Source organism: Arachis stenosperma, chromosome 1 (genome assembly GCF_014773155.1).
Source record: "Arachis stenosperma cultivar V10309 chromosome 1, arast.V10309.gnm1.PFL2, whole genome shotgun sequence".
In the NCBI taxonomy this organism is placed as follows: domain Eukaryota; kingdom Viridiplantae; phylum Streptophyta; class Magnoliopsida; order Fabales; family Fabaceae; genus Arachis; species Arachis stenosperma.
Genome location: NC_080377.1, coordinates 40,324,305 through 40,396,393, shown reverse-complemented (window position 1 = coordinate 40,396,393; position 72,089 = coordinate 40,324,305). Strand labels below are relative to the sequence as shown.

General features: G+C 41.4%; 2 non-coding genes across 2 annotated transcripts; both read right to left on the bottom strand.

Moving 5' to 3' along the window:
- Window positions 1–33,798: 33,798 nt before the first annotated feature.
- On the bottom strand, window positions 33,799–33,906 carry LOC130954962 (small nucleolar RNA R71). The gene has a single exon (XR_009076531.1). It is a non-coding gene; the product is annotated as a small nucleolar RNA R71 (small nucleolar RNA).
- An 8,491-nt stretch (window positions 33,907–42,397) lies between these two features.
- LOC130954955 (small nucleolar RNA R71) lies at window positions 42,398–42,505 on the bottom strand. The gene has a single exon (XR_009076526.1). It is a non-coding gene; the product is annotated as a small nucleolar RNA R71 (small nucleolar RNA).
- Window positions 42,506–72,089: the final 29,584 nt, after the last annotated feature.

The window sequence follows — 72,089 nt, the reverse complement described above, 5'->3', positions numbered from 1 at the left end:
TGAGACTTAACCCGACAAAGTGCACCTTCGCCGCAGAAGCCGGAAAGTTTTTAGGCTTCATGCTGACTCAAAGGGGCATCGAAGCGAACCCGGACAAATGCCAAGCGATACTCAATATGAAGAGCCCGACGTGTGTCAAAGAAGTACAACAACTGAATGGAAGGCTAGCCGCCCTATCAAGATTCTTGGCAGGATCAGCAATAAAGTCACTGCCTCTCTACTCGCTCCTAAAGAAAGGGAAAACCTTCTCATGGACCCCAGAGTGCGAAAAGGCCTTTCAAGAATTCAAGGAATTCCTCGGGCAGCCACCAATCCTAACCCGACCTTTAAAAGGAGAAGAACTCGTATTATACCTCTCGGTTGGACATCGAGCAGTCGCTTCAGCATTAATACGAGAAAATGACCAAGGACAACACCCCATATACTTTGTAAGCAAGGCACTACAAGGGGCCGAATTAAACTATCAGAAGATAGAAAAATTCGCCTACGCCCTAGTATTCACAGCTCGGAGGCTCCGTCCCTACTTTCAAGCCCACACCATCAAAGTCCGGACAAACCAACCCATGAGACACATCCTCCAAAAAACAGATCTGGCAGGACGAATACTGCAATGGGCGGTGGAACTGTCCGAGTTCGACCTCCACTATGAAACCCGGACCGCCATAAAATCTCAGTATCTAGCCGACTTCATCGCAGAATACACCGAGACCCCTGGAACCCCACTCTCATGGAACCTGTATGTCGACGGGTCCTCAAACAAAACTGGAAGCGGAGCCGGGGTTATACTCGAAAGCGACCAAGGAACGCAGATAGAACTATCCCTAAAATTCGAGTTCCAGGCCTCGAACAACCAAGCCGAATACGAGGCCCAACTAGCAGGTCTAAAGCTAGCCGAAGAGGTCGGAGCCCAGAAAATCATGATCTTCAGCGACTCCCAGGTCATCACATCACAAGTAAATGGAAGCTACCAGGCCAAAGACCCAACTATGAAAAAATACCTGGACCAAACACAGGCACAATTACGCCACTTTCCAGAGATACAGATCCAGCACATACCTCGGGAACAAAACGCCCGGGCAGACGCCCTCTCAAAGCTTGCCAGCACCAAGCCCGGAGGCAACAACAGAAGTCTCCTCCAGGAAACCTTACAATCTCCCTCCGTGCTAAGAGAGGAAGAAACGCTAAGTATATCCGACCAACAGCAAGGATGGATGACCTCCATACTCAGCTACCTGAAGTCGGGAACTCTCCCCGCCGAAAGAAAAGAAGCTAAAAGACTCACGAAAGACGCCCAGAATTATACACTAATTCACGACGTATTATACAGAAGAGGATTCGCAAACCCCTTCCTTAGGTGCGTCCCGACCTCAGAAACAAAAAGCGTCCTCGAAGAAGTCCACGGAGGCATGTGTGGGAACCACCTCGGAGCTCGGGCATTATCCAAGAAAGTAGTCCGAGCCGGGTTCTACTGGCCGACTTTGCAAAGAGACGCAACGGAGTTTGTGAAAATATGCCCCCTGCAGAAAACACGCCAATTTCCACAAAGCACCACCCGAAGACCTTATCAGCATCACCGCACCATGGCCCTTCGCGAAATGGGGACTTGACCTACTCGGCCCGTTCCCCCAAGGACCGGGGCAAGTCAAATACCTCATAGTAGGGGTCGACTACTTCACAAAGTGGATCGAAGCTGAACCCTTAGCCACCATTACGGCTCAGAAAAGCCGCAAATTCCTATACAAAAATATTGTCACAAGGTTTGGAGTCCCCTACTCCATTACAACAGACAATGGAACACAGTTCACGGACACAAGTTTTCAGAACTTGGTGGCCGAACTAAAAATCAAACAGCAATTCACCTCAGTCGAGCACCCACAAGCCAACGGACAAGCAGAGGCCGCAAATAAAGTCATCTTGGCCGGGTTAAAACGAAGACTCCAAGAGGCCAAAGGAGCATGGGCCGAGGAGCTCCCCCAAGTATTATGGGCATATCGGACAACTCCACACTCTAGAACGGGAGAATCGCCATTCCGACTAGCTTACGGGATGGAAGCAATGATTCCTATCGAAATAGATGAAGGGTCACCCAGAGTCATCTTCTACAACGAAGAAGGTAACCCGCAGGTACAAAAGGAAGAACTCGACCTCCTCCCCGAGGTCCGAGAAAGAGCCCGGATCCGAGAAGAAGCCTTAAAACGGCGAACGGCCCTCAGATACAATCAGAAAGTAATAAAACGAAGCTTCTCCACTCACGACCTAATTCTAATCCGAAATGACATCGGAACACAAAAGTCGGGAGAAGGAAAGCTAGCTGCAAATTGGAAAGGACCCTACAAAATAACAGAAGTCTTAGGAACAGGCTATTACAAGATATCCGACCTAGAAGGCAATGAGCTGCCTAGGACCTGGCACGCCTGTAATCTAAGACGGTACTACAGCTAGAAAAATTTGACCCGAGGTGTACTCTTTTTCCCTACAAGGGTTTTTTAATGAGACACCCGGTCAAGTAAGGCACCCGACCTAGTCAAGGGTAAACACTCTGTAAATATTCTTTCTTTTTTAATACTAATCAAATTTTTCTATTTTCTTTTGTTCTTCCTCGTGATGAAACAAATCCTGAAAAAGTACCCCGCCAAGGCGCATTAATTTATGCTCGACAAAACGCAAAAAATCATTGCCGAGAGACCACACAAGGTCGGCAAAGATAAAAGCGACGAGGTTCAAATTAATGTGAGAAGTTATAAAGTAACTCTGAAAAAGGCTCAAAAAGCCAAATAAAAAGAGATTACAAAAATAACTTAAAAGGCCGACCAATGACAAGGTCGGACCCAACAAAGGGTGTACTCGACCGCCCAACCCGAGGTCCGAGAAAAAGCCCGGACCCGAGAAGGAAGCCTTAAAACGGCGAAAACAAAGATTTCGAAAACGCTTACTAAAAAGTTGCTATACAACTAAAAAGTACAAGCGAAAAAACGAAATCAGAAGGAAAAAACAAAAGTTTAAAGAAAAAAGCGCTGGCTAAAAGGTTGTTATCCAAAAACAACTAAAAAGCATAAAAGCGGAGCAAAAAGTCAAAACGCGAACAAAAACACCGCATAATAAGCTAAAAAGTTACTACAAGTAGCTAAAAGCAGAAAAGGTGTCCAAAGCATCCAAAAGAGCCCACAGGCCGGGCAAAAAACCAAAAGATAAAAAGGACTACAGAGAATCAAAGATCCTTTCCGGACGCCGCATCAACAGAAGGCTGCGGAAGAAACATAGAAATCGGGACAGCATCGACGGCACCATCATATCGATTTAAAACCTCCACACCAGATCCATCCCCGGCCAAAGATGAAGTCGGGTTCACAACCGGAACTTTAGGGTCAGACACCGGAACTTTAGGGTCGGACACCGGAACCTCATCCTCGTTGGGAGCAGGAACAATCTTTCCCTCCACAACAACGTTATCCGTACTGAACAAACTCAGATCCAGGTCAGGAGCAAGAACCCGGACCTGAGCCTTCAAATTTTCATACATAGCATCCATACCCTTAGCCACATGCCCTTCTAGCTCGTAAAAATCATCCTGAGCAGATTGCAACTTCTCCTTTGTCTCCACAAGCTCGGCAAGTGCCTGAGTATAATTCTCCTTCGCCGCCTTCGCCATCTCCTCGGACGAACTCACCGCCGCCACAGCCGCGGTAGCTTTAGCTTTCTCCTTCTCCAAAGACTCTTCCAGCTCAGCAATCCTAGCAGCCTTCAGTTTACTAATTCTCTCGAACTCAGACTGAGCTTTCTCAAGTCGGGAACTGGTCGCACCAATAGGGGATTTCTTGAATTCCCGGGCAATAGCGGCATGAAGACTAGCCATCCGGACACAGCTCCGCGCCATATACTGAAAATGGTGCTCCATAGACACATCATCAGTAGAAATAAAAGTCTGAGGGAGAATATGCTGTTCAACCCAACCAAGAGCATCGAAATCCTTGTCATTAAAACCCGCAGGCTCTTGAGAAGTCTTCTGTTTCTTGGGAGGAGGACCCGAGGACGAAGGAGGAGAAGAGGTAGCAGGTCCAGAGGTCGGAGGATCTTGATTTATAGCTCGGAACTGGGGAGTCGGAATAGTCTTTGACCGAGTAGTGACACCCACAGTAGTCTTCTCCGGAGAAGATCGGGCAGAACCCCCCCCAGCCTCAATATTCCGAGCGGCCACAGACTTCTTCGTCCGACGAAGGTACTTCATGGAATCCGCCTGAGAAGACATCTCTGCAGAAATAAAAGAAAGGGATTACCACAACAGAAATTCCACCAAAACAAGCAAAGCCAAAAACACTAAAAAAGATGAATCTCGGAGAGGTCGGGAACTACCTAACTCGGAACGGAGAAGGCTTGGATCTCCCAACATTTTCTTCGTGTCCAAGTGAGGTGCCCGACCCCATAAACTGCTTACCACACCCACAAAAGCCTGCTCCACCTCATCTAGACTCTCAAAGGTATACTTAGTAGACACTACATTCTCCTGCCAACAAAGAGGAAAAGAAGGCTCCCCACTCTCATCTAGAAAGAAAGGTCGGACGTCTCCAGTAGCCCGGACCTTGAAATAAAAGTTCTTAAAATCATGAAAGGACTCATCATACAGGGTACAAAACTTCCTTCCCTGGTTAGCCCTAAAAGAGACCCAAGATACCCTCCCTCCACCCGACCCCGGCTTCGTCAACACAAACAAATAAGAAAAAAGAGAAATAGAGGGAGCAACGCCCAAAAACTGACACAAAAGTTGAAACAGCTTTAAAAATGCCCAGGAATTTGGATGGAGCTGCGTAGGGGCAAGATTACAAGACCATAACACCTCAGACTCCAGGTCGGTAAAGGGAAGTCGGACACCCAGCTTAGAGAAAAAACAATCATAAGCATAAAAGAAGAGCTTCTCGGAACTATCTAGGGGCGGGAAGCACACTCTCTCCTCGGAATCCGGGGCTACTAGTTCATAATCCCTCTCAGACTCTCTATTTTCACATATGCTACAGTGCCTACGGAACCTAGCTAAATACTCAGAATCTACCACAGAAGGGACTCTTAGAGGAAGAGGGTCTACCCAACCAAGACCACGTGGAATCTTAGTCGACATCGCTTGAAGAACCTTTCGAGACATAAAATTCTTACCTACAAGGAAGAAATGCAACAGCAAGCAAAAATCACATAAAGAAGACAGCGAAAACCCATTCAGCAAAGCAAGAAACAAAACCCCACGAAGAAAAGGCAACCCGGAACTAAAGATACCAGAGAACAAAAAGAGCCCCCCCCATATACAAACAACAAAACAAATGGCGGCGCCTCTTTTCGGGGCAACACAGGCATAAAGAAAAAGAAGCAAACAAGAAGCCACACAAAGAAACAGAAGCATATGTGCACAAGAAAAGAGAAACATGGGAACAAACCTGGAAAGAAACGAAGACGACGAGCTCCGGAGCAAGAAGAAACGACGGCACAGAAGAAACCCCAGAAAGACGCACGGAGAGATTCGGGGAAGCAGAGTAAAGAGAGAGAAGAAGCAGTGCTCGAAAGGGAAAAAGAAGAAACAAAAACGCAGAGAAAAGAGGAAAAGGGGCAAATAAATAAAGCCTTCACAGAGCCCGAACGGAAAACGAGGAAAAACGGTAAAACGCAATAAATGCAAGAAACGGCCATTTTTTGAAAATTTGAAAAACTACTATGCCCGAGCTCGACCTCCCAAAAAGGACGAACTCGGGCAGGGGCACTGTTCATACCCTGACCGGGCTCCTCTAAACTCGGTCAGTTCATAAAAGGTCCGACCTCTTCTAAGGCTCACGCCTAAAGGTCGGACCTCGGACAAATAAAGCAAGGGAAGGCCCATCAAAAGGAACGCAGCCCAAAACCTAAAGGCCGAAAAGGCCTAGCAAAGGCGGTTCCACAAAGATAGGGATAAAACTCCCGAAAGATAAGATAAGATAAGAATATCTTATCCAGGGAAGATCACGGCCAAACTACTATAAATACACTGGAGCACCCAGGTATGGCATTCATTCCACATCTACACATATCTGCTTGGACCCATGCTAACTTAAGCATCGGAGTGTCATTGCAGGTACAACCACCAACCACTCTGCATATCAAGCTCGGGTCCCTGAACCCCCACCTCGGGCCTCTCCAGACGACCGAGCTACACGTTTCAGGTAACCCTCGGAACAGGACCCTACCGAGTCACAGAAGTACTTGGGAAAGGCTACTACAGACTATCCGAACTCGAGGGACGAGAACTCCCCATATCATGGCACGCTTGTAACCTAAGAAGGTACTATAGCTAGGATAGGTAAAAGATCTCATCACAAGATGCACTCTTTTTCCTGAAAAGGTTTTTTAATGAGGCGTCAAGATTGAGACTTAATCCGACTTAAGGGTACGGAAAACTCCCGCATGTATATATTTGCACTTTTTTTGAATAAAATACATTTCAGATATTCTACAAATTCCCAAGACGCATTAATATGAAGCATTCATCGTCCGATTATAAAGTAACGGATCGACAGAAAGTGAAGAACAGATTCACTGTACGATCTTGATAGGAATGATCGACCGACAAAGGTGAAAACGCGATTCACCTAAAGGGCGATCAAACCGGGACAAAAACCACCATCTACAAATCGGCAAAGATGAACACAAAAATAATGCAAGAAGTTATCGAAAGTGATCCTAAAAAGAACTTGACGAGGTCTTATGGATTGCTATATAATAACTTAAAAAGACTGGCCGACACTAAAAAGTCGGACCAAGTCAACCCAATTTATCAGCAAATCCCTGGAAAGAGGTCTGGCCAACCCTATTAAAGAGAAATTGCTATAACTTAGAAGAGATCGACCTAACGAAGTCGGTCTCCTACAAGACAAGTTATAAAAGTAATCCCTGAAAGAGACCTAACAAAGGTCCAAGAAAGAGGATTACAAAAATAACTTAGAAGAGATCGACCTAACGAAGTCGGTCTCCTACAAGACAAGTTATAAAAGTAATCCCTGAAAGAGACCTAACAAAGGTCCAAGAAAGAGGATTACAAAAATAACTTAGAAGAGATTGACCTAACGAAGTCGGTCTCCTACAAGACAAGTTATAAAAGTAATCCCTGAAAGAGACCTAACAAAGGTCCAAGAAAAAGGATTACAAAAATAACTTAGAAGAGATCGACCTAACGAAGTCGGTCTCCTACAAGACAAGTTACAAAAGTAATCCCTGAAAGAGACCTAACAAAGGTCCAAGAAAGAGGATTACAAAAATAACTTAGAAGAGATTGACCTAACGAAGTCGGTCTCCTACAAGAAAAGTTATAAAAGTAATCCCTGAAAGAGACCTAACAAAGGTCCAAGAAAGAGGATTACAAAAATAACTTAGAAGAGATCGATTTAACGAAGTCGGCCCCCTACAAGACAAGTTATAAAAGTAATCCCTAAAAGTGAACTAACAAAGGTCCAAGAAAGAGGATTACAAAAATAACTCAGAAGGGGACCAACACAAAGAAATCGGTTATGGGGCGCTAAAAATACAAGCAAAAGCGAGAAAACCGACAAACAAGTCAGACCCATACAAGTCACGACCTCAAAGGATCCAAGTTACAGACAATAAAGTACAAAAGCAATCCAAAGAGGTCAAGCAGTAAGATTCCAACACTCTCAGAAACCAGAAGAGATACCATGTTATAAAGCTTCAAGAGGCCACCAAAATCTTCAAGAGGCCACCAAAATCTACCTCAGAAAGCTACTTTTGTTTTTCAAAGTAAAAGTTGCCAAGCAGGCAACTAAAAAGCGTCAGCAGTTAAACAAAACAATAAAACAGTTCAAAAGCCCACAAGCCGGGCTATTTACACAAATACTTAAAAAGAAGATCAGCAAAGATCGGGAGCCTTCCCGGCAGCATCAGTACGGGGAGAAAGAGGACGAGTCTGAATAGGCACAGCATCTAAAGTTCCATCATCCCGGTTCAGAATCTGACAATCCGAATCAGACGTAACTAGAGGAACCGAGGAGGTCGACACCTTGATAGAAGGCACTGGGGAAGGTTCAACATCATCATCGGGATCATCTGGGACAATCTTGCCATCTTTTACTATGTTATCAAGACTAACGAGAGTCAAGTCAGCATCAGGAGCAACAATCCGAAACTGCTCCATCAGGTCCTCAGAGGCGGCAGTTACGCTGCCCACAAGGTGACCCTAAAGCTCGGCATAATTAACCCGAGCAGTTTTCAAATCATCCCAGAGATGCATTAACTCCCTATAAGCTGAGACATAGCTATCCTTGTGCTTCAGTGCCATGTCCTCAGCCAACTTCAAAGAAGCATCCAAAGCAATAGAGCTGGCCTTCTCACCCTCCAGTTCCTTCTCTACCTTCGCCAACTTCACCTCCAACTCATCCTTCAGACCCTTGATCCGATCAAATTCTGATTTGGCCTCCTCCATGAAGGATTTTGTGGCATGAATCGGGATCCTCTGAACAGTTCAGAAAATAGCCGCTCCCATATGTGCCATTTTCACACTACTTTTGGTGATAAAATCCAGATGCTGAAGAAGAGACACATCGTCCATGGAGAGCCCACCATAGGGGGCAATTTGCTGGTCAACAAACTCGACAGCATCAAAATCCGGGGCATCCAGGTTAAAGGGCTCGGATGTTTTTTGCTTTTTTAAGGGAGGAACACCAGAAGCAACAGCAGAAGTCTGTGGAGGATCGACCTGACGAAATCGAGGAGTAGGAATTGCTTTCCTCGGTATCATGCCGATATAGAATTCAATAATTAATATAATCGTGAGTATAGTCTAATCGACATTCAAACTTCGCATCAAACAATCCTACAATCTATAACCGAGAGTACTAGTCTCCCAAGTTGTCCTCCTTTGGAATTGCTAGAGAGTGCATCTTATTGATTAGGAAGCCTTGTTATGATTCTTTGAGGGTTTAGCAAAATAGATGACAAACAATCAATTTTAGAAGACTTGGCCTAGGGTCGGCATTAGAAATTCTATCATTATAGCTTCCTCAATGATGATAACAATTAGGCTTTGCTTCATTTAGTTAACCCCTAGGTATAGAGGAAAGTCAAATGAGAGTAACTAACTTGAGTCACAAGTCCTAGTTTTACCCTAGGGAAATCTAGCTTTAGTGCACTCCAAGTCAATTAGCAATTTCTAATTCCAAATCAACAATTGACATAAACTATTCAACTCTTTCTAATGGTCCAAACCCTATGCCAAGTAAGAAACTTTTACTCCATAACTAGTGTTGGCATTTTATCAAACAATTGATGAGCAAGGATGAAAGGCATAGTAAGAATGAGAAGAAATTAGAATTAAAAGTGCTTCAACACAAGAAATTGACAACAATAGAAATGAACTTCTCAAGAAATTGATAGAATCCAAAACTACAAAGTTGAATCTAAGATCTATGAGAATTGAGCAATTACAAGCACTAATTGAAATTAGAGAAGAAGATCTATAACATGAACAAAGTAAATTGAGAATTGCAATGGATTTCACCAAAGAGTGCTTGAGAATTCAGAAGTTGAAGAAGATGAACCCTAATGAGAGCTTGGAATCTCTCTCTCTCTACCCAAGAGTGTAACTACCACTAGCAAAATATCTAGAACCATCTAAAATGAACCAAAAAGTCCCTTAACCCTTCAACCCCTAGTCTTCTTAAGCTCTTCCCGCCAAGGCACCCCAAGATGGGATCTCCAACTGTCTCCACGCCCAGGTCACGTGACTCTTTAAAAAATCATATTCGAGCATCGGCGCGCACGCGCAAAGCACACGTGCGCGCCACTGGGGCACCGTGCAATGCGAGCGGAAGCGTAACGTACGCGTGCGCGCCCATGGGGATCATGGCTTAGCCGCTACACGTGTCGGCTCGTAGCTTGGCTTCTGACTTTGGCTTCTGGCTGCGCAATCCACGCGGGCGCGCCAAGTACGGGCACGCGCCCTTGCTGAAGTTCCCAAGGCTCAATTTCTCATGCTCCCTTCCTTTGCACCCATTCTCCTTCTCTCTTCCGGTTCATCCCTGCCCTATATTCTGAAATCACTTAACACACAGGTCACGGCATCGAATGGAACCAAGAGAAGATTAGAAATGTATCTAGTTTAGTGCAAAATAAGCATGTTTTCATCCATGAGGCAAAAATTAGGAAAGGAACACAAAGTCTTGTATTTTCATATGAAAAGCGTGTGGAATTATTGATAAAACCCCTGAAATCAATACAAGATAAACCCTCAAAATGGGGTTTATCAACCTCCCCACACTTAGATTCTAGCATGTCCTCATGCTTAGAGAAATGCAAAAGACCGAAGGATCATAAAGGTATAAGACTCGTGAGGTGCAACCTACTTACATGAATGCATCTATGACTAGTGCTACTATCTACTTGGTTAGGAACAAATCAACCTTCCTAAGATATATGTAAACATATAGGGTAAGATAGTGGTCAATACATGGGATTTACCAATTTTCAGTCATTAAGTGCAATATACGCAACTTTTCATGAAGAACGCTCGTGAGAGCCGGGAACAAGAATTAGAGCCTTCGAACCCTCACCGGAAGTGTTTACACTCTATTCGCTCAAGTGTTTAGGGTTGATTCTCTCAATTTTCTCCTAATCATGCTTTCCAAGATTTGTTCTCCATCTAACAATCAACATTTATTCCATGCATGTGTACAAATATCATGAGGTCTTGTCTTTAGGTTGTAATGGGGCTAGGGTCAAGGTAGGATGCATATTTGGCTAAGTGAGCTTGAAATTTTGAATCCTTGATAAGCTTGAGCTCCCCACCTAGCTTATGACGTCCTATACAATTTTAAAGCTAACCTAACTACCCATTCTTCACTTTTCACATACTCATGTATCCCTTTTCCAATTCACAACACTCATGCATTGATTTTATTGAGCTACACTTTGCTTTGGGGCATTTTGTCCCCTTTTATTCCTTTCTTTTTCTTCTCTTTTTTTTATATATTTTTTTCATATTATTTTTTTCTCTTTTTTTCTTCTTTTGTTTTTCTCATTTTTTTTTCTTTTCTATATACAAGAGCATCAATGCATAAGGTCTATACATTTGATCAATACATGAGCATGTACCCAATTCCCAATATTTTCAATAAAAATATAAAACTACCCTTTTATTTACCCAATGTCCCAAGATTCCCACATTTGAATAATACTCACACACACTCGCCTAAGCCAATCAAGGATCCAAAGAGGGACATTTATGGTTTTCCGCTTTAGGCTTGTAATGTGCTAATTTAAAGAACAAGTGGGTTAAGCGTAGGCTCAAATTTGGCTAACAAGGGGAGATAAAGGGTAAGGCTATTTGGTAAGTGAGCTAATGAAGTGATGGCCTCAATCATATAAATGCATGAATACAAGGAATAATGGACATATAGACTCAAACAAAGCAAGGATCACACTTATAGAGAGAAAACAATTGCACACAAGAAGGAGAATAAGTGACTATAAGATGTAGCCACAAAACAAGGCTCAAAGCTCACTAACTTGTGTTCTTAACTCAAAATCCATGTTCCAAAATACAATTCTTCAAGCAAGTTTAGCATCAAAATATTCAAAATTGGCAATGTCAAGGTTGCCCCAAGGTATTAGTTTCCTAAGAGAGAGTTTCATTGTTCCAACCAAGTAAACTTATCATGCAAATGGTGTCAAAGAAAACCTAATCATGCAACCTATCCTAACTACAAAGGAGTTCAAAGAAAAAAAAAATTATTCGGGTGTTACCTACGGAGATCGGTCAGCCGACCTCCCCACACTTAAAACTTAGCACGGTCCTCCGTGCTATAGGTGATGCGCAATGGGTGGCCGAGTCCCGAGTGTCCTTCATCTCCGTTGTCATTGCTATTTCCGCTTGAAGTTGCGGTGGATGTGGAGATATTTGGTTCCTCCATAGGTGGGGTGACAATGCTTAGAAGCTTCTTCACGTGAGCATATCGGCGCTGGTTATGCCTCTCATAGCGGTCCAACTTCTTGTGAAGGTCTTCAAGGCGTTGGGTGGCGAATTTTTATGGTGCGGATGAGGTAGTGGTGTCGCGAGTTGAGTTGGTCAATCCAAGGTCCTTGGTGACTTCCGGAGACTTGAGGCACCTCTTGGTCGGAATAACATCGCCCTCGACCGGGATCGAGGTCTTCCTATCCTTAGCCTCTCGGTGGACACCGGCTGCCGCTACTAATTCGGTCACCAAAGCGGGGAAGGGTAAGTTTCCCTTAACATGAATGCGCCCCATGGATTGGCGAATGGCATGCAGAATGTCGACTGGTTTCTCGGTTAGGATGCACCATACCAATAAGGCAAGCTCGGCGGTAATGGATGATCCATGGGTGCTCGGAAGCACGTAGTGAGCTAGGATTTGGGCCCATGCTGTGGCTTCTTGAGTGAGGAAACGTGCATCTAAACCCTTTGGTCTTTGCTTTATGGTTCCCCGAATCCAAAATGCTTCGGGTAAAGCTATTACGCGAAGGATCGCGCTCCAATCGAACTCACGTTCATCGCATGCTGACAAGACTTCTTGATAGGCGTCATATCCATCCGCTAATGGCCCAATCTTAAGTACTCCTTGGATGGCTTCCACCGTGACTGACACTTGCTTTCGGCGCACAAAGATTGATGTGAGAAGGGGTGAGTGGTAGTTGGAGTAGAACTCCACCACCTATGATAGATTGACCTCCTTTGGTTGCCTCAAGAGGAACCTCCATTGCCTCTGGTCAATGTATGGCATCACTATCGGAGTGAGGTGGACCGGTAGGACTAGAAGGGGCTCTGGGTGATAATTCCGCTCAATCATCCTTGAGTAAACAAGTTCGCAGTAGCGGTTAGGGAACTTGTTTGAGTCCTTTGGAGGGTTGTCCTTCTCTAAAGCATCAACGGGGCCCTTAGCCTTCTTGAGGAGGGGCTTGGCTGCTGGTTCTTGGCACGCTCTGTTGGTGGCTGGCTTCTTCGGGGCTTTCCCTTTGTTCTTTTTGATGACCATTCTGTGATAGTAAAGAAAGGAGATGACATCAAACCCAAAGAAGCGTAATTGAATATGATCATGCAAGTGAAAAATTGTGCCGTAAGAATATGGGTATCCTTATTACATGACAGCTGCAACATGTAACTAAGATAACATTTGATAAGCAAGACAAATCACTGGCATGTGGTATGGGGTTAGTGTAAGCATGCAAGTAAAAGGCATGAGAAGCATACACCCTCAAATACCAAGAGTGGAAAGCAGTTTATGAAAAGGTGAGTGGGTAGAGTGTAGAATGTGAGGGTGCACCCAAGAGTGACTAAGGTATTGGTAGGAAGCACCTAGTTAAGAAGCAATGAGTCACAATGAGCTCAAAAAATCATGTATGCTTTTCCTCAAACACTTGGCGTGCATCCTTTTTGTAGTATGCAAATAAGTGAGGAGAGAGCAATGTAACATTGCACAAACCAATATTAATCACTACAATGCACAATGGTTGTAAGAAAATCATGCAACACATCTCATCTACCAATGCAAAAGAAGTTATGACCCAAGTACCCATGAAGAACTAATTGGAAAAGAAGCAAAAACACCCCAAAGGAGTGAGGGGCCCAAAAAAGGAAGGAAAAAAAAGAAAAAGACTACCTAAAAGAGAATGAAATCAACTGACTAAGAAGCAAAAGAGAGAAGTAGAGCAAGAGGGAAGCATAGTATAGTACCTTGAGAGAGATGGAAAGGGGGTATGGGAGAGGAGAGGTTGTAGAGTGGAATGATGGAGAATGGAGGGAGTAATGTAGGAACCACCAGAGGTGGGTGGTCGCCGGAGGTGATGGTGGGAGGTGGTTGTTTGGAAGGAAAAATGGTAGTGGATAGTAGAGGAGGCAAGAAGAAAAGGGGAGAGAAGAATGATGGGAGCAAGTGTGCTCCCCTGTTATATTCACGTCAGACACCCATGCGTGCGCGCACGGTGCGCGCCCGCGCAGGAAAGCGGGATGGGGTAATGGCGCGCGCGCGCACAATGCGCGTAGGCACCCATGTGCTTGTGCCGGTAGCACAAGGATGGCTCAGAGGCGGCACAACTTTCTGGAAGAGGTACCAGAAGTTGGCTGCAGGGATGTTGGCGCGCGCGCGGCAGGTGCGCGCAAGCGGCAATGAGGTTATGCCTCAGGCATGAGATGGGCCTGGGATTGGCTCAACTCTCTGGAGAGTGGCCCAGAGGTTACTGCAGAACGAGGGACGTGTGCGCGGCATGGGTGTAGGCGCGTCCTTTACGTCGCGAGCGTATTGACGCGTCGGCCCCTAGTGTGCGCACGCGGCAGAGGTGGTGAGCTGGGGGCTCAGTGCAGGCGCGAGAGTGGCCCAACTCTCTGGAAAATGTACCAGGAGTGCACAGGGGTGATCGGCGCGCGCGCACAAGGTGCGCTAGCACGTCGATCTGCAGACTATCAAAAGGGTGCGTACGCGCCATGTGCGCGCATGCGTGATTGGCTTGTGCCTCAGGCATGGTGCTGGAGTAGTGTGGGCGCGATTTTCTGGAAAATGTATGGAGAGGTAATTCTTGCAATCCACGCGTCTGGGCACGTCGCGCGCCCGCGTGGATGGTTGGTGGACGAAATTGTGATTCCTATTCTTTTCAAGTTGTTTGTCTTTGTATGAATTTATTCAATAATTGTCCTTATTTGAAGTCACAACTCCGTTCAACTAACCAGCAAGTGTACTGGGTCGTCCAAGTAATACCTTACGTGAGTAAGGGTCGAATCCACAGAGATTGTTGGTATGAAGCAAGCTATGGTCACTTTGCAAATCTCAGTTAGGCGGATTAAATATTGATTTATGGGTTTCGAAAATAGAAATAAGAAAATAAATAATAAAAGGGATAGAAATACTTATGTAGATTCACTGGTAGGAATTTCAGATAAGCGGAATGGAGATGCTGTAGAGCTCACGGACGCCTGCTCTCCTATTCCTTCTACTCAATCCTTCTTACTCCTTTCCATGGCAAGCTTTGTATAGGGGTTCACCATCAACTGTGGCTACTTTCAATCCTCTCGGGGAAATATCCTATGCGGCTGTCACTCGCACAGCTAACCAGTCTGGAGGCATCACCCATGGTTGATAGCTACATCCCATCCTCGCAGTGAAAGCTAATGCTCACGCACTCTGTCACAGTACGGCCAATCACCGGTTGGTTCCCGCTTCCTACTGGAATAGAATCCCTCTTTTGCGTCTGTCACTGACGCCCAGCAGGTTGCAAGTTTGAAGCACGTCACAGTCATTCATTACCGGAATCCTACTCGGAATACCACAGACAAGGTAAGACTTTCCGGATTCCCAGGATCCTACTCGGAACACCACAGACAAGGTTGGACTTTCCGGATTCCCAGGATCCTACTCGGAACACCACAGACAAGGTTGGACTTTTCGGATCCTCATAAATGCCGCCATCCATCTAGCTTATACCACGAAGATTCTGTTGGGGAATCTAAGAGATACACATTCAAGCTTGTGTAGCATGTAGAACGTAAGTGGTTGTCAATCACGCGCGTTCATGAGTGAGAACGTTAATGAGGGTTATTAACTCATCACATTCATCATGTTCTTGGGTACGAATGAATATCTTGGAATAAGAATAAAAGAGGAATTGAATAAAAGAAAATAGAACTTCATTAATCTTTGAGGTACAGCAGAGCTCCACACCCTTAATCTATGGTGTGCAGAAACTCCACTGTTGAAAATACATAAGCAAGAGGTTCAGGCATGGCCGAATGGCCAGCCCCCTAAACGTGATCACAGGATAGAAAATACAATCCAGGATGTCTAATACAATAGTAAGAGGTCCTATATATACTAGACTAGCTACTAGGGTTTACATGAGTAAGTAATTGATGCATAAATTCACTTCCGGGGCCCACTTGGTGTGTGTTTGGGCTGAGCTTTGATCAATCCACGTGTAGAGGCATTTCTTGGCGTCAAACTTCAGGTTATGACGTGTTTTGGGCGTTTAACTCCGGATCATGACGTTTTTCTGGCGTTTTACTCCAGACAGCAGCATGTACTTGGCGTTCAACGCCAAGTTACGTCGTCAATCTCCGAATAAAGTATGGACTATTATATATTGCTGGAAAGCCCTGGATGTCTACTTTCCAACGCCGTTGAGAGCGCGCCATTTGGAGTTCTGTAGCTCCAGAAAATCCATTTCGAGTGCAGGGAGGTCAGAATCCAACAGCATCAGTAGTCCTTTTGTCAGCCTTTTTCAGAGTTTTGCTCAATTCCCTCAATTTCAGTCAGAATTTACCTGAAATCACAGAAAAACACACAAACTCATAGTAAAGTCCAGAAATGTGAATTTAACATAAAAACTAATGAAAACATCCCTAAAAGTAGCTTGAACTTACTAAAAACTATGTAAAAACAATGCCAAAAAGCGTATAAATTATCCGCTCATCACAACACCAAACTTAAATTGTTGCTTGTCCCCAAGCAACTGAAAATCAAATAGGATATAAAGAAGAGAATATACTATAAAATCCAAAATATCAATGAATATTAATTTAATTACATGAGCGGGACTTGTAGCTTTTTGCTTCTGAACAGCTTTGGCATCTCACTTTTTCCTTTGTAGTTTAGAGGTATTGGCGTCTCTGGGGGAATTTAGAATTTGGGATAGTGTTATTGAATTTCTTAGTTTAAGCATGTTGATTCTTGAACACAGCTACTTATGAGTCTTGGCTGTGGCCCTAAGCATTTTGTCTTCCAGTATTACCACCAGATACACAAATGCCACAGACACATAACTGGGTGAACCTTTTCTGATTGTGACTTAGCTTTGCTAAAGTCCCCAATTAGTGGTGTCCAGAGCTCTTAAGCACACTCTTTGCTTTGGATCACGACTTTAACCACTCAGTCTCAAGCTTTTCACTTGGACCTTCATGACACAAGCACATGGTTAGGGACAGCTTGATTTAGCCGCTTAGGCCCGGATTTAATTTCCTTGGGCCCTCCTGTCCATTGATGCTCAAAGCCTTGGATCCTTGCTTTAGAATTTTTCGTCTCTCTCTCTTTTTTTTTTTTCATTGCTTTTTCTTGCTTCAAGAATCAATTTCATGATGTTTTTCAGATCATCAATAACATTTCTCTTTGTTCCTCATTCTTTCAAGAACCAACAATTTTAAACACTCATAAACAACAAGATCAAAAGACATATGCACTGTTCAATCATTCATTCAGAAAACAAAAATTATTGCCACCACATCAATATAATTAAACTAAATTCACTAATAATTTCGAAAATTATGTACTTCTTGTTCTTTTGAATTAAAACATTTTTCTTTTAAGAGAGGTGAAGGACTAGTGGATTTTATTTCATAGCTTTAAGGCATGGTTTACATACTAATGATCATGAAGTAGAGACACAAAAACATAAATAAACATAGCATTAAAAACCGAAAACAGAAAGAAATAAAGAACAAGGAATGAATCCACCTTAGTGGCGTCTTCTTCTTGAAGGACCAATGATGTTCTTCAACTCTTCTATGTCCCTTCCTTGCCTTTGTTGCTCCTCCCTCATTGCTCTTTGATCTTCTCTTATTTCTTGGAGAGTGAGGGCGTGTTCATGATGTTCCACCCTTAGTTGTTCAACATTATGGCTCAAATCCTCTAAGGAGGTGTTGAGTTGCTCCCAATAGTTGTTAGGAGGAAAGTGCATTCCTTGAGGCATTTGTTGATGATGCACTTCCTCATGTTCTTCTTGGAGGCCGTGAGGAGCTTCCCTTGTTTGCTCCATCTTTTTCTTGGTAATGGGCTTGTCTTCTTCAATGGAGATATCTCCTTCTATGATAACTCCAGCTGAGTAACATAGATGGCATATAAGATGGGGGAAGGCTAGCCGTGCCATGTATGAAGGCTTGTCAGCTATTTTGTAGAGTTCATTGGAGATGACTTCATGAACCTCTATTTCTTCACCAATCATGATGCTATGAACCATGATGGCCCGATCCACAGTAACTTCAGATCGGTTGCTTGTAGGGATGATGGATCTTTGAATGAACTCCAACCATCCTCTAGCTACAGGCTTGAGGTCCAGTCTTCTTAGTTGGACTGGCTTGCCTTTGGAGTCTACTCTCCATTGGGCACCTTCCACACATATGTCCATAAGGACTTGGTCCAACCTTTGGTTAAAGTTGACCCTTCTTGTGTAGGGGTGTTCATCACCTTGCATCATAGGCAAATGAAACGCCAACCTCACATTTTCCGGACTGAAATCCAAGTATTTCCCCCTAACCATTGTGAGATAATTCTTTGGGCTTGGGTTCATACTTTGGTCATGGTTCCTAGTGATCCATGCATTGGCATAGAACTCTTGAACCATGAGAATTCCGACTTGTTGCATTGGGTTGGCTAAGACTTCCCAACCTCTTCTTTGAATTTCATGTCGGATCTCCGGATACTCATTTTTCTTGAGCTTGAAAGGGACCTCCGGGATCACCTTCTTCTTTGCCACAACATCATAGAAGTGGTCTTGATGGCTTTTGGAGATAAATCTCTCTTTCTCCCATGACTCGGAAGTGTAAGCTTTTGCCTTCTCTTTTCCTTTTCTTGAGGAAACTCCGGTCTTAGGTGCCATTGATGGTGAATGAAAATCAAAAAGCTTAGGCTTTTTACCACACGAAACTTAAAATTTGCTCGTCCTCGAGCAAGAAAAGAAAAGAAGAGTAGAAGAAGAAGAAGAAAATATGGTAGAGAGGGAGAAGAGAGGGTTCGGCTATGTGGGAGAATGTGGGGTTGTGTTGTGTGAAAATGTAAAAGAAAAGAAGGGTATTTATAGGGAGGGGGGAGGGTATAAGTTCGGCCATTTTGGGTGGGAAAGGGTGGGAAATTGAATTTGAATTTTTATGGAGGTAGGTGGGGTGTATGGGGAAGAGGAGGTTGATGTGAATGGTGAATGGGGTAATTGGGAAGAGGAATTGAGGTGATTGATGAAGAAGATGTTGGGAGTTGTGACATGGGGAATCACATCACAAAAACTAGGATTGGAAAGTAAGGTGGGAATATGTTAGGTGAGGATCCTGTGGGGTCCACAAATCTTGAGGTGAGGATCCTGTGGGGTCCACAGATCCTGAGGTGAAAACAAATACCATTCCTTCACCATATAGGCATGTAACATGCCTCCATGCATCATTCTGGCGTTTAAACGCCCATTGATGCACGTTCTGGGCGTTAAACGCCCATGTGATGCTTGTTGCTGGCGTTGAACGCCAGTTTCAAGCTTGTTTCTGGCGTTCAGCGCCAGATTGTCCTCTGTGTGCGCATTCTGGTGTTAAACGCCAGGATGTAGCTTGTTGTGGGCGTTCAGCGCCAGAAAGATGCTTTGTTCTGGCGTTGAACGCCAGCCAGATGCTCCTTCTGGGCGCTGAACGCCAGCCCGTGCGTCCTCCAGGGTGAAAATTTTTTTCTTCTGTTTTTGACTCTGTTTTTAATTTTTTTGATTTTTTTCGTGACTCCTCATAATCATGTACCTAATAAAACACAAAAATAACAAAGAAACAAAATAAAATAAAATTAGATAAATAAAATTGGGTTGCCTCCCAACAAGCGCTTCTTTAATGTCAATAGCTTGACAGTGGCTCTCATGGAACCACAAGGTGATCAGGTCAACTTAAGTGTGATATTCCCAACACCAAACTTAGAGTTTGGATATGGGGTTTGGACACCAAACTTAGAGTTTGGTTGTGGCTTCACAACACCAAACTTAGAGTTTGACTGTGTGGGCTCTTCTTGACTCTGAACTGAGAGAAGCTCTTCATGCTTACTCTCTTTTGTCACAGAGGGATGGCCATGTGCCTGAAACACAAGGTAGTCCCCATTCAATTGAAGGACTAACTCACCTCTGTTGACATCTATTACAGCTCCTGCTGTGGCTAGGAAATGTCTTCCTAGGATGATGCATTCATCATCTTCCTTCCTAGTGTCTAGGATTATGAAATCAGTAGGGATGTAAAGGCCTTCAACCCTTACTAGCACGTCCTCCACTGTCCCATAAGCTTGTCTTATTGACTTATCTGCCAATTGTAATGAGAACAAGGCAGGTTGTACCTCAATGATTCCCAGCTTCTCCATTACAGAGAGTGGCATAAGATTTATCCCTGACCCCAGATCACATAGAGCTTTTTCAAAGCTCATGGTGCCAATGGTGCAAGGTATTAAGAATTTGCCAGGATCTTGTTTCTTTTGAGGTAGAGTCCTCTGAATCCAAGTATCTAGTTCACTAATGAGCAAGGGAGATTCACTTTCCCAACTCTCATTACCAAACAGCTTGGCATTCAGCTTCATGATAGCTCCTAAGTATTGAGCAACTTGCTCTCCAGTCATATCTTCATTCTCTTCAGAGGATGAATATTCTTCAGAGCTCATGAATGGCAGAAGAAGATTTAAAGGAATCTCTATGGTCTCTAGATGAGCCTTAGATTCTTCAGGATCCTTAATAGGAGACTCCTTCTTGCTTGAGGAACGTCCCAGGAGGTCTTCCTCACTAGGATTTTCGTCCTCTTCCTCCTTAGTGCATTCGGCCACTTTGATTAAATCAATGGCCTTGCATTCTCCCTTTGGATTCTCTTCTGTATTGCTTGGGAGAGTACTAGGAGGAGTGTCAATGACTTTCTTACTCAGCTGGCCCACTTGTGCCTCCAGATTTCTAATAGAGGATCTTGTTTCATTCATGAAACTAAAAGTGGCCTTTGACAGATCAGAGACTATATTTGCTAAATTAGAATTGTTTTGTTCAGAATTCTCTGTCTGTTGCTGAGAAGATGATGGATATGGCTTGCTATTGCCTAGCCTATTACGTCCACCATTGTTAAAACCTTGTTGAGGTTTTTGTTGATCCTTCCATGAGAAATTTGGATGATTTCTCCATGATGAGTTATAGGTGTTTCCATAAGGTTCACCTAAGTAATTAACCTCTGCCATGGCAGGGTTCTCAGGATCATAAGCTTCTTCAGAAGCTGCCTCTCTAGTACTGTTGGATGCATGTTGCAATCCATTCAGATTTTGAGAGATCATGTTGACCTGTTGAGTCAACACTTTGTTCTGAGCCAATATGGCATTCAGAGTATCAATTTCAAGAACTCCTTTCTTCTGAGGTATCCCATTATTCACGGAATTCCTCTCAGAGGTGTACATAAACTGGTTGTTTGCAACCATGTCAATGAGTTCTTGAGCCTCTTCAGGCGTTTTCTTCAGGTGAATAGATCCACCTGCAGAATGGTCCAATGACATTTTCGAAAATTCAGAGAGACCATAATAGAATATATCTAATATGGTCCATTCTGAAAACATGTCAGATGGACATCTCTTGGTCAGCTGCTTGTATCTTTCCCAAGCTTCATAGAGGGATTCACCATCTTTCTGTTTGAAGGTTTGAACATCCACTCTCAGCTTGCTCAGCTTTTGAGGAGGAAAGAACTTATCTAAGAATGCAGTGACAAGCTTATCCCATGAATCCAGGCTATCCTTGGGTTGTGAATCTAACCATACTCTAGCTCTGTCTCTTACAGCAAAAGGGAAAAGCAAGAGTCTGTAGACTTCAGGATTAACTCCATTTGTCTTTACAGTGTCACATATCTGCAAGAACTCAGTTAAAAACTGGTAAGGATCTTCAGATGGAAGTCCATAAAACTTGCAGTTTTGTTGCATTAAAGCAACTAGTTGAGGCTTAAGCTCAAAGTTATTGGCTCCAATGGCAGGAATGGAGATGCTTCTTCCATCAAACTTGGACGTTGGCTTTGTGAAGTCACCAAGCATTCTCCTTGCATTATTATTATTATTTTCGGCCATCTCTTCCTCTTGTTCGAAATTTTCAAGAAGGTCTCTTCTGGATTGTTGTAATTTAGCTTCTTTTAATTTTCTCTTCAGAGTCCTTTCAGGTTCTGGATCAATTTCAACAAGAGTGTCTTTATCCCTGTTCCTGCTCATATGAAAGAGAAGAAAACAAGAAAAGGAAGAGGAATCCTCTATGTCACAGTATAGAGATTCCTTTATGTTAGTAGAAAAAGAAGGGGGTAGAAGAAGAGTGGAAGAAAAGAAACACAACTGTGAGGATGGCAGAGATGTGAGATGAGATGTTAGGATATGAATGAAGAGGGGTGAAGAGAAGTGTTAGTAATTAAATAATTAAATAGAAGAAGAAAAGAGGAGAGAGAATTCGAAATTAATTTTGAAAAAGAGGTTAGTGTTTTTCGAAAATATTAAAATTAAAACATGAAACAATTAATTAATTAAAAAAGAATTTTTGAAAAAAGGGGTGAGATATTTTCGAAAATTAGAGAGGGAAAAGTAGTTAGGTGGTTTTGAAAAAGATAAGAAACAAACAAAAAGTTAGTTAGTTGATTAAAAAAGATTTGAAATCAAAATTTAAAAAGATAAGAAGATAATAAGTTAGATAAGATATTTTGAAATTAAATTTTGAAAAATATAAAATTTTTTTGAAAAAGATAAGATAAAAAGATAAAAAGATTTTTAAGAAAAAGATATTTTGAAAAAAGATTTAATTTTTAAAATTACTTAACTAACAAGAAACTACAAGATAAGATTCTAGAACTTAAAGATTGAACCTTTCTTAACAAGAAAGTAACAAACTTCAAATTTTTGAACCAATCACATTAATTGTTAGCTAATTTTCGAAAATTAGATGTAAAGATAAGAAAAAGATTTTGAAAATATTTTGAACAATAATTTTTGAAATTTTCGAAAATTATAAAAAAAATGAAAAAGATATGATTTTTGAAAAAGATTTTGAAAAGATAAGATTTTTAAAATTTGAAATTTTGACTTGACTTGTAAGAAACAACTAATTTTGAAAATTTTTGACCAAGTCAACCCAAAATTTCGAAATTTTGGAGGGAAATAAGGAAAAGATATTTTTGATTTTTTTTTTTAAGGAAAAACACAAAAAATGACCCAAAACATGAAAATTTTGGATCAAGACACAAGATGCATGCAAGAATGCTATGAATGTCAAGATGAACACCAAGAACACTATGAAGATCATGATGAACATCAAGAACATAATTTTGAAAAATTTTTAAATGCAAAGAAAACATGCAAGACACCAAACTTAGAAATCTTTAATGCATGGAAAATATGAATGCAAAAATGCACATGAAAAACAACATAAGACACAAAACATAAAATCATCAAGATCAAACAAGAAGACTTGTTAAGAACAACTTGAAGATCATGAAGAACACTATGAATGTATGAGATTTTCGAAAAATGCAAGAAAAATTTTTAAAACATGCAATTGACACCAAACTTAAAAATTAACACAAGACTCAAACAAGAAACATAAAATATTTTTTTGATTTTTATGATTTTCTAATTTTTTTGTATTTTTATTAAATTTTTTTTTCGAAAAACATTTTTGGAAAAACGCAAAATAAAAGAAAAATTTTGAAAAAGATTTTTGAAAAGAAAATTACCTAATCTGAGCAACAAGATGAACCGTCAGTTGTCCATACTCGAACAATCCCCGGCAACGGCGCCAAAAAACTTGGTGGACGAAATTGTGATTCCTATTCTTTTCAAGTTGTTTGTCTTTGTATGGATTTATTCAATAATTGTCCTTATTTGAAGTCACAACTCCGTTCAACTAACCAGCAAGTGTACTGGGTCGTCCAAGTAATACCTTACGTGAGTAAGGGTCGAATCCACAGAGATTGTTGGTATGAAGCAAGCTATGGTCACTTTGCAAATCTCAGTTAGGCGGATTAAATATTAATTTATGGGTTTCGAAAATAGAAATAAGAAAATAAATAATAAAAGGGATAGAAATACTTATGTAGATTCACTGGTAGGAATTTCAGATAAGCGGAATGGAGATGCTGTAGAGCTCACGGACGCCTGCTCTCCTATTCCTTCTACTCAATCCTTCTTACTCCTTTCCATGGCAAGCTTTGTATAGGGGTTCACCATCAACTGTGGCTACTTTCAATCCTCTCGGGGAAATATCCTATGCGGCTGTCACTCGCACAGCTAACCAGTCTGGAGGCATCACCCATGGTTGATAGCTACATCCCATCCTCGCAGTGAAAGCTAATGCTCACGCACTCTGTCACAGTACGGCCAATCACCGGTTGGTTCCCGCTTCCTACTGGAATAGAATCCCTCTTTTGCGTCTGTCACTGACGCCCAGCAGGTTGCAAGTTTGAAGCACGTCACAGTCATTCATTACCGGAATCCTACTCGGAATACCACAGACAAGGTAAGACTTTCCGGATTCCCAGGATCCTACTCGGAACACCACAGACAAGGTTGGACTTTCCGGATTCCCAGGATCCTACTCGGAACACCACAGACAAGGTTGGACTTTCCGGATCCTCATAAATGCCGCCATCCATCTAGCTTATACCACGAAGATTCTGTTGGGGAATCTAAGAGATACACATTCAAGCTTGTGTAGCATGTAGAACGTAAGTGGTTGTCAATCACGCGCGTTCATGAGTGAGAACGTTAATGAGGGTTATTAACTCATCACATTCATCATGTTCTTGGGTACGAATGAATATCTTGGAATAAGAATAAAAGAGGAATTGAATAAAAGAAAATAGAACTTCATTAATCTTTGAGGTACAGCAGAGCTCCACACCCTTAATCTATGGTGTGCAGAAACTCCACTGTTGAAAATACATAAGCAAGAGGTTCAGGCATGGCCGAATGGCCAGCCCCCTAAACGTGATCACAGGATAGAAAATACAATCCAGGATGTCTAATACAATAGTAAGAGGTCCTATATATACTAGACTAGCTACTAGGGTTTACATGAGTAAGTAATTGATGCATAAATTCACTTCCGGGGCCCACTTGGTGTGTGTTTGGGCTGAGCTTTGATCAATCCACGTGTAGAGGCATTTCTTGGCGTCAAACTTCAGGTTATGACGTGTTTTGGGCGTTTAACTCCGGATCATGACGTTTTTCTGGCGTTTTACTCCAGACAGCAGCATGTACTTGGCGTTCAACGCCAAGTTACGTCGTCAATCTCCGAATAAAGTATGGACTATTATATATTGCTGGAAAGCCCTGGATGTCTACTTTCCAACGCCGTTGAGAGCGCGCCATTTGGAGTTCTATAGCTCCAGAAAATCCATTTCGAGTGCAGGGAGGTCAGAATCCAACAGCATCAGTAGTCCTTTTGTCAGCCTTTTTCAGAGTTTTGCTCAATTCCCTCAATTTCAGTCAGAATTTACCTGAAATCACAGAAAAACACACAAACTCATAGTAAAGTCCTGAAATTTGAATTTAACATAAAAACTAATGAAAACATCCCTAAAAGTAGCTTGAATTTACTAAAAACTATGTAAAAACAATGCCAAAAAGCGTATAAATTATCCGCTCATCAATGGTCGAAAATGCTTCATATGCGCGTACGCGCCAGGTGCGCGCACGCGCGGAATGGTGCTTTTTTTTCAAATTTTTCATGTTTTTGCACCACTTCAAGCATTCCAACCCTCCAAACAGCCACTTAAGCACCATAGAAGCATTATTTAACATGATAAAGTACCAAACGAACTCAACAAATGAAACAAAACTTTGAAATCAAACCTAGCTACAACTTCATCAAATACCTAGCTACCAAACATGAAGTCGAGTATTGAGCAAGTATCAATCAAAGAAGAATTCAATGGCTATGTACAAATGGTAGATCTTACCATGGTGGGGTGTCTCCCACCTAGCACTTTTGTTTACCGTCCTTAAGTTGGACTTCCACTAGCTCAAAGTTCTTGTTCAAAAGGTGCATCCCTCAAGAGGAACACTTCAAATTCCTTGGAGTTCTTTCTTTGCTCACCATGGTACAATTTGAGACGGTGCCCATTTACCTTGAAAATGTCCGGACTTGATGGGTGGCGCAAATGGTAGACCCCGTAAGGTTATACTTTCTCTACTTGGTAAGGTCCATCCCATCTTGATCTAAGCTTTCCGGGTAGCAATCTCAACCTTGAGTTGTAAAGGAGGACTAGCTCACCGGGTCTAAATTCCCTTCTCCTAATGCTCTTGTCATGAATGGCTTTCATCTTTTCCTTGTAGAGTCTAGAATTGTCATAGGCTTCTAATCTCAAGCATTCCAATTCCGCCAATTGAAGCTTTCTCTCTACTCCGGCTCCACCCAAACTCAGATTGCATTCCTTTATGGCCCAATAAGCTTTGTGTTTGATTTCTACCGGTAAATGGCATGCTTTACCATATACAAGCCTAAAAGGGCTCATGCCAATGGGTGTTTTGTAAGCCGTTCGATATGCCCAAAGTGCATCGGAGAGCTTAGCGCTCCAATCCTTCCTATTCGGCTTCACAATCCTTTCCAACACATGTTTAATTTCCCGGTTAGAAACCTCAGCTTGGCCATTTGTTTGAGGGTGGTAGGCCGTGGCAACTTTGTGTGTGATGCCATACTTTCTCATGAGGCCGTCCATTTTTTTGTTGCAAAAATGGGATCCTTGGTCACTTATGATTGCTCTTGGGGAGCCAAAACGACAAATGATATTGTTCCTCACAAAAGAATAAACAACATGAGCATCATCCGTCCGGGTGGGGATTGCCTCCACCCATTTTGACACATAATCGACGGCTAACAAAATGTAGAGAAAGCCATTGGAATTTGGAAATGGTCCCATGAAGTCGATTCCCCATACATCAAAGATTTCACAAAAAAGCATGTTTTGTTGGGGAATTTTGTCCTTCTTAGAAATATCTCCAAACCGAATGCATTGGGGACAAGATTTGCAATAGAGGGAAGAATCTTTGAGAAAGGTTGGCCACCAAAATCCACAATCAAGGACCTTTCTTGCCGTTCTTTGAGGGCCGTGATGGCCACCGCCTTCGGAAGAATGGCAAGCGTCCAAGATTACTTGGAATTCGGTTTGAGGTATGCACCGTCGCACTATTTGGTCCGCTCCACACCTCCACAAATAGGGATCGTCCCAAACATAGTATTTGGCTTCGCTTTTCAGCTTATCCTTTTGATGTTTGTTGAGATTGGGAGGGAAGGTGCGTGAGACCAAGTAGTTTACTATTGGGGCATACCAAGGAACTACCTCCGAGATTGCGTGCAAGCCATCTAGAGGGAAGGAATCATTGATAGGAGTGGTGTCGCCTTTTGTATGTTCGAGGCGACTTAAATGGTCCGCCACTAAGTTTTGGGAACCACTCCTATCCTTGATTTCTAGATCAAATTCTTGTAACAAAAGCACCCATCGAATTAATCTCGGTTTTGATTCCTTTTTGGCCAACAAATACTTTAACGCCGCGTGATCCGAGTACACTACTACCTTGGAACCAAGAAAATAGGCTCGAAATTTGTCCAAAGCAAAAACAATAGCTAGGAGTTCCTTTTCGGTAGTAGTGTAGTTGGATTGGGCCCCATCTAGTGTTTTGGAAGCATAAGCTATAACATAGGGAGTCTTACCCTCGCGTTGTGCTAACGTGGCTCCTATCGCATAATTCGAAGCATCGCACATGATTTCAAATGGTTGAGTCCAATTCGGCCCTCGCACAATAGGAGCTTGTGTCAATGCCACTTTAAGCTTGTCATATGCTTCCATACATTCTTTGCTCAGCTCAAATTCAGTGTCCTTTTGTAGTGGTCGAGAGAGGGGTAAGGCTATCTTGCTAAAGTCTTTGATGAACCTCCGGTAGAATCCTGCATGTCCAAGAAAGGAGCGGACTTCCCTCTCGGAGGAGGGGTAAGGCAAACTAGATATGACATTTATTTTTGCCGGATCTACGGAGATGCCTTCTTTTGAAACAATGTGTCCCAAAACAATGCCTTGTTTGACCATGAAATGACATTTTTCAAAATTTAAGACAAGGTTTGTTTTGGTGCATCTCTCTAAGACTTTTTCAAGGTTGCCTAAGCAATGATCAAATGAATCACCGTACACACTAAAGTCGTCCATGAAAACTTCCATACATTGCTCTAGAAAGTCCGCAAATAAGCTCATCATGCATCTTTGAAACGTTGCCGGTGCATTGCATAGGCCAAATGGCATACGCTTGTAACCATACGTTCCAAAGGGGCAAGTAAATGTGGTTTTTTTCTTGGTCCTCTAGAGCAATGTGTATTTAGAAGTATCCGGAGTAACCATCAAGAAAGCAATAATATGATTTACCGGCTAGTCGATCAAGCATTTGATCAATGAACGGTAGTGGAAAGTGATCTTTTCTTGTGGCCGCATTCAATCTCCGGTAGTCTATGCATACCCTCCAAGAATTTTGCACCCTTGTTGCTATAAGTTCACCGCTTTCATTTTTGATTGTGGTCACCCCGGATTTCTTTGGCACCACTTGGACCGGGCTTACCCACTCACTATCCGAGATGGGATAGATGATGTCCACTTCAAGTAGCCGAGTGACCTCCTTTTTCACAACCTCAAGAATGATTAGATTAAGTCTCCTTTGAGGTTGTCGGACCGGTCTTGCTCCTTCTTTAAGAAATATGCGGTGCTCGCATACTTGGGGGCTTATTCCCACTAGATCCGCCAAACTCCACCCGATTGCCCTTTTATTTTTCCTCAAGACATCTAGCAACTTTTCTTCTTGTTGAGGGGTTAGCTCTTTTGCAATTATCACGGGGAGCTTGTGGGCTTTATCAAGATATGAGTACTTTAGGTGGGGTGGTAGTGGCTTCAATTCCATCTTTTTGTCATGATTTGAAGTTTGAATCTCCGGATGGTTTGTATGGTGTGTGGTGTTTAATTTGCTTGGATCTTCATTTGCTTCTTCAATCATGTACTTCTCATCCAACTTTGCAAGGTGCACTTCGGCAACAATGTTGTCAATTGGGTCACACCGGAATAGAGAGTGATTCTCTGGTGGATGCTTCATTGCTTCTTCTAGGCTAAAACTCACGACTCTCCCATCTATCTCAAATGAGTAGGTTCCCAAGTAGGCATCTAGCTTAAATCTAGAAGTTCTCAAAAATGGTCTTCCAAGTAAGATAGATGATGCTCTCTCAGGTTCATTTGATGGCATCTCAAGGACATAGAAGTCAATCGGAAACACCAACCCTTTGATATTCACCAATACATCTTCTGCAACACCCGCCACGGTTATTATGCTTTTATCCGCTAGGACAAATCTTTCCGCCGACCTTTTCAGTGGTGGTAACTTCAATACCCGGTAGACGGAGAGCGGCATAATGCTAACACATGCACCGAGATCACACATACAATCTAGGGATTGAACTCCATTGACGGTGCAAGTGACCATGCAAGGGCCCGGGTCATCACACTTATCAGACAATGCTCCCATTAAAGCGGAAATAGAACTCCCCAGTGGGATGGTTTCCAATTCAAGAATTCTATCCTTGTTCATGCATAGATCTTTAAGGAATTTTGCATATCTAGGAACTTGATGGATAGCATCAAAGAGGGGGATGGTTACCTCGACTTTCTTGAACATTTCTATCATTTTGGGGTCGAGTTCTATGCGCTTCCTAGCTTTCTTTGCAAGTGTTGGAAATGGGAGTGGTTGAGCAATTTCTTCTTCCAAGGTTCTCTTAGTCTTGGGGGTCTCTTTTGTTGGTTGAGCTTCTTTATCCTCAACTATGACTTGTGGTGTCTCCTCTTCCACTACCTCTTCTATATCTATTCTCTCCTTCTCTTGAGCGGTTGTGATGGGATTTGAATCCTTTGCTCCCTTCTCTTTTAATTGTGTTCCGGATCTTAGGGTGATGGCATTGATGCCTCCCTTAGGATTGGGTTGAGGTTGAGAGGGAATGACGCTTTGGATTGGGGGTTGAGGAGTGGGATTTGATGGTGGGTCCATGCGTGCAAGAAGAGCTTGTAGTGTAGAGGTGAGGCCGGTGAGACCGAAAGCAAGTGTGTTTTGTAGTTCCTTTTGGCCTTGGATGATGGTCCGAAGTGTATCATTGATGAGCGGATAATTTGTATGCTTTTTGGCATTATTTTTAGTATGTTTTTAGTATGATCTAGTTAGTTTTTAGTATATTTTTATTAGTTTTTAGTTAAAATTCACTTTTCTGGACTTTACTATGAGTTTGTGTGTTTTTCTGTGATTTCAGGTATTTTCTGGCTGAAATTGAGGGACCTGAGCAAAAATCTGATCCAGAGACTCAAAAGGACTGCAGATGCTGTTGGATTCTGACCTCCCTGCACTCGAAGTGGATTTTCTGGAGCTACAGAAGCCCAATTGGCGCGCTCTCAACGGCGTTGGAAAGTAGACATCCTGGGCTTTCCAGCAATATATAATAGTCCATACTTTGCCCAAGATTTGATGGCCCAAACCGGCGTTCAAAGTTACCTCAAGAAATTCCAGCGTTAAACGCCGGAACTGGCACCCAAATGGGAGTTAAACGCCCAAACTGGCACTAAAGCTGGCGTTTAACTCCAAGAAGAGTCTCTACACGAAATTGCTTCATTGCTCAGCCCAAGCACACACCAAGTGGGCCCGGAAGTGGATTTTTATGTCATTTACTCATTTCTGTACACCTTAGGTTACTAGTTTTTCTATAAGTAGGACCTTTTACTATTGTATTAAAAAAATCATCGGATCTTTGGAACCTTTCTCTAGAGATCTTTTGATCACTTTGGGAGGCTGGCCATTCGGCCATGCCTAGACCTTGTTCTTATGTATTTTCAACGGTGGAGTTTCTACACACCATAGATTAAGGTGTGGAGCTCTGCTGTACCTCGAGTATTAATGCAATTACTATTGTTCTTCCATTCAATTCCGCTTGTTCTTTGTCCAAGATATCACTTGTTCTTCAACATGATGAAGGTGATGATTGACGCCCATCACCATTCTCACTCATGAACAAAGTGACTGACAACCACTCTTGTTCTACACGCATCTGAGGCTTAGTGAATATCTCTTGGATTCCTGATTGCACGATGCATGGTTGATCGCCTGACAACCGAGTGCTCGCCTGACAAACAAGCCAACCATTCCGTGAGATCAGAGTCTTCGTGGTATAGGCAAGAACTGATGGCGGCATTCAAGAGAATCCGGAAGGTCTAACCTTGTCTGTGGTATTCTGAGTAGGATTCAATGATTGAATGACTGTGACGTGCTTCAAACTCCTAGCAGGCTAGGGCGTTAGTGACAGACGCAAAAGTATCAATGGATATTATTCTGGCCTGAACGAGAACCGACAGATGATTAGCCTATGCTGTGACAGAGCATCAGGGACGTATTTTCACTGAGAGGATGGGAGGTAGCTGCTGACAACAGTGAAACCCTACATGAGCTTGCCATGGAAAGGAGTAAGAAGGATTGGATGAAGGCAGTAGGAAAGCAGAGAGACGGAAGGGAAGGCATCTTCATGCGCTTATCTGAAGTTCCTACCAATGAATTACATAAGTATCACTATCTTTATCTTTATGCTATTTTCGTTCATCATCATACACATTTGAGTTTGCCTGACTAAGATTTACAAGATGACCATAGCTTGATTCAATGCTAACAATCTCCGTGGGATCGACCCTTACTCACGTAAGGTATTACTTGGACGACCCAGTGCACTTGCTGGTTAGTTGTGTGAAGTTGTAGTGATCACAATTTCGCGCATCAAGTTTTTGGCGCCGTTGCCGGGGATTGTTCAAGTTTTGAGCAAGCTTTTGGTAACAATGCCTGGGATTGTTCAGTTTGGACAACTGACGGTTCATCTTGTTGCTTAGATTAGGTATTTATTTTTTTCGAAATTCTTGAAGATGAATTCTAGAGTTTCATGATGATTTGTTGAAATCTGGCTGGCTGAGAAGCCATGTCTAATCTGATTGGACCGAGGTTTCAACTTATCACCACAAGAGCTTGTTGATTTTCATCAATTTTGCTTTTGGGGCAGTGATCTGCTGAGGCTTGGCTGACCTTTGGTCATGTCTAGTGCTTTGGACCGAAGCTTTCTTTGAAAGCTTGGCTGGCTGTGAAGCCATGTCTAATTCCTGGACCGGAGTCTTAGACTAGCATTGCACTGATTCCTGGAATTCTCATTAAGAATTTTGATATCTTTTTCCACTTAATTTTCGAAAAACACAAAAAAAATTTACAAAATCATAAAAACCAAAAATATTTGATGTTTCTTGCTTAAGTCTAGTGTCTCATCTTAAGTTTGGTGTCAATTGCATGCATTCATTCGTGTGTCTTAAGGATCTTCAAGTAATTCTTGATGGTTTCTTACTCTGATCTTTGAATTCCTTTGGCTTGAGTGTTTATGTGTCTCATATAGTGTCAGTAGTATACAAACTGCTAAGTTTGGTGTCTTGCATGCATTGTTATTTGATTCTTGTTGCATTTGATTATTAAAAATCCAAAAATATTTTCTAAATTGTGTCTTTTCAAGTCAATAATACAAGGAATTGAAGATTCAGAACATACTGCAGAGGAATTATACAGAAAAAGCTGGGCATTCAAAAATACCCAGTGAAGAAGGCAGACTGGCGTTTAAACGCCAGCCAGGGTACCTGGTTGGGCGTTTAACGCCCAAAGAGGTAGCATTTTGGGCGTTAAACGCCAGAATGTATACCATTCTGGGCGTTTAACGCCAGGATGGTGCTAGGGGGAAGATTTTGTTTTCAAAATCAATTTTTTTTTCAAGTTTTCAAAGTTTTTCAAAATCAAATCTCTTTCAAATCATATCTTTTCAATCAAATGTTTTCAAAATCAATTTCTTTCCTTTTTCAAAGATACTTACTAACAATTAATGATTTGATTGAACATCTCAAATTTGTTACCTTTTCTGTTGAGAAAGGTTTAATGTTTGAATCATATCTTTTCTTGTTAGGCAAGTCACTAATTTTCAAAATCAAATCTTTCAAAATTGTTTTTCAAAACATATCTTTTTAAAATGGTTTTCAATTCATATCTTCTCAATCACATTTTTTTTTAAAACCAATCATATTTTCTCAACCACATCTTTTTCAAAATAGTTTTCAATAAAATCTTTTTAACTTCTAATCTCAAAATCTTTTTCAAAAATCACTTGATCTCTTTCTTACTTTTATTTTCGAAAATTATCAATCAATTTTTCAAAATATTTTTTAAATCTTCTTAATCTAATTTTCGAAAATCCTCTTCCCTCTCTCTCACATCCTTCTATTTATGGAGCACTACTCCTACTTAATGCACAATTCGAACTCTATCTAATCAAGTTCGAATTCTTCTACTTCTTTTCTTCTATTTTTTCTTTTCCTCTGACACTTCAAGGAATCTCTATACTGTGACATAGAGGATTCCACATTTTTCTTTTTCTCTTCTCTTTCATATGAGCAGGAGCAGAGACAAAGGCATTCTTGTTGAAGCTGACCCTGAACCTGAGAGAACCTTGAAGCGAAAGCTAAGAGAAGCTAAAGCACAACTCTCTGTTGAGGACCTGACCGAATTCTTCAAGGAAGAAGAACCCATGGCAGCCGAAAACAACAACAATGCCAATAATGCAAGGAAGGTGCTGGGTGACTTCACTGCACCTACTCCTGATTTCTATGGGAGAAGCATCTCTATCCCTGCCATTGGAGCAAACAACTTTGAGCTTAAGCCTCAATTAGTTTCTCTAATGCAACAGAATTGCAAGTTCCATGGACTTCCAATGGAAGATCCTCATCAGTTCTTAGCTGAATTCTTGCAAATCTGTGACACAGTCAAGACTAATGGGGTTAACCCTGAAGTCTACAGACTGATGCTATTCCCTTTTGCTGTAAGAGACAGAGCTAGAATATGGTTGGATTCTCAACCTAAAGAAAGCCTGGACTCTTGGGAAAAGCTAGTTAATGCCTTCTTGGCAAGGTTCTTTCCACCTCAAAGATGGAGTAAGCTTAGAATGGAAGTCCAAACCTTCAAACAGAAGGATGGAGAATCCCTCTATGAAGCTTGGGAAAGATACAAACAATTAATCAGAAAATGTCCCTCAGACATGCTTTCTGAATGGAGCATCATAGGTATTTTCTATGATGGTCTCTCTGAACTGTCCAAGATGTCTTTGGATAGCTCTGCTGGAGGATCTCTTCATCTGAAGAAGACGCCTACAGAGGCTCAGGAACTAATTGAAATGGTTGCAAACAACCAATTCATGTACACTTCTGAAAGGAATCCTGTGAACAATGGGACTAGTCAGAAGAAAGGAGTTCTTGAGATTGATGCTCTGAATGCCATTCTGGCTCAGAACAAGATATTGACTCAACAAGTCAATTTGATTTCTCAAAGTCTGTCTCGAACGCAAAACACACCTGGCAGTACTAAGGAAGCTTCATCTGAGGAAGAAGCCTATGATCCTGAGAATCCTTCAATGGAAGAAGTGAATTACCAAGGAGAACCCTATGGAAACACCTACAATTCTTCATGGAGAAATCACCCAAATTTCTCGTGGAAGAATCAAGAGAGACCTCAACAAGGTTTCAATAACAATAATGGTGGAAGAAACAGGTTTAGCAATGGCAAGCCTTTTCCATCATCTTCTCAGCAACAAGCAGAGAGTTCTAACCAGAGTACTTCTGACTTAGCAACAATGGTCTCTGATCTAATAAAGACCACTCAAAGTTTCATGACTGAAACAAGGTCCTCCATTAGGAATTTGGAAGGACAAGTGGGTCAGCTGAGCAAGAAAATTACTGAACTCCCTCCTAGTACTCTCCCAAGTAATACAGAAGAAAATCCAAAAGGAGAGTGCAAAGCCATAACCATGGCCGAATATGGAGAGGAAAGAGAGGAGGTGGACGCCACTGAGGAAGACCCCAATGGGCGTGCACCAATCTCCTCTGAGTTCCCCAATGAGGAACAATGGGAATCTGAGGCTCAAAATGAGATCATAGAGATTCCATTGGACTTACTTCTGCCATTCATGAGCTCTGATGAGTATTCTTCCTCTGAAGAGGATGAGTATGTCACTGAAGAGCAAGTTGCTAAATACCTTGGAGCAATCATGAAGCTAAATGACAAGTTATTTGGAAATGAGACTTGGGAAGATGAACTTCCCTTGCTCACCAAAGAACTGGATGACTTGTCTAGGCAGAAACTGCCTCAAAAGAGGCAGGATCCTGGGAAGTTTTCTATACCTTGTACCATAGGCACCATGACCTTCAAGAAGGCCTTGTGTGACTTAGGGTCAAGTGTAAACCTCATGCCCCTCTCTGTAATGGAGAAATTAGGGATCTTTGAGGTGCAAGCTGCAAAAATCTCACTAGAGATGGCAGACAACTCAAGAAAACAAGCCTATGGACTTGTAGAGGATGTTCTGGTAAAAGTTGAAGACCATTACATCCCTACTGACTTCATAGTCCTAGAGACTGGGAAGTGCATGGATGAATCCATCATCCTTGGCAGACCCTTCCTAGCCACAGCAAGGGCTGTGATTGATGTTGATAGAGGAGAGTTGATCATTCAAGTGAATGAAGAATCCTTGGTGTTTAAGGCCCAAGGACATCCCTCTATCATCATGGAGAGGAAGCATGAAAAGCCTCTCTCAAAACAGAGCCAAGCAGAGCCCCCACAGTCAAACTCTAAGTTTGGTGTTGGGAGGCCACAACCAAACTCTAAGTTTGGTGTTGAACCCCCACATTCAAACTCTAAGTTTGGTGTTGGGAGGTTTTAACACGGTTCTGAGTATTTCTGAGGCTCCATGAGAGTCCTCTGTCAAGCTAATGACATTAAAGAAGCGCTTGTTGGGAGGCAACCCAATGTTTTATAGTTAACTATTTTCTTTTGTTATTTTATCTTCTTTTGTAGGTTGATGATCATAAGAAGTCACAAAAACAATGAAAAAAGCAAAAACAGAATGAAAAACAGGAAGAAAAATAGCACACCCTGGAGGAGAAGAAGCTGGCATTCAAACGCCAGTAATGCTAGCTGTTGGGCGTTTAACGCCCAGTCTGGCACCATTCTGGGCGTTTAACGCCAGAAAGGGGCACCAGACTGGCGTTAAACGCCAGTAAAGGGCAACAACCTGGCGTTAAACGCCAGGAATGGGCACCAGCCCGGCGTTTAACGCCAGAAATGGCTCAAAACGTGAATTTTGATGCCATTTGGTGCAGGGATGACTTTTCCTTGACACCACAGGATCTGTGGACCCCACAGGACCCCACCACCACTCTCTCTCTTCTTCCCCCATTCACCAATCACCTCAATACCTCTTCCCCAAAAACCCTTCACCTATCAAATCCCATCTTTCTCTTCACCACTCACATCCATCCTTCATAAATCCCCACCAACCTCACCCTTCAAATTCAAACCACTTTCCCTCCCAAACCCCCCATCATGGCCGAACCATTACCCCTCTCTCTCCTATATATACCCTTCTTCAACCCTTCATTTTCACACAACCTAAACACCCCTTCTTTCCCTTCTTGGCCGAACACACCACCTTCTCCCTCTTCCTCATTTCTTCTTCTTCTACTCTCTTCTTTCTTCTTTTGCTCGAGGACGAGCAAACATTTTAAGTTTGGTGTGGTAAAAGCGTTGCTTTTTCATTTTTCCATAACCATTATGGCATCCAAGGCCGGAGAAACCTCTAGAAAGAGGAAAGGGAAGGCAAAAGCTTCCACCTCCGAGTCATGGGAGATGGATAGATTCCTCTCAAGGGTGCATCAAGACCACTTCTATGAAGTTGTGGCCTTGAAGAAGGTGATCCCCGAGGTCCCCTTTTCACTCAAAAAGGGTGAATATCCGGAGATCCGCCATGAGATCCGAAGAAGAGGTTGGGAAGTTCTCACCAACCCCATTCAACAAGTCGGAATCTTGATGGTTCAAGAGTTCTATGCCAATGCATGGATCACAAAGAACCATGACCAAAGTGTGAACCCGAATCCAAAGAATTATCTCACTATGGTTCGGGGGAAATACTTGGATTTTAGTCCGGAGAGTGTGAGGGTGGCGTTCAACTTGCCTATGATGCAAGGAGATGAGCATCCTTATACAAGAAGGGTCAACTTTGATCAAAGGTTGGACCAAGTCCTCACAATCATATGTGAAGAGGGCGCACAATGGAAGCAAGATTCAAGAGGAAAGCCGGTTCAATTAAGAAGGCATGACCTCAAGCCCGTGGCTAGAGGATGGTTAGAGTTCATACAACGCTCAATCATTCCCACTAGCAACCGGTCCGAAGTTACCATAGACCGGGCTATCATGATCCATAGCATCATGATTGGAGAAGAAGTGGAAGTTCATGAGGTCATAGCCCAAGAACTCTACAAAGTGGCGGACAAGTCTTCCACCTTGGCAAGGCTAGCCTTTCCTCATCTCATTTGTCACCTCTGTTATTCAGTTGGAGTTGACATAGAAGGAGATACCCCCATTGATGAGGACAAGCCCATCACCAAGAAAAGGATGGAGCACACAAGAGACCCCTCTCATCATGAGATCCCTGAGATGCCTCAAGGGATGCACTTTCCTCCACAAAATTATTGGGAGCAACTAAACACCTCCCTAGGAGAGTTGAGTTCCAACATGGGACAACTAAGGGTGGAGCATCAAGAACACTCCATCATCCTTCATGAAATCAGAGAAGACCAAAGAATCATGAGGGAGGAGCAACAAAGACAAGGAAGAGACATTGAGGAGCTCAAGCACTCCATAGGATCTTCAAGAGGAAGAAAGAGCCGCCATCACTAAGGTGGACCCGTTCTTTGATTTCCTTGTTCTTTATTCTTCTGTTTTTCGGATTTTATGCTTATGTTATCCATGTTTGTGTCTTGTGATCATTAGTGTCTTAGTGTCTATGCCTTAAAGTTATGAATGTCCTATGAATCCATCACCTTTCTTGAATAAAAATGTGCTTAATTGAAAAGGAAAGAATTGCATGAATTCTGAATTTTATAATAGTTTAATTAATTTGATGTGGTGGTAACACTTTTGTTCTCTGAATGTATGCTTGAACAGTGCATATGTCTTTTGAATTTGTGGTTCATGAATGTTGGCTCTTGAAAGAATGATGAAAAAGGAGACATGTTACTGAGGATCTGAAAAATCATTAAAAATGATTCTTGAAGCAAGAAAAAGAAGGAAGCAAACGAAAAAAAAAAAAAACCGAAAAAAAAGAGAAAGAAAAAAGGAAGAAAGAAAAAGAGAAGGAATAAAGTTGTGATCCAAGGCAATAAGAGTGTGCTTAAGAACCCTGGACACCTCTAATTGGGGACTTTAGCAAAGCTGAGTCACAATCTGAAAAGGTTCACCCAATTATGTGTCTGTGGCATGTATGTATCCGGTGGTAATACTGGAAGGCAGAGTGCTTTGGGCCACAGCCAAGACTCAATAAATAGCTATGTTCAAGAATCATCATACTTTACTAGGAGAATCATTAACACTATCTGGATTCTAAGTTTCTAAAGAAGCCAATCATTCTGAATTACAAGGGATAGAGTGAGATGCCAAAACTATTTAGAGACAAAAAGCTAAAAGCCCCGCTCATCTAATTAATACTGATCTTCATAGATGTTTTTGGAGTTCATTGCATATTCTCTTCTTTCTATCTTATTTGATCTTCAGTTGCTTGAGGACAAGCAACAATTTAAGTTTGGTGTTGTGATGAGCGGATAATTTGTATACTTTTTGGCATTGTTTTTAGTATGTTTTTAGTATGATCTAGTTAGTTTTTAGTATATTTTTATTAGTTTTTAGTTAAAATTCACTTTTCTGGACTTTACTATGAGTTTGTGTGTTTTTCTGTGATTTCAGGTATTTTCTGGCTGAAATTGAGGGACCTGAGCAAAAATCTGATCCAGAGACTCAAAAGGACTGCAGATGCTGTTGGATTCTGACCTCCCTGCACTCGAAGTGGATTTTCTGGAGCTACAGAAGCCCAATTGGCGCGCTCTCAACGGAGTTGGAAAGTAGACATCCTGGGCTTTCCAGCAATATATAATAGTCCATACTTTGCTCAAGATTTGATGGCCCAAACCGGCGTTCAAAGTCACCTCAAGAAATTCCAGCGTTAAACGCCGGAACTGGCACCCAAATGGGAGTTAAACGCCCAAACTGGCACTAAGCTGGCGTTTAACTCCAAGAAGAGTCTCTACACGAAATTGCTTCATTGCTCAGCCCAAGCACACACCAAGTGGGCCCGGAAGTGGATTTTTATGTCATTTACTCATTTCTGTACACCTTAGGTTACTAGTTTTTCTATAAGTAGGACCTTTTACTATTGTATTAAAAAAATCATCGGATCTTTGGAACCTTTCTCTAGAGATCTTTTGATCACTTTGGGAGGCTGGCCATTCGGCCATGCCTAGACCTTGTTCTTATGTATTTTCAACGGTGGAGTTTCTACACACCATAGATTAAGGTGTGGAGCTCTGCTGTACCTCGAGTATTAATGCAATTACTATTGTTCTTCCATTCAATTCCGCTTGTTCTTTGTCCAGATATCACTTGTTCTTCAACATGATGAAGGTGATGATTGACGCCCATCACCATTCTCACTCATGAACAAAGTGACTGACAACCACTCTTGTTCTACACGCATCTGAGGCTTAGTGAATATCTCTTGGATTCCTGATTGCACGATGCATGGTTGATCGCCTGACAACCGAGTGCTCGCCTGACAAACAAGCCAACCATTCCGTGAGATCAGAGTCTTCGTGGTATAGGCAAGAACTGATGGCGGCATTCAAGAGAATCCGGAAGGTCTAACCTTGTCTGTGGTATTCTGAGTAGGATTCAATGATTGAATGACTGTAACGTGCTTCAAACTCCTAGCAGGCTAGGGCGTTAGTGACAGACGCAAAAGTATCAATGGATATTATTCCGGCCTGAACGAGAACCGACAGATGATTAGCCTATGCTGTGACAGAGCATCAGGGACGTATTTTCACTGAGAGGATGGGAGGTAGCTGCTGACAACAGTGAAACCCTACATGAGCTTGCCATGGAAAGGAGTAAGAAGGATTGGATGAAGGCAGTAGGAAAGCAGAGAGACGGAAGGGAAGGCATCTTCATGCGCTTATCTGAAGTTCCTACCAATGAATTACATAAGTATCACTATCTTTATCTTTATGCTATTTTCGTTCATCATCATACACATTTGAGTTTGCCTGACTAAGATTTACAAGATGACCATAGCTTGCTTCAATGCTAACAATCTCCGTGGGATCGACCCTTACTCACGTAAGGTATTACTTGGACGACCCAGTGCACTTGCTGGTTAGTTGTGTGAAGTTGTAGTGATCACAATTTCGCGCATCAAGTTTTTGGCGCCGTTGCCGGGGATTGTTCAAGTTTTGAGCAAGCTTTTGGTAACAATGCCTGGGATTGTTCAGTTTGGACAACTGACGGTTCATCTTGTTGCTTAGATTAGGTATTTATTTTTTTCGAAATTCTTGAAGATGAATTCTAGAGTTTCATGATGATTTGTTGAAATCTGGCTGGCTGAGAAGCCATGTCTAATCTGATTGGACCGAGGTTTCAACTTATCACCACAAGAGCTTGTTGATTTTCATCAATTTTGCTTTTGGGGCAGTGATCTGCTGAGGCTTGGCTGACCTTTGGTCATGTCTAGTGCTTTGGACCGAAGCTTTCTTTGAATGCTTGGCTGGCTGTGAAGCCATGTCTAATTCCTGGACCGGAGTCTTAGACTAGCATTGCACTGATTCCTGGAATTCTCATTAAGAATTTTGATATCTTTTTCCACTTAATTTTCGAAAAACACAAAAAAAATTTTTTTACAAAATCATAAAAACCAAAAAATATTTGATGTTTCTTGCTTAAGTCTAGTGTCTCATCTTAAGTTTGGTGTCAATTGCATGCATTCATTCGTGTGTCTTAAGGATCTTCAAGTAATTCTTGATGGTTTCTTACTCTGATCTTTGAATTCCTTTGGCTTGAGTGTTTATGTGTCTCATATAGTGTCAGTAGTATACAAACTGCTAAGTTTGGTGTCTTGCATGCATTGTTATTTGATTCTTGTTGCATTTGATTATTAAAAATCCAAAAAATATTTTCTAAATTGTGTCTTTTCAAGTCAATAATACAAGGAATTGAAGATTCAGAACATACTGCAGAGGAATTATACAGAAAAAGCTGGGCATTCAAAAATGCCCAGTGAAGAAGGCAGACTGGCGTTTAAACGCCAGCCAGGGTACCTGGTTGGGCGTTTAACGCCCAAAGAGGTAGCATTTTGGGCGTTAAACGCCAGAATGTATACCATTCTGGGCGTTTAACGCCAGGATGGTGCTAGGGGGAAGATTTTGTTTTCAAAATCAATTTTTTTTTCAAGTTTTCAAAGTTTTTCAAAATCAAATCTCTTTCAAATCATATCTTTTCAATCAAATGTTTTCAAAATCAATTTCTTTCCTTTTTCAAAGATACTTACTAACAATTAATGATTTGATTGAACATCTCAAATTTGTTACCTTTTCTGTTGAGAAAGGTTTAATGTTTGAATCATATCTTTTCTTGTTAGGCAAGTCACTAATTTTCAAAATCAAATCTTTCAAAATTGTTTTTCAAAACATATCTTTTTAAAATGGTTTTCAATTCATATCTTCTCAATCACATTTTTTTTTTAAAAACCAATCATATTTTCTCAACCACATCTTTTTCAAAATAGTTTTCAATAAAATCTTTTTAACTTCTAATCTCAAAATCTTTTTCAAAAATCACTTGATCTCTTTCTTACTTTTATTTTCGAAAATTATCAATCAATTTTTCAAAATATTTTTTAAATCTTCTTAATCTAATTTTCGAAAATCCTCTTCCCTCTCTCTCACATCCTTCTATTTATGGAGCACTACTCCTACTTAATGCACAATTCGAACTCTATCTAATCAAGTTCGAATTCTTCTACTTCTTTTCTTCTATTTTTCTTTTCCTCTGACACTTCAAGGAATCTCTATACTGTGACATAGAGGATTCCACATTTTTCTTTTTCTCTTCTCTTTCATATGAGCAGGAGCAGAGACAAAGGCATTCTTGTTGAAGCTGACCCTGAACCTGAGAGAACCTTGAAGCGAAAGCTAAGAGAAGCTAAAGCACAACTCTCTGTTGAGGACCTGACCGAATTCTTCAAGGAAGAAGAACCCATGGTAGCCGAAAACAACAACAATGCCAATAATGCAAGGAAGGTGCTGGGTGACTTCACTGCACCTACTCCTGATTTCTATGGGAGAAGCATCTCTATCCCTGCCATTGGAGCAAACAACTTTGAGCTTAAGCCTCAATTAGTTTCTCTAATGCAACAGAATTGCAAGTTCCATGGACTTCCAATGGAAGATCCTCATCAGTTCTTAGCTGAATTCTTGCAAATCTGTGACGCAGTCAAGACTAATGGGGTTAACCCTGAAGTCTACAGACTGATGCTATTCCCTTTTGCTGTAAGAGACAGAGCTAGAATATGGTTGGATTCTCAACCTAAAGAAAGCCTGGACTCTTGGGAAAAGCTAGTTAATGCCTTCTTAGCAAGGTTCTTTCCACCTCAAAGATGGAGTAAGCTTAGAATGGAAGTCCAAACCTTCAAACAGAAGGATGGAGAATCCCTCTATGAAGCTTGGGAAAGATACAAACAATTAATCAGAAAATGTCCCTCAGACATGCTTTCTGAATGGAGCATCATAGGTATTTTCTATGATGGTCTCTCTGAACTGTCCAAGATGTCTTTGGATAGCTCTGCTGGAGGATCTCTTCATCTGAAGAAGACGCCTACAGAGGCTCAGGAACTAATTGAAATGGTTGCAAACAACCAATTCATGTACACTTCTGAAAGGAATCCTGTGAACAATGGGACTAGTCAGAAGAAAGGAGTTCTTGAGATTGATGCTCTGAATGCCATTCTGGCTCAGAACAAGATATTGACTCAACAAGTCAATTTGATTTCTCAAAGTCTGTCTCGAATGCAAAACACACCTGGCAGTACTAAGGAAGCTTCATCTGAGGAAGAAGCCTATGATCCTGAGAATCCTTCAATGGAAGAAGTGAATTACCTAGGAGAACCCTATGGAAACACCTACAATTCTTCATGGAGAAATCACCCAAATTTCTCGTGGAAGAATCAAGAGAGACCTCAACAAGGTTTCAATAACAATAATGGTGGAAGAAACAGGTTTAGCAATGGCAAGCCTTTTCCATCATCTTCTCAGCAACAAGCAGAGAGTTCTAAGCAGAGTACTTCTGACTTAGAAACAATGGTCTCTGATCTAATAAAGACCACTCAAAGTTTCATGACTGAAACAAGGTCCTCCATTAGGAATTTGGAAGGACAAGTGGGTCAGCTGAGCAAGAAAATTACTGAACTCCCTCCTAGTACTCTCCCAAGTAATACAGAAGAAAATCCAAAAGGAGAGTGCAAAGCCATAACCATGGCCGAATATGGAGAGGAAAGAGAGGAGGTGGACGCCACTGAGGAAGACCCCAATGGGCGTGCACCAATCTCCTCTGAGTTCCCCAATGAGGAACAATGGGAATCTGAGGCTCAAAATGAGACCATAGAGATTCCATTGGACTTACTTCTGCCATTCATGAGCTCTGATGAGTATTCTTCCTCTGAAGAGGATGAGTATGTCACTGAAGAGCAAGTTGCTAAATACCTTGGAGCAATCATGAAGCTAAATGACAAGTTATTTGGAAATGAGACTTGGGAAGATGAACTTCCCTTGCTCACCAAAGAACTGGATGACTTGTCTAGGCAGAAACTGCCTCAAAAGAGGCAGGATCTTGGGAAGTTTTCTATACCTTGTACCATAGGCACCATGACCTTCAAGAAGGCCTTGTGTGACTTAGGGTCAAGTGTAAACCTCATGCCCCTCTCTGTAATGGAGAAATTAGGGATCTTTGAGGTGCAAGCTGCAAAAATCTCACTAGAGATGGCAGACAACTCAAGAAAACAAGCCTATGGACTTGTAGAGGATGTTCTGGTAAAAGTTGAAGACCATTACATCCCTACTGACTTCATAGTCCTAGAGACTGGGAAGTGCATGGATGAATCCATCATCCTTGGCAGACCCTTCCTAGCCACAGCAAGGGCTGTGATTGATGTTGATAGAGGAGAGTTGATCATTCAAGTGAATGAAGAATCCTTGGTGTTTAAGGCCCAAGGACATCCCTCTATCATCATGGAGAGGAAGCATGAAAAGCCTCTCTCAAACAGAGCCAAGCAGAGCCCCCACAGTCAAACTCTAAGTTTGGTGTTGGGAGGCCACAACCAAACTCTAAGTTTGGTGTTGAACCCCCACATTCAAACTCTAAGTTTGGTGTTGGGAGGTTTTAACACGGTTCTGAGTATTTCTGAGGCTCCATGAGAGTCCTCTGTCAAGCTAATGACATTAAAGAAGCGCTTGTTGGGAGGCAACCCAATGTTTTATAGTTAACTATTTTCTTTTGTTATTTTATCTTCTTTTGTAGGTTGATGATCATAAGAAGTCACAAAAACAATGAAAAAAGCAAAAACAGAATGAAAAACAGGAAGAAAAATAGCACACCCTGGAGGAGAAGAAGCTGGCATTCAAACGCCAGTAATGCTAGCTGTTGGGCGTTTAACGCCCAGTCTGGCACTATTCTGGGCGTTTAACGCCAGAAAGGGGCACCAGACTGGCGTTAAACGCCAGTAAAGGGCAACAACCTGGCGTTAAACACCAGGAATGGGCACCAGCCCGGCGTTTAACGCCAGAAATGGCTCAAAACGTGAATTTTGATGCCATTTGGTGCAGGGATGACTTTTCCTTGACACCACAGGATCTGTGGACCCCACAGGACCCCACCACCACTCTCTCTCTTCTTCCCCCATTCACCAATCACCTCAATACCTCTTCCCCAAAAACCCTTCACCTATCAAATCCCATCTTTCTCTTCACCACTCACATCCATCCTTCATAAATCCCCACCAACCTCACCCTTCAAATTCAAACCACTTTCCCTCCCAAACCCACCCATCATGGCCGAACCATTACCCCTCTCTCTCCTATATATACCCTTCTTCAACCCTTCATTTTCACACAACCTAAACACCCCTTCTTTTCCTTCTTGGCCGAACACACCACCTTCTCCCTCTTCCTCATTTCTTCTTCTTCTACTCTCTTCTTTCTTCTTTTGCTCGAGGACGAGCAAACATTTTAAGTTTGGTGTGGTAAAAGCGTTGCTTTTTCATTTTTCCATAACCATTATGGCATCCAAGGCCGGAGAAACCTCTAGAAAGAGGAAAGGGAAGGCAAAAGCTTCCACCTCCGAGTCATGGGAGATGGATAGATTCCTCTCAAGGGTGCATCAAGACCACTTCTATGAAGTTGTGGCCTTGAAGAAGGTGATCCCCGAGGTCCCCTTTTCACTCAAAAAGGGTGAATATCCGGAGATCCGCCATGAGATCCGAAGAAGAGGTTGGGAAGTTCTCACCAACCCCATTCAACAAGTCGGAATCTTGATGGTTCAAGAGTTCTATGCCAATGCATGGATCACAAAGAACCATGACCAAAGTGTGAACCCGAATCCAAAGAATTATCTCACTATGGTTCGGGGGAAATACTTGGATTTTAGTCCGGAGAGTGTGAGGGTGGCGTTCAACTTGCCTATGATGCAAGGAGATGAGCATCCTTATACAAGAAGGGTCAACTTTGATCAAAGGTTGGACCAAGTCCTCACAATCATATGTGAAGAGGGCGCACAATGGAAGCAAGATTCAAGAGGAAAGCCGGTTCAATTAAGAAGGCATGACCTCAAGCCCGTGGCTAGAGGATGGTTAGAGTTCATACAACGCTCAATCATTCCCACTAGCAACCGGTCCGAAGTTACCATAGACCGGGCTATCATGATCCATAGCATCATGATTGGAGAAGAAGTGGAAGTTCATGAGGTCATAGCCCAAGAACTCTACAAAGTGGCGGACAAGTCTTCCACCTTGGCAAGGCTAGCCTTTCCTCATCTCATTTGTCACCTCTGTTATTCAGTTGGAGTTGACATAGAAGGAGATACCCCCATTGATGAGGACAAGCCCATCACCAAGAAAAGGATGGAGCACACAAGAGACCCCTCTCATCATGAGATCCCTGAGATGCCTCAAGGGATGCACTTTCCTCCACAAATTATTGGGAGCAACTAAACACCTCCCTAGGAGAGTTGAGTTCCAACATGGGACAACTAAGGGTGGAGCATCAAGAACACTCCATCATCCTTCATGAAATCAGAGAAGACCAAAGAATCATGAGGGAGGAGCAACAAAGACAAGGAAGAGACATTGAGGAGCTCAAGCACTCCATAGGATCTTCAAGAGGAAGAAAGAGCCGCCATCACTAAGGTGGACCCGTTCTTTGATTTCCTTGTTCTTTATTCTTCTGTTTTTCGGATTTTATGCTTATGTTATCCATGTTTGTGTCTTGTGATCATTAGTGTCTTAGTGTCTATGCCTTAAAGTTATGAATGTCCTATGAATCCATCACCTTTCTTGAATAAAAATGTGCTTAATTGAAAAGGAAAGAATTGCATGAATTCTGAATTTTATAATAGTTTAATTAATTTGATGTGGTGGTAACACTTTTGTTCTCTGAATGTATGCTTGAACAGTGCATATGTCTTTTGAATTTGTGGTTCATGAATGTTGGCTCTTGAAAGAATGATGAAAAAGGAGACATGTTACTGAGGATCTGAAAAATCATTAAAAATGATTCTTGAAGCAAGAAAAAGAAGGAAGCAAACGAAAAAAAAAAACCGAAAAAAAAAAGAGAAAGAAAAAAGAAAGAAAGAAAAAGAGAAGGAATAAAGTTGTGATCCAAGGCAATAAGAGTGTGCTTAAGAACCCTGGACACCTCTAATTGGGGACTTTAGCAAAGCTGAGTCACAATCTGAAAAGGTTCACCCAATTATGTGTCTGTGGCATGTATGTATCCGGTGGTAATACTGGAAGGCAGAGTGCTTTGGGCCACAGCCAAGACTCAATAAATAGCTATGTTCAAGAATCATCATACTTTACTAGGAGAATCATTAACACTATCTGGATTCTAAGTTTCTAAAGAAGCCAATCATTCTGAATTACAAGGGATAGAGTGAGATGCCAAAACTATTTAGAGACAAAAAGCTAAAAGCCCCGCTCATCTAATTAATACTGATCTTCATAGATGTTTTTGGAGTTCATTGCATATTCTCTTCTTTCTATCTTATTTGATCTTCAGTTGCTTGAGGACAAGCAACAATTTAAGTTTGGTGTTGTGATGAGCGGATAATTTGTATGCTTTTTGGCATTGTTTTTAGTATGTTTTTAGTATGATCTAGTTAGTTTTTAGTATATTTTTATTAGTTTTTAGTTAAAATTCACTTTTCTGGACTTTACTATGAGTTTGTGTGTTTTTCTGTGATTTCAGGTATTTTTTGGCTGAAATTGAGGGACCTGAGCAAAAATCTGATCCAGAGACTCAAAAGGACTGCAGATGCTGTTGGATTCTGACCTCCCTGCACTCGAAGTGGATTTTCTGGAGCTACAGAAGCCCAATTGGCGCGCTCTCAACGGCGTTGGAAAGTAGACATCCTGGGCTTTCCAGCAATATATAATAGTCCATACTTTGCTCAAGATTTGATGGCCCAAACCGGCGTTCAAAGTCACCTCAAGAAATTCCAGCGTTAAACGCCGGAACTGGCACCCAAATGGGAGTTAAACGCCCAAACTGGCACTAAAGCTGGCGTTTAACTCCAAGAAGAGTCTCTACACGAAATTGCTTCATTGCTCAGCCCAAGCACACACCAAGTGGGCCCGGAAGTGGATTTTTATGTCATTTACTCATTTCTGTACACCTTAGGTTACTAGTTTTTCTATAAGTAGGACCTTTTACTATTGTATTAAAAAAATCATCGGATCTTTGGAACCTTTCTCTAGAGATCTTTTGATCACTTTGGGAGGCTGGCCATTCGGCCATGCCTAGACCTTGTTCTTATGTATTTTCAACGGTGGAGTTTCTACACACCATAGATTAAGGTGTGGAGCTCTGCTGTACCTCGAGTATTAATGCAATTACTATTGTTCTTCCATTCAATTCCGCTTGTTCTTTGTCCAAGATATCACTTGTTCTTCAACATGATGAAGGTGATGATTGACGCCCATCACCATTCTCACTCATGAACAAAGTGACTGACAACCACTCTTGTTCTACACGCATCTGAGGCTTAGTGAATATCTCTTGGATTCCTGATTGCACGATGCATGGTTGATCGCCTGACAACCGAGTGCTCGCCTGACAAACGAGCCAACCATTCCGTGAGATCAGAGTCTTCGTGGTATAGGCAAGAACTGATGGCGGCATTCAAGAGAATCCGGAAGGTCTAACCTTGTCTGTGGTATTCTGAGTAGGATTCAATGATTGAATGACTGTGACGTGCTTCAAACTCCTAGCAGGCTAGGGCGTTAGTGACAGACGCAAAAGTATCAATGGATATTATTCCGGCCTGAACGAGAACCGACAGATGATTAGCCTATGCTGTGACAGAGCATCAGGGACGTATTTTCACTGAGAGGATGGGAGGTAGCTGCTGACAACAGTGAAACCCTACATGAGCTTGCCATGGAAAGGAGTAAGAAGGATTGGATGAAGGCAGTAGGAAAGCAGAGAGACGGAAGGGAAGGCATCTTCATGCGCTTATCTGAAGTTCCTACCAATGAATTACATAAGTATCACTATCTTTATCTTTATGCTATTTTCGTTCATCATCATACACATTTGAGTTTGCCTGACTAAGATTTACAAGATGACCATAGCTTGCTTCAATGCTAACAATCTCCGTGGGATCGACCCTTACTCACGTAAGGTATTACTTGGACGACCCAGTGCACTTGCTGGTTAGTTGTGTGAAGTTGTAGTGATCACAATTTCGCGCATCAATCATCTTGGTTAGAGGGGGCGGATGGATATGTTAGTTGAGGAGCTTGTGATTGGTTGTGTGGTGGTCTTTGATGTGGTGGTTGGTATGTTTGGTAGTTTTTTTGTTGATTTTGTTGGTTGTATGGTGGCCGGTTTTGTGAGTTGTTGTTCCATCTTTAACCTCCTCCATTGTTATTGTTGTCCCTATTTCCTTGTTGATGATTGTCTCTCCAATTTTGATTGTGATTTCCACTCCCTTGATTGTAGCTTCCTCCTTGATAAGGGTGCCCTTGGTTAGGATTACCGCCTTGGTAGTACCCTTGATTTGGGCGGTCATAGAAATTGTGAGTAACCGCCAAAGTGTTGTCTTCTTGAAGGCTTGGGCACTCATCCGTGTAGGGGGAATAGCCTGAACAAATGCCACACACTTTCTGAGGGACCAATTGTTGATTGTATTGTTGAGGTGGTGGAGGGTGTTGTTGGTATGGTTGAGGTTGTTGTGGTTGTTGTTGGCTCAATTGGAGTTGCCTCAAGATGGATGTCATTTCACTCAAGGATTTAGTTAGAGCGGTGGTTTCGCTACTAGTTGATACCTCATTCACGGTTTTTGGGCGGTTGACTCTTCGTCTCATATGTTGATTGGATTCGGCTAGGTCAATGATAAGTTGCCATGCCTCCTCCGCTGTTTTATATTTAGACAAAGAACCATTGCTAGAGGTGTCCAAGAGAGTTCTATCTTGTTCTCGCATCCCTTGACATATGTATCCAAGCAACACTTGAGTGTCAAGTATGTGATTAGGACATGCGTGTAGTAGCTTACGAAACCGTTCCCAATACTCGTATAGTGGTTCCGTTTCACCTTGTACAATGCATGACATTTCTTTCCTTAGCATATCCATCTTCTCCGGGGGCAAGAATTTATCCAAGAATCCTCTTCTAAGCAAGTCCCAATCGGAGGTGACCTCACTAGATAGAGTATAGAACCATTCTTTAGCCTTGTCCTCAAGAGAGAAAGGGAAAGCAAACAACCATATAGCAACCTCATCAGATCATTCCCGTCTAGTTGTTGAGCATATACGATGAAAGTCTTTGAGATCTCGAATAAGGTCTTGTGCGGGAAGCCCATGGAACTTAGGTAGGAGGTTGATCAAAGCGGTCTTGAGTTCAAAGTTTGCATTCAAGTTGGGGTGAGTTACATGAAGGGGTTGAAGGACATAATCCGGTGCACCCGCTTCCTTGATAGTAACTCTCCTCGGAGCATCCATGGCGTTAGTACCTAAAACAAAAGAAGAGTTGTTAGTGATATTGATGGGAGAATGGTTATTGCCTTCTTTGAGTGACGGTTCAATGTTCACTGTTAGTAAGGTGGTTGAGGTGGTGAAAACTTTTTCACCTTCCCTAAAACTTAACCGCTTCCGAGCTTGTCTAATATGAAGCAAAGTTCGTTCTATTTCCGGATCAAAGGGGACTATGCTCGGATTCGGTTGTGAACGCGTCATGCAATGAAGGAGAAGTAAAACTCATGGTAACGATGAGGGGTTAGTCACTTGAACAAAGAATCATAATGAAATGCAACTATGTACATATACACATATCTACTCTAAACAATAACATGGCACACTAAGCAAATTTCCCGGCAACGGCGCCATTTTGATAATTGAAATTTATCATGCCGATATAGAATTCAATAATGGATATAATCGTGAGTATAGTCTAATCGACATTCAAACTTCGCATCAAACAATCCTACAATCTATAACCGAGAGTACTAGTCTCCCGAGTCATCCTCCCTTGGAATTGCTAGAGAGTGCATCTTATTGATTAGGAAGCCTTGTTATGATTCTTTGAGGGTTTAGCAAAATAGATGACAAACAATCAATTTTAGAAGACTTGGCCTAGGGTCGGCATTAGAAATTCTATCATTATAGCTTCCTCAATGATGATAACAATTAGGCTTTGCTTCATTTAGTTAACCCCTAGGTATAGAGGAAAGTCAAATGAGAGTAACTTACTTGAGTCACCAGTCCTAGTTTTACCCTAGGGAAATCTAGCTTTAGTGCACTCCAAGTCAATTAGCAATTTCTAATTCCAAATCAACAATTGACATAAACTATTCAACTCTTTCTAATGGTCCAAACCCTATGCCAAGTAAGAAACTTTTACTCCATAACTAGTGTTGGCACTTTATCAAACAATTGATGAGCAAGGATGAAAGGCATAGTAAGAATGAGAAGAAATTAGAATTAAAAGTGCTTCAACACAAGAAATTGACAACAATCAACAAAGAACAACAATAGAAATGAACTTCTCAAGAAATTGATAGAATCCAAAACTACAAAGTTGAATCTAAGATCTATGAGAATTGAGCAATTACAAGCACTAATTGAAATTAGAGAAGAAGATCTATAACATGAACAAAGTAAATTGAGAATTGCAATGGATCTCACCAAAGAGTGATTGAGAATTCAGAAGTTGAAGAAGATGAACCCTAATGAGAGCTTGGAATCTCTCTCTCTCTCTACCCAAAAGTGTAACTACCACTAGCAAAATATCTAGAACCATCTAAAATGAACCAAAAAGTCCCTTAACCCTTCAACCCCTAGTCTTCTTAAGCTCTTCCCGCCAAGGCACTTCCCCAAGATGGGATCTCCAACTGTCTCCACACCTAGGTCACGTGACTCTTTAAAAAATCATATTCGAGCATCGGCGCACACGCGCAAAGCACGCGTGCGCGCCACTGGGGCACTTTGCAATGCGAGCGGAAGCGTAACGTACGCGTGCGCGCCCATGGGGATCATGGCTTAGCCGCTACACGTGCCGGCTCATAGCTTGGCTTCTGACTTTGGCTTCTGGCTGCACAATCCACGCGGGCGCGCCAAGTACGGGCACGCGCCCTTGCTGAAGTTCCCAAGGCTCAATTTCTCATGCTCCCTTCCTTTGCACCCATTCTCCTTCTCTCTTCCGGTTCATCCCTGCCCTATATTCTAAAACCACTTAACACACAGGTCACGGCATCGAATGGGACCAAGAGAAGATTAGAAATGTATCTAGTTTAGTGCAAAATAAGCATGTTTTCATCCATGAGGCAAAAATTAGGAAAGGAACACAAAGTCTTGTATTTTCATATGAAAAGCATGTGGAATTATTGATAAAACCCCTGAAATCAATACAAGATAAACCCTCAAAATGGGGTTTATCATTCGGCCCGGGAGAACTCGGCACAGGAAGCTTCACTGGGACCTAAGAAGATCCCTCTCCGGCCACTTTGGCCGAGATGTTCAGAGCAGCAGTTGCCTTCTTTGCCTTTTTAAAGGCCTTCATGGAGTCGTTGTTCTTTGACATTTCTGCAAATACCGAATCAGCCACAGCAAAGAGTTACAGTCACAATAAGAGGAAGAAAAAATTAAGAAACAAGTGTAGAAACAAGTCAGACAAGTACCCAAAATAGTCCGAACTAAGGACGGGTCATTCAAAAACCTTTTTGTATCAAGATGGGGTGGTGCCCCCCATAGATCCTCAAGAACAACAACAAAGGCACGCTCAACATCATCAAGCATCTCCCAGGTATAGCAAGACACTCTCACATCCCTCTGCCACTCTAGAAGGAAAGAAAGCTCATCATTTTCATCAAGAAAAAAGGGGCAGGCCCCCTTGACAGCACGAACCCTAAAGAAGTAATTCTTAAAGTCCTTAAAAGACTCATCACACATAGCAAAAACTTTATGGCCCTGGGCGGAACTGAAAGAAACCTAGGAAGCTTTCTTTTTTGAAGAACCGCCAGGCTTGGCGGAAACAAACAAATAAAGAAAAAGATTCCGAGAGGGTGTTACATCTAATTCTCGACAGAGAAGCTAAAAAATTTTAATAAAACCCCAGGAATTTGGGTGAAGCTGAGATGGGGCAATATTACACGACCACAACAGGTCGGTCTCGAAAGCAGTAAAAGAAAAAGTAATGTTTAACTAACTAAAGAAGTATTCATAGGCATAGAAGAAGGGACGCTCCCTCTCGATGGAAGTTGGAAAACAAACTCTCTCATCAGAATCAGGAGCAAGAAGCTCATAATCCTCCTCATGAGCACTGTTACTACAAATCTTATGGCGCTTCCTCAGCTTTGTGCAAAATTCAACATCCACAACAGAAACACACAACAAAACAAGGGAGTCCAGCCAATCGGACATCCTCTCGGGAACTCTGGAAGACATCTCTACAATGTTATTTCGAGAAGACATGAGGCCAACTAATCCTACAAGTAAGAAAAGAATATGTGGTTACTAAAAATATCTCGGACAAAGGAGAAAACAACTCAATACGATACAGGCAAACACACAGAAAAGGAAAACCCCAAGACTCAAACTAAAGTCCTAGGGCATCCTTTGGAGGCAATAATAAAGCAAGGTTTCTAGGAAAAACCTATTTCTCACATCCCAGCACCTCTTAAAACAAGAAAAGAAGGCTTCAAGCAGCAAGCATTTTTCCATCAAAGCAAAACACAAAACATCATAAAAAATATTTCCTTACAGTCTAAACCAGGAAAAACCATCCACATCAAACACGCCAAGCAGAGGCCATTAAAGATGCAACCTTTTTCCAGAATCAGACAAAAGCAACCTTCAAATAAAATGAGGAACAGATGCGGACAACGGTATTAGAATAGAAACAACAAAGAACATGCAAAACCTTAAAAGCATCAAGCAAAAGCAAAAAGGATCATGCAAAAGATGGAGAAACTCCCAGAACGCACAAATCTAGGGCACAATAGAAACAGAAAGATCCAAACTTTCTCTAAAAGGAGGATCAAAATCAAAACCTCATCACAAAAACAAAAACAAAGAGAAAGCACGAAATGGGACTAACCTGGAGACGAAAGAAGCTTCGAGAAAGAAATATGGAGGCGCAGAAAGGAAAGCTGCCCAGAAAATTGCCAAACGAAAGCCGCAACACAAGAAAGCAGAAGCGCAAGCAAAAAACAGAGAGCGAAGAGAGCAGAGAAAAGAAGTTACGAAAAGGGCAAAGGAGAGAAACCATTTCTGGGTTTTCAAAATCAAAATAAAGAGCCTAAGGGAAACGGGGCAATTAAATGTTAAAATTAATGAAGGCATTAAACCCTCGCACGTTCCCAAAGCGCCGATACAAAAGCGCGCCCTTTTAGAGGAAAAACATTCTACATTCAAAAGCTCCTACAAAGGAATCGACAAAATGCTTGAGTTTGGCTTCATTAGAGAAGGACCGAAGTCCAGGACTCGACCTCAACAAAAAAAACCGAGCTCAAGCAGGGGGCACTGTTCATACCCTGGGTCGAGCTGTCCGACCCGGGATGATGTTCTACAAACAAAGCGACCGACCTCTTTAGGTCAAGCGGACCGACTTCTTCGCAAAGAACTCGGTCCAAATCGACAGGAAACCCCAAAGTAGGGCCCAACTCAAGGAATACGATCCCGATCCAAGGGCAGCCCAAATCTAAAGGCGGTCAGAGCCCAGAAAGATGAGGCGGTTCCCTTGAAAATAAGTTGACCTCACCTAAAAGATAAGATAAGATAACTAACTTATCTTATCTAGAAAGGTCACTCCACACCATTATAAATACGCTGGAGCACCCAGGTATAACTCATACTCTAATTCTACTCAATACCTGTTTAATACCCTTGCTAACTTAAGCATCGGAGTCCCTCGCAGGTACCCCCCACCCTCGGTGACAAGGAATCAGCAGCATTCTCAGTTCCACAAGTCGGACACACCAGCTCCGGCTGCTACACACCTGCCAGACATGTCGGCTCCGACCAGCACAAGAAGATCTCATCCGAGATCGACCTACAGTTTCAGGTAACCCTCGGAACAATTGACATAGAAGGAGACATCCTCATTAAAGAGGACAAGCCCATCACTAAAAAAAGGATGGAGCAAACAAGAGAGCCCATTCATGGATCTCAACAAGAGCATGAGGAAGATCCTCATCAAGAATTTCCTGAGATGCCTCAAAGGATGCAATTTCCTCTATATAACTATTTGGAACAACTCAACACCTCCTTGGAAGGCTTGAGTTACAACGTGGACCAACTAAGGGTGGAGCACCAAGAGCACTGCATCATTCTCCATGAGATTAGAGAAGATCAAAGAGCTATGAGGGAGGAGCAACAAAGGCAAGGAAGAGACATAGAGGAGCTTAGGCACTCCATTGGTTCTTCAAGAGGATGATGCCACCCTTACTAAGGTGGATTCATTCCTTAATCTCCTTGTCTATTTATTTTTCTATTTTCGGTTTTTATGCTTATTGTGTCATCTATGTTTGTGTCTTCATTACATGGTCATTAGTGTCAAGTGTCTATGTCTTAAAGCTATGAATAATTCCATGAATCCTTCACCTCTCTTATAGCCGGTGGTATTACTGGAAAACAAAGTGCTTATAGCCACGACCAAGACTCATAAAGTAGCTGTGTTCAAGAATCAACATACTTAACTAGGAGAATCAATAACACTATCTAAAATTCTGAGTTCCTATAGATGCCAATCATTTTGAATTTCAAAGGATAAAGTGAGATGCCAAAACTGTTCAGAAGCAAAAAGCTACTAGCCCCGCTCATCTAACCGGGACTAAGTTTCATTGATATTGTGAGATTTATTGTATATTCTCTTCTTTTTATCCTATTTTGTTTTCAGTTTCTTGGGGACAAGCAACAATTTAAGTTTGGTGTTGTGATGAGCGGATAATTTATACGCTTTTTGGCATTGTTTTTATATAGTTTTTAGTATGATTTAGTTACTTTTTAGTATATTTTTATTAGTTTTTAAGCAAAATTCACATTTCTGGACTTTACTATGAGTTTGTGTGTTTTTCTGTGATTTCAGGTACTTTCTGGCTGAAATTGAGGGAGCAAAAATCTGATTCAGAGGCTGACAAAGGACTGCAGATGCTGTTGGATTCTGACCTCCCTGCACTCGAAATGGATTTTTTAGATCTACAGAAGTCCAGATGGCGCGCTCTTAACTGCGTTGGAAAGTAGACATCTAGGGCTTTTCAGAAATATATAATAGTCCACACTTTATTTGAGTTTAGACAACGCAAACTGGTGTTTAACGCCAGCTTTCTGCCCTATTCTGGCGTTAAACGCCATAAACAAGTTGCAAAGCAGAGTCAAACGCCAGAAACAAGTTACAAACTGGCGTTTAACTCCAGAGAAGGCCTCTACACATGAAAGCTTCAATGCTCAGCCCAAACACACACCAAGTGGGCCCGGAAGTGGATTTCTGCATCATTTACATATTTTTGTAACCCTAGTAACTAGTTTAGTATAAATAGAACTTTTTACTATTGTACTCAGATCTTTGGACGTATAGTCCTTAGACCTAGGTCTTTTTCTCTATTTTCAAATTTATATGCCATTTGGGGAGGCTGGCCATTCGGCCATGCCTAGACCTTGTTCTTATGTATTTTCAACGGTAGAGTTTCTACACACCATAGATTAATGTGTGGAGCTTTGCTGTTCCTCGAGTATTAATGTAATTACTACTGTTTTCTATTCAATTCATGCTTATCCTTATTCTAAGATATTCATTCGCACTTCACCTGATGAATGTGATGATCCGTGACACTCATCACCATTCTCACTTATGAACACGTGCCTGACAAACACTTCTATTCTACCTGCGAAAGCTAGAGTGTGTATCTCTTGGATTCCTGGTCCACGACGCATGGTTGCCTCTCCTGACAATAGAGCCTTCCATTCCATGATATCAGAGTCTTCATGGTATAAGCTAGAATTCATTGGCAGCATTCTTGAGATCCAGAAAGTCTAAACCTTGTCTGTGGTATTCTGAGTAGGATCTGGGATGGGATGACTGTGACGAGCTTCAAACTCGCGACTGTAGGGCGTGGTGACATACGCAAAAGGATAGTAAATCCTATTCCGACACGATCGAGAACCAACAGCTGATTAGCCATGCGGGAAACCGTAGAGGACCATTTTCACTGAGAGGATGGGAAGTAACCATTGACAACGATGACGCCCTTCATACAGCTTGCCATGGAAAGGAGTATGAAGGATTGGATGAAGCTAGTAGGAAAGCAGAGATTCAAGAGGAATAAAGCATCTCCATACACTTATCTGAAATTCCTACCAATGATTTACATAAGTACCTCTATCTTTATTTTACGTTCTATTTATCTTTTAATTATTAAAACTCTATAACCATTTGAATCCACCTGACTGAGATTTACAAGGTGACCATAGCTTGCTTCAAGCTGACAATCTTCGTGGGATCGACCCTTACTCACGTAAGGTTTATTACTTGGACGACCGAGTGCACTTGCTGGTTAGTTGTGCGAAGTTGTGAAAAAGAGTTGAGATTACAATTGTGCGTACCAAGTTGTTGGCACCATTGAGATCGCAATTTCGTGCACCAACAAGCAACTGACCAAAGAGTGTCCTTCTGACATGCTCTCAGAATGGACCATCCTGGATATATTCTATGATGGTCTATCTGAATTGTCTAAGATGTCATTAGACCATTCTACAGGTGAATTTATTTACCTGAAGAAAACGCCTGCAGAAGCTTAGGAACTCATTGAAATGGTTGCAAATAACCAGTTCATGTACACCTCTGAAAGGAATCCTATGAATAATGGGACGTCTCAGAGGAAGGGAGTTCTTGAAATTGATACTCTGAACACCATATTGGCTCAGAACAAAATGTTGACTCAGTAAGTCAATATGATTTCTCAGAGTCTGAATGGATTGCAAACTGCATCCAACAGTACTAAAGAAGCATCTTCTGAAGAAGAAGCTTATGATCCTGAGAACCCTGCAATGGCAGAGGTGAATTACATGGGTGAAGCCTATGGAAACTCCTATAATCGGTCATGGAAAAATCATCCAAATTTCTCATGGAAGGATCAATAAAAGCCTCAACAAGGCTTTAACAATAATAATGGTGGAAGAAACATGTTTAGCAATGGCAAGCCTTTTCCATCATCCTCTCAGCAACAGACAAAGAATTCTAAGCAAAATCCATTTAGCTTAGCAAATATAGTCTCTGATCTATCTAAGGCCACTCTCAATTTCATGAATGAAACAAGGTCCTCCATCAGAAACTTGGAGGCACAAGTGGGTCAGCTGAGTAAAAGGGTTACTAAAACTCCTCTTATCACTCTCCCAAGCAATACAGAAGAGAATCCCAAAAGAGAGTGCAAGGTCATAACTGTGACCAACATGGCAGAACCTGGAGAGAGTGAAAAGGCAGTGATTCCCAGTGAGGAAGACCTCAGGGAACGTCCACTAGCCATTAAGGAGTACCCCAATGAGGAATCACAAGAATCTGAGGCTCATACAGAGACCATAGAAATTCCATTGAACTTTCTTTTACCATTCATGAGCTCTGATGACTATTCATCTTCTGAAGAAGATGAAGACATTGCTGAAGGGAAAGTTGCCCAGTATTTATGAGCAATCATGAAGCTGAGTGCCAAACTATTTGGTAATGAGACTTGGGAGGATGAACCTCCATTGCTCATTAATGAACTGAATACCTAGATTCAGCAAACTTTACCTCAAAAGAAACAGGATCCTGGTAAATTCTTAATACCATGTACCATAAGCACCATGATCTTTGAGAAGGATCTGTGTGACCTAGGGTCAGGTATTAACCTCATGCCACTCTCTGTAATGGAGAAACTAGGAATCTTTGAGGTACAAGCTACAAGAATCTCACTAGAAATGGCAGACAAATCAATGAAACAGGCTTATGAACTAGTAGAGGACGTGCTAGTGAAGGTTGAAGGCCTTTACATCCCTGCTGATTTCATAATCCTAGACATTGGGAAATATGAGGATGAATCCATTATCCTTGGCAGACCTTTTCTAACCATAGCAAGGGCTGTGATTGATGTTGACAGAGGAGAGTTGGTCCTTCAATTGAATGAGGACTACCTTGTATTCAAGACTCAAGGTTCTCCTTCTGTATACATGGAGAAGAAGCATGAAAAACTTTTCTCAATACAGAGTCAAACAAAGCCCCCACATTTAAACTCTAAGTTTGGTGTTGGGAGGCCACAACCAAACTCTAAGTTTGGTGTTGAGAGGCCACAATCAAACTCTAAGTTTGGTGTTGGGAGGCCCCAACCATGCTCTGATTATCTGTGAGGCTCCATGAGAGCCCACTGTCAAGCTATTGACATTAAAGAAGCGCTTATTGGGAGGCAACCCAATTTTTATTTATCTATGGTAAATTTCTGTTTTCAATTATTATTTCATGTTTTCTTTAGGTTGATGATCATGTGGAGTCATAAAAACAACTGCAAAAATCAAAGCAAATTCAAAAACAACATTAAAAACAGCACACCCTAGAGGATAAGCTTACTGGCGTTTAAGAGTAGCAAAATGGGCGTTAAACGCCAGAACAGAGCACCAAGTTGGTGTTAAACGCCAGAAACAAGCAACAACTTGGCGTTAAACACCAGGAAAGGTATAAAAGCTGGCATTTAGAAACAGGCAGCAGTTTGGCATTAAACGCCATAATTGCACTCTAAGGGCATTTTTGAACGCCTAAATGGAACAGGGATGAAAAATCCTTGACCCCACAGGATCCCCACCTACCCCACCTCTCTCTCTCTCCCTCCTCACACATCTCTATAACACTCTACGCAAAACACCACTCACCTATCAAATCCTATTCTCTTTCCTATATTTTCTTCACCAATCACCTCCACCCCTTTTCCCTAAAATCCCCACCTACTTCACTTTTCAAATTCAAAAACTTTTCCCTCCCAAACCCACCCAATTCCATTCAGCCACTCTCCCTCTCTTTCCCTATAAATACCCCTCTTCACTCCTTCATTTTCACACATCACAATCACCTTATACCCCTTTGGCCGAATTCACTCTCTCCCTTCATCTCCTCCATTTTCTTCTTCTTTCCCTTATTTCTTTCTTTCTTCTTTTGCTCGAGGACGAGCAAACCTTTTAAGTTTGGTGTGTTAAAAGCATTGCTTTTTATTTTTCCATAACCATTTATGACACCTAAGGCTGGAGAAACCTCTAGAAAGAGGAAAGGAAAGGCAAAAGCTTCCACCTTCGAGTCATGAGAGATAGAGAGATTCATCTCAAAGGTCCATCAAGACCAATTCTATGAAGTTGTAACCAAGAAGAAGATGATCCCTGAGGTCCCTTTCATGCTCAAGAAGAATGAGTATCCAAAGATCTGACATGAGATCCGAAGAAGAGGTTGGGAAGTTTTCACCAACCCCATTCAACAAGTCAAAATCTTAATGGTTCAAGAGTTCTATGCAAACGTGTGGATCACTAGGAACCATGATCAAAGTATGAACCCGAATCCAAAGAATTGGCTTACAATGGTTTGGGGAAAATACTTAGATTTCAGTCCGAAAAATGTAAGGTTGGCGTTCAACTCACCAATGATGCAAGAAAATGCACGCCCCTACACTAGAAGGGTCAACTTTGATCAAAGATTGGACCAAGTCCTCATGGACATATGTGTGGAAGGAGCTCAATGGAAAAGAGACTCAAGAGGCAAGCCGGTTCAATTGAGAAGACCGAACCTTAAGCCTGTGGCTAGAGGATGGTTGGAGTTCATCCAACGCTCTATTATTTCTACTAGCAATCGATCAGAAGTAACTGTGGATCAGGCCATCATGATCCATAGTATCATGATTGGGGAGGAAGTGGAAGTTCATGAGATCATACCTCTAGAACTCTATAAGGTGGCCGACAAGTCCTCCACTTTGGCAAGGTTAGTCTTTTCTCATCTCATTTGTCACCTATGCAGTTTAGCTGGAATTGTCATAGAGGAAGACATCCTCATTAAAGAGGACAAGCCCATTACTAAGAAAAGGATGGAGCAAACAAGAGAGCCCACTCATGGACCTCAACAAGAGCATGAGGAAATTCATCAAGAAATTCCTGAGATGCCTCAAGGGATGCATTTTTCTCCACACAACTATTGGGAGTAACTCAACACCTCTTTGGAAAGCTTGAGTTACAACATGGAACAACTAAGGGTGGAGCACCAAGAGCACTCCATCATTCTCCATGAGATTAGAGAAGATCAAAGAGCTATGAGGGAGGAGCAACAATGGCAAGGAAGAGACATAGATGAGCTTAGGCGTTCCATTGGATCTTCAAGAGGAAGAACTAGCCGCCATCACTAAGGTGGACCCGTTCTTTGATTTCCTTGTTCTTATTTTTCTGTTTTTCGAATTTGATGCTTTATGTTTTTACTATGTTTTGTGTCTTTACTACATGATCATTAGTGTCTAGTGTCTATGCATTAAAGCCATGAATAATTTCATGAATCCTTCACCTCTCTTAAATGAAAAATGTGCCTAATTACAAAATAACAAGAAGTACTTGGATTTCAAATTTTATCTTGAAATTAGTTTAATTATTTTGATGTGGTGGCAATACTTTTTGTTTTTTGAATGAATGCTTGATCAGTGCATATTTTTTATAGTGAAGTTTATGAATGTTAAAATTGTTGGCTCTTGAAAGAATGATGAACAAAGAGAAATGTTATTAATAATCTGAAAAATCATGAAATTGATTCTTGAAGCAACAAAAAGCAGTGAAAAAGAAAAAAAGTAGCGAAAAAAAATTGCGAAAAAGAAAAAGAAAGAAAAAGAAAAAGCAAGCAGAAAAAGCCAATATCCCTTTAAACCAAAAGGCAAGGGTAAAGAGGATCCAAGGCTTTGAGCATTAATGGATAGGAGGGCCTAAAGGAATAAAATTCTGGCCTAAGCGGCTAAATCAAGCTGTCCCTAACTATGTGCTTGTGTCATAAAGGTCCAAGTGAAAAGCTAGAGACTGAGTGGTTAAATTCGTGATCCAAAGTAAAAAGAGTGTGCTTAAGAACTCTGGACACCTGTAACTGGGGACTTTAGCAAAGCTGAGTCACAATCTGAAAATGTTCACCCAGTTATGTGTCTGTGGAATTTATGTATCCGGTGGTAATATTGGAAAAGAAAGTGCTTAGGGCCACGGCCAAGACTCATAAAGTAGCTGTGTTCAAGAATCAACATACTGAACTAGGAGAATCAACATCACTATCTAAATTCTGAGTTCCTATAGATGCCAATCATTCTGAATTTCAAAGGATAAAGTGAGATGCCAAAACTATTTAGAAGCAAAAGCTACTAGCCCCGCTCATCTAATTTGGACTAAGTTTTATTGATATTGTGAGATTTATTGTATATTCTCTTCTTTTTATCCTATTTTGTTTTCAGTAGCTTGGGGACAAGTGGTGCACGAAATTGCAATCACACTTTTTGCAATCCGCACAACTAACCAGCAAGTGCACTGGGTCGTCCAAGTAATACCTTACGTGAGTAAGGGTCGAATCCCACGGAGATTGTTGGATTGAAGCAAGCTATGTTTATTTTATTAATCTTAGTCAGGATACCAATAGGGTTCTTTAGCCTCGTATAAAGTAAAAAGGGCATAAAATAAATAGTTGTTACTTTAATAATGGAGAATATGTTGGAGTTTTGGAGATGCTTTGTCCTCTGAATTTCAACTTTTCCTTGAAATCCTTTTCCCACACGCAAGGTTCCTTCCATGGCAAGCTCTATGTAGGGTGTCACCGTTGTCAATGGCTACTTCCCATCCTCTCAGCGAAAATGGTCCAAATGCTCTGTCACAGCACGGCTAATCATCTGTCGGTTCTCAATCAGGTTGGAATAGAATCCATTGATTCTTTTGCGTCTGTCACTAACGCCCAGCCTTCAGGAGTTTGAAGCTCGTCACAGTCATTCAATCCCAGAATCCTACTCGGAATACCACAGACAAGGTTTAGACTTTCCGGATTCTCATGAATGCCACCATCAATCCGGCTTATATCACGAAGATTCTGATTAAGGAATCTAAGAGATACTCATTCAATCTGATGTAGAACAGAGGTGGTTGTCAGGCATACGTTCATGGATTGAGGAAGGTGATGAGTGTCACGGATCATCACCTTCTCCATAATTAAGCGCGAATGAACATCTTAGATAAGAACAAGCGTGTTTGAATGGAAAACAAAAGTAATTGCATTAATTCATCGAGACGCTGCAGAGCTCCTCACCCCCAACAATGGAGTTTAGAGACTCATGCTGCCAAAGAGTGTATAATTCAGATCTGAAAATGTCATGAGGTACAAGGTAATCCTCTAAAAGTTGTTTAAATAGTAAACTAGTAACCTAGGTTTACAGAAATTAAGTGAACTAAGATAATTGGTGCATAAATCCACTTCTGGGGCCCACTTGGTGTGTGCTGGGACTGAGACTAAAGCTTCTCACGTGCTTGGGCTGTTTCTGGAGTTGAACGCCAGGTTGTGACGTGTTTTGGGCGTTGAACTCCAACTTGTAACCTGTTTCTGGCGCTGGACGCCAGACAGCAGCATGATACTGGCGTTGAACGCCAGTTTACGTCATCTATCTTCTCGCAAAGTATGAATTATTATATATTGCTGGAAAGCCCTGGATGTCTACTTTCCAACGCCATTGAGAGCGCGCCAATTGGACTCCTGTAGCTCTAGAAAATTCATTTCGAGTGCAGGGAGGTCAGAATCCAACAGCATCAGCAGTCCTTTTTTAGCCTAAATCAGATTTTTGCTCAGCTCCCTCAATTTCAGCCAGAAATTACCTGAAATTACAGAAAAATACACAAACTCATAGTAAAGTCCAGAAATATGATTTTTGCTTAAAAACTAATAAAATTCTATTAAAAACTAATTAAAACATACTAAAATCTACATGAAATTACCCCCAAAAAGCGTATAAAATATCCGCTCATCACAACACCAAACTTAAACTGTTGCTTGTCCTCAAGCAACTAGATAAATAAAATAGGATGAAAAGAAATTAAGAAGCAATAATATCTCAGAGTTTTAAGTGAAGCTCAGATTCTTATTAGATGAGCGGGGCTTGTAGCTTTTAGCTTCTGAACAGTTTTGGCATCTCACTTTATCCTTTGAAATTCAGAATGGTTGGCATCCATAGGAACTCAGAATTCAGATAGTATTATTGACTCTCCTAGTTTAGTATGTTGATTCTTGAACACAGCTACTTATTGAGTCTTGGCCGTGGCCCTAAGCATTTTGTTTTCCAGTATTACCACCGGATACATAAATGCCACAGACACATAAATGGGTGAACCTTTTCAGATTGTGACTTAGCTTTGCTAAAGTCCCCAATTAGAGGTGTCCAGAGTTCTTAAGCACACTCTTTTTGCTTTGGATCACGACTTTAACCACTCAGTCTCAAGCTTTTCACTTGGACCTGCATGCCACAAGCACATGGTTAGGGACAGCTTGATTTAGCCGCTTAGGCCTGGATTTATTTCCTTGGGCCCTCCTATCCATTAATGCTCAAAGCCTTGGATCCTTTTTACCCTTGCCTTTTGGTTTTAAGGGCTATTGGCTTTTTCTGCTTGCTTTTTCTTTCTCTCTTTTTTTTTTCAAAAATTTTTTTCACTGCTTTTTCTTGCTTCAAGAATCAATTACTTTTGATTTTTCAGATCATCAATAACATTTCTCTTTTTCATCATTCTTTCAAGAGCCAGCAATTTTAACATTCATAAACAACAAGATAAAAAATATGCACTGTTCAAGCATTCATTCAGAAGACAAAAAGTATTGCCACCACATATAAATAATTAGAATTTTTCTTATTAAGAACTCGAAAAAAATATTGCCTCTTTATTCTAAAAATCTACTATTTTATTCATGTTTGATGATGATGAGAAAAATAAATTATAACTTAATTGGAATTAAAATCAAAGTAGAGATACTAATTACTACTACTAAGGTAAATTTCTAATAAGAACAGTTATCACAGAGTTAAGGCAAAGATTAGAACTTAATGACCTTTATTTTGGGAAGTGGATGTTCCTCTAGTCTGTGGGGTGCTTGGTCCTTCAAGATATAATTTCTGACGCTTCAGTTCCTTCAAGTCACATCCTTGCTCTTCCTATTCCCTTAGGTGCCATGATCTTGATGAGTTTTAGCTCAGTGATCATGGCAAATCACACCAAACTTAGAGGTTTGCTTGTCCTCAAGTAAAAGAAAGGATAGGGGAGGAATAGAGGGAGAGGCAATTTCGAAATTCAAAAGATATGATGAGTTTGAAAAAGATTTGAAAAAGAGTTGGATTGGAAAAAGATTTGTGTTTATGGATTAAGATATATTTGATATTTTTGAAAAAGGGATTTTAGAAATTAGGATTAAATTTTTTTTTAAAGGATGACATTTTGAAACATGTTTATGCAAGAAATCATGAATTGAAACATAAAAATTTAGAAAATTTGTGAAGAAAAACGAATTTTACCTCCTCCCCACCATCCTGGCGTTAAACGCCCAAATGCTGCATGTTTTGGGTGTTTAACGCCCAGATGGCTACCCTTACTGGCGTTGAACGCCCAATGGGTGCTTCTTTTGGGCGTTCAACGCCCAAAATGTTTCTTACTGGCTTTTTCACGCCAGTGAGCTTCCAAATTCCCTAGTAACTCTGTGAATCCAATCAATTGCTATTTTACCTTTTGAAGATACTTTGACATATACCTGTAAAAATTAATTAGCGAAAACAAATAAAATTAAATTTTGTGAATGGCTGGGTTGCCTCCCAGCAAGCGCTTCTTTATTGTCCTTAGCTGGACAGTGAGCTCTCATGGAGTCTCACAGATAATCAGAGCAAGGTTGGGACCTCCCAACATCAAACTTAGAGTTTGAATGTGGGGGTTCAACACCAAACTTAGAGTTTGGTTGTGGCCTCCCAACACCAAACTTAGAGTTGGACTGTGGGGGCTTTGGTTGACTCTGCAGTGAGAGAAGCTTTTCATGCTTCCTCTCCATGGTTACAAAAGGAGAACCTTGTGTCTTATAGTTTGCAATGTTTGCAAACCACAGAGCTTCCTGAACAGCAAACAATTGCTCATCCGGAAAGGTTTCAGAGATCTCAGTAGGAGGGAGGGATGCTCCTGCTACTGGTTCTATCCGGGACAGGTGATCAGCTACTTGATTCTCTGTTCCTTTTCTGTCTCTTATTTCTATATCAAACTCTTGCAGAAGCAACACCCATCTTATGAGCCTGGGCTTTGAATCCTGCTTTGTGAGTAGATATTTAAGAGCTGCATGGTCAGTGTACACAATCACTTTTGATCCTACTAAGTAGGATCTAAACTTGTCAATGGCATAAACCACTGCAAGTAATTCTTTTTCTGTGGTTGTTTAATTTTTCTGGGCATCATTTAAAAAACTGCTAGCATAATAAATGACATGCAGAAGCTTGTTATGCCTCTGTCCCAATACTGCACCAATGGTATGGTCACTGGCATCACACATTAGTTCAAAGGGTAATGCCCAGTCTGGTGCAGAAATAACTGGTGCTGTGATCAGCTTAGCTTTCAAGGTCTCAAACGCCTACAGACACTTTGTGTCAAACACAAATGGCGTGTCAGCAGCTAGCAGATTGCTCAGAGGTTTTGTAATTTTTGAAAAATCCTTTATAAACCTCCTATAGAATCCTGCATGCCCCAAAAAGCTTCTGATTGCCTTAACATTGGCAGGTAGTAGTAATTTTTCAATTACTTCAACTTTAGCTTGATCCACCCCTATTCCCTTGTTTGAAATTTTATGCCCAAGGACAATCCCTTCAGTCACCATAAAGTGACATTTTTTCCAGTTTAAAACTAGGTTGGTCTCTTGGCATCTTTTCAGAACAAGTGCTAAATGGTTAAGGCAGGAGCTGAATGAGTCTCCAAATACTGAAAAGTCATCCATGAAGACTTCCAGAAACTTCTCTACCATATCAGAGAAGATAGAGAGCATGCACCTTTGAAAGGTTGCAGGTGCATTGCACAAGCCAAATGGCATCCTTCTGTATGCAAATACTCCATATGGGCATGTGAATGCCGTTTTCTCTTGATCCTGGGGATCTACTACAATTTGATTATAACCTGAATATCCATCCAAGAAGCAGTAGTATTCATGACCTGCTAGTCTTTCTAGCATCTGGTCTATGAATGGTAAAGGAAAATGATCCTTTCTGGTGGCTGTATTGAGCCTTCTATAATCAATACACATACGCCACCCTGTAACTGTTCTTGTAGGAACCAGTTCATTTTTTTCATTATGAACCACTGTCATGCCTCCCTTCTTAGGGACGACTTGGACAGGGCTTACCCAGGGGCTGTCAAAAATAGGATAAATAATCCCAGCCTCTAGTAATTTAGTGACCTCCTTCTGCACAACTTCCTTCATGGCTGGATTCAGCCGCCTTTGTGGTTGGACCACTGGCTTGGCGTCACCCTCCAATAGGATCTTGTGCATGCATCTGGCTGGGCTAATGCCCTTAAGACCACTGATGGACCACCCAAGAGCTGTCTTGTGTGTCCTTAGCACTTGAATTAGTGCTTCCTCTTCCTGTGGCTCTAAGGTAGAGCTTATGATTACAGGAAAGGTATCACCTTCTCCCAAAAGTGCATATTTCAGGGATGGTAGTAATGGTTTGAGCTCGGGTTTGGGAGGTTTCTCCTCTTCCTGAGGGATTTTCAGAGGTTCTATTATTCTCTCTGATTCCTCCAAATCAGGCTGAACATCTTTAAATATGTCCTCTAGCTCTGATTCGAGACTCTCAGCCATATTGACCTCTCTTACCAGAGAGTCAATGATATCAACACTCATGCAGTCATCTGGGGTGTCTGGATGTTGCATGGCTTTGGCAACATTCAACTTGAACTCCTCCTTATTGACTCTCAGGGTTACTTCCCCTTTTTGGACGTCAATGAGGGTTCGGCCAGTTGCTAGGAAAGGTCTTCCTAGAATGAGAGTTGCACTCTTGTGCTCCTCCATTTCCAGCACCACAAAGTCAGTAGGAAAGGCAAATGGCCCAACCTTGACAATCATGTCTTCAATCACGCCTGATGGGTATTTAATGGAGCCATCAACAAGTTGAAGACATATCCGGGTTGGTTTGACTTCTTCAGTCAAACCAAGCTTTGTGATAATAGATGCAGGTATTAAGTTGATACTTGCCCCAAGATCACATAGAGCCTGCTTGGTACAAGTACCCTCTAATGTGCATGGTATCATAAAGCTTCCGGGATCCTTAAGCTTCTCAGGTAAGCTTTCCAGGATAACTGCACTGCATTCCTCAGTGAGGTAAACTTTTTCAGTTTCCCTCCAATCCTTCTTATGACTTAAGATCTCTTTCATGAACTTGGCATAAGAGGGTATTTGCTCAAGTGCTTCTGCAAACGGAATCTTTATTTCAAGAGTCCTGAGATAGTCTGCAAAGCGGGCAAATTGCTTATCCTGTTCCGCTTGGCGGAGTTTTTGAGGATAAGGCATTTTGGCTTTATATTCCTCAACCTTAGTTGCTGCAGGTTTATTACCTACAGAAGTGGGTTGGGAAGCCTTTTTAGAAGGGTTGTTATCAGCACTTGTATGTGACTGATCCCCCACTGGCGTTTGAATGCCAGGGGTGGAAGCTAGAGTGGCGTTAGACGCCAACTCCTTATCTGTTACTGGCATCTGAACGCCAGAACTGTGCTTCCCTTGGGCGTTCAACGCCGGATTCATGCTTGTTTCTGGCGTTGAACGCCAGGAATAAGCATGGTCTGGGCGTTCAGCGCCAGCCTTATTCCTCTCTGGGCTCTGATTGTCCTCAGAGGGATTTTGAGTAGCCATTTGTTCATTTCTTGGCTTCCTGCTGCTTTGAAGTGAGGTTTTTAATGTTTTCCCACTTCTTAATTGAACTGCTTGGCATTCTTCTGTTATTTGTTTTGACAGTTGCTTTTCTGTTTGCTTTAACTGTACTTCCATATTCCTATTAGCCATTCTTGTTTCATGTAGTATTTCCTTGAATTCGGCTAGCTGCTGAGTTAGAAAGTCTAATTGCTGATTGAATTCATTAGCCTGATCTACAGGACTGAGTTCAGCAGTTACTGTTTTAGCTTCTTCTTTCATGGAAGATTCACTGCTTAGGTACAGATGCTGATTTCTGGCAACTGTATCAATAAGCTCTTGAGCTTCTTCAATTGTTTTTCTCATATGTATAGATCCACCAGCTGAGTGATCTAGAGAAATCTGAGCTTTTTCGGTAAGCCCATAGTAGAAGATGTCTAATTGCACCCACTCTGAAAACATCTCAGAGGGGCATTTTCTTAGCATCTCTCTGTATCTCTCCTAGGCATCATAAAGGGATTCATTATCTCCTTGTTTGAAGCCTTGGATGCTTAGCCTTAGCTGTGTCATCCGTTTTGGAGGAAAATAGTGATTCAGAAATTTTTCTGACAGCTGTTTCCATGTTTTTATGCTGTTCTTAGGTTGGTTATTTAACCACCTCTTAACTTGATCTTTTACAGCAAATGGAAACAGTAATAATCTGTAGACATCCTGATCTACTTCCTTATCATGCACTGTGTCAGCAATTTGTAAAAATTGTGCCAAAAACTCTGTAGGTTCTTCATGTGGAAGACCGGAATACTGGCAGCTTTGCTGCACCATGATAATGAGCTGAGGATTCAACTCAAAGCTACTAACTCCAATGGAGGGTATACAGATACTACTCCCATATGAAGCAGTAGTGGGGTTAGCATATGACCCCAGAGTCCTCCTGGACTGTTCATTTCCACTTAGTTCCATGATGGAGCAAGGGAGATGGTATGGATGTTGATATTGTCTATTTTATTATAAGAATAATTTTCAAAATAATAAAATAAAACAAAAACCGAAATAAAAATAAAATAAATAAAGAAAGAAAATTAAAAATTAAAATTTATAAAAATTTGAAAAAGTTTATGAAGATTTTCGAAAAATTTGAGGAAAGAGAAAGTGGTTAGGATATTTTTGAAAAAGATAATAAAATATATATTAAAAATATCTTCTATTTTTTTTCTAAAAAAAAAACTTAAAAAGATAAGAATTGAAAAAGTTTGAAATTGAAATCTGGATTTTTATATAAAAATTTCGAAAATATAGTTTAAAATTAGTTAGAAAAGATATTTTTTTGAATTTTGAATTTTACGATGAAAGAGAAAAACACATAAAAGACACAAGACTTAAAATTTTTAGATCTAATGCTCCTTATTTTCAAAAATTTTGGAGGAAAAACACCAAGGAACACCAAACTTAAAAATTTTAAGATCAAAACACAAGAAGAACTCAAGAACACCTTGAAGATTCACAAGAACACCAAGAACAAAAGAAAGAACACCAAACTTAAAATTTTTAGAAAACTTTTAAAAAATTTCGAAAATTATATTAAAATTAACAAGAAAACACCAAACTTAAAGTTTGGCACAAGATTAAATCAAGAAAAATTATTTTTGAAAAAGATTTTAAAAAGAAGATACCCAATTACCAAGAACATAGACCAACGCTCTAGCCAATTGGGCAGAAAATGTAACAATTGTTCTGAATAGGTATATTTCTTTTGGAAGACTAATGCTTTGGATTAGTACAAGAAAAACAAGAAAAGACACAGAACAAGAAAAACTCAAGATCAAACAAGAAAAATAAACAAGAACAGCTTAAAGATCAATGAAGAACAAAAAAAACACAAATTCAAAAACTTAAAGGAAAAATATAAAATATGCAATTGACACCAAACTTAGAACAAGACACTAAACTCACGAAAAAGATTAAAATTGGTAAAGAAAAATAATATTTTTTGAAAAATTTTTAAAAAGAAACTATCCTATCAGAATTTAATGACTCTATAACAACAAAAATAAACTATTCCTAATCTAAGAAATAAAATATACCTTTAGTTGTTCAAACTCGAACAATCCCCGGCAACGGCGCCAAAAACTTGGTGCACGAAATTGCAATCACACTTTTTGCAATCCGCACAACTAACCAGCAAGTGCACTGGGTCGTCCAAGTAATACCTTACGTGAGTAAGGGTCGAATCCCACGGAGATTGTTGGATTGAAGCAAGCTATGTTTATTTTATTAATCTTAGTCAGGATACCAATAGGGTTCTTTAGCCTCGTATAAAGTAAAAAGGGCATAAAATAAATAGTTGTTACTTTAATAATGGAGAATATGTTGGAGTTTTGGAGATGCTTTGTCCTCTGAATTTCAACTTTTCCTTGAAATCCTTTTCCCACATGCAAGGTTCCTTCCATGGCAAGCTCTATGTAGGGTGTCACCGTTGTCAATGGCTACTTCCCATCCTCTCAGTGAAAATGGTCCAAATGCTCTGTCACAGCACGGCTAATTATCTGTCGGTTCTCAATCAGGTTGGAATAGAATCCATTGATTCTTTTGTGTCTATCACTAATGCCCAGCCGTCAGGAGTTTGAAGCTCGTCACAATCATTCAATCCCAGAATCCTACTCGGAATACCACAGACAAGGTTTAGACTTTCCAGATTCTCATGAATGCAAGGAGAATGCTTGGTGACTTCACAAAGCCAACGTCCAAATTTGATGGAAGAAGCATCTCCATTCCTGCCATTGGAGCCAACAACTTTGAGCTGAAACCTCAGCTAGTTGCCTTAATGCAACAAAACTGCAAGTTTTATGGACTTCCATCTGAAGATCCTTATCAGTTTTTAACTGAGTTCTTGCAGATCTGTGAGACTGTAAAGACGAATGGAGTTGATCCTGAAGTTTATAGACTCATGCTTTTCCCTTTTGCTGTAAGAGACAGAGCTAGAATATGGTTGGATTCACAACCCAAGGATAGCCTGGACTCCTGGGATAAGCTGGTCACTGCCTTCTTGGATAAATTCTTTCCTCTTCAAAAGCTGAGCAAGCTGAGAGTGGATGTTCAAACCTTCAAACAGAAAGATGGTGAATCCCTCTATGAAGCTCTTGGGAAAGATACAAGCAGCTGATCAAAAGGTGACAATCTGACATGTTTTCAGAATGGACCATATTAGATATATTCTATTATGGTCTATCTGAATTTTCGAAAATGTCATTGGACCATTCTGCAGGTGGATCTATTCACCTAAAGAAAATGCCTGAAGAGGCTCAAGAACTCATTGACATGGTTGCAAACAATCAATTCATGTACACTTCTGAAAGGAATTCCGTGAATAATGGGATACCTCAGAAGAAAGGAGTTCTTGAAATTGATGCTCTGAATACCATATTGGCTCAGAACAAAGTGTTGACTCAACAGGTCAACATGATCTCTCAAAATCTGAATGGATGGCAAAATGCATCCAATAGTACTAAAGAGGCAGCTTCTGAAGAAGCTTATGATCCTGAGAACCCTGCAATAGCAGAGGTTAATTACATGGGTAAACCTTATGGAAACACCTATAATTCATCTTGGAGGAATCATCCAAATTTCTCATGGAAGGATCAACAAAAGCCTCAACAAGGCTTTAACAATGGTGGACGCAACAGGCTGA